The sequence below is a fragment of the Hemitrygon akajei genome, chromosome 1 (assembly GCF_048418815.1).
Source record: "Hemitrygon akajei chromosome 1, sHemAka1.3, whole genome shotgun sequence".
Classification (NCBI taxonomy): domain Eukaryota; kingdom Metazoa; phylum Chordata; class Chondrichthyes; order Myliobatiformes; family Dasyatidae; genus Hemitrygon; species Hemitrygon akajei.
Window position 1 is genome coordinate 191,062,054 of NC_133124.1, and position 68,975 is coordinate 191,131,028.

General features: G+C 41.4%; 1 protein-coding gene and 1 pseudogene across 2 annotated transcripts; one reads left to right on the forward strand and one right to left on the reverse strand.

Moving 5' to 3' along the window:
• Positions 1-7,520: 7,520 nt before the first annotated feature.
• On the forward strand, positions 7,521-52,020 carry letm2 (leucine zipper-EF-hand containing transmembrane protein 2). Of its 2 annotated transcripts, XM_073057886.1 has the most exons (10): positions 7,521-7,688; positions 16,096-16,147; positions 27,569-28,001; positions 29,287-29,430; positions 29,871-30,008; positions 44,734-44,937; positions 45,796-45,915; positions 47,955-48,071; positions 49,398-49,511; positions 51,434-52,020. In XM_073057886.1, exons 2-10 carry the CDS (start codon positions 16,101-16,103, stop codon positions 51,485-51,487), a joined length of 1,371 nt encoding a protein of 456 aa, XP_072913987.1. In that variant the 5' UTR covers positions 7,521-7,688; positions 16,096-16,100; the 3' UTR covers positions 51,488-52,020. The 2 variants fall into 2 exon arrangements, with proteins under 2 accessions (XP_072913987.1, XP_072913994.1); XM_073057893.1 differs by lacking the exon at positions 16,096-16,147.
• On the reverse strand, positions 32,205-32,991 carry LOC140738660 (ras-related protein Rab-24 pseudogene; annotated as a pseudogene).
• Positions 52,021-68,975: the final 16,955 nt, after the last annotated feature.

Here is a 68,975-nt window from a genome sequence, read left to right on the forward strand (position 1 = left end):
CCCATTATGATAGCAACCTCCCTGTTTGCTGGAGAAATTGTGGAAATCAAAATGCAAACCATTATCATATTTTCTGGGAATGCCCCGTTATCAAAGACTATTGGAGTGGGATACACAATGCCCTACAAGACAGCTTTAAATGTGAAATACCCTTAGACAGTAAGACCATATATTTTGGGTATATACCTCAAGAATGATTGAAAAGAGATAAATATTTAATGAAAATACTGCTGGTGGCTGGTAAAAAGACTCTTACTAGGAAATGGTTATCACAGGAGAGCCCAACCTTAAATACATGGATGGAAATGACAATGGACATTTACAAAATGAAGAAAATAACAACATCTGTTAATCATAAGTTGGAACAATTTGATTCATACTGGGGAAAATGGTTTAACTACATAATGCCTCATAGGCCTGATTTTATCCTCACAAATCAATGAATCTGTTGTAAAAAAAAATCACTCCCTACTTGTACATAGTTCTTTCCTTTCGCTTGTTTTTTCTTTCCTCTCTTTTCTCTCAGTGTAAACCTCAGATAAATATTATGTGGAGATTTGTGGCATATATGACTATATGATATATATGTACATTACCTGAAATACATCTTATGAAAATGTTTGTTTGATGATGAACTTCAATAAAATATAAATTACAGGAAAAATGTTAGAATGGTTATATCCATTAAGAAAGTTGTTCTTGTTTGTTTATCCTGTATTATTCTATCCAGCTGTTTATTATGGATTGTCCTATCTGTAATAACAATCAGTCATAATATAATTTGTGGTGTTCTGACTCTAAATCTGGATCAGGCTTGTATCTATAGTAAGATGTGGTTCCTTTTATGAGTTTGTATTTTAAAGCAAGATTTTGATGAATGATGTTTGCCATTTGATTATGCCTGTGTAAGTAATCAGATTGTGTTCAACTGCTACAGGATCCTGTAATGTGTTGGATTGTTCCAGTTTTTCTTGGTATTTTCTACATTTATCACCTTGTACTTTCTGGTGTTTTATTTTATATTTTTGATCATCTTTTGTGTTAACCACTTGGTCCTGTAACTGTCACAAGGAACCTTTCTGTTTCTGGGAACTCTGACCAAGCGTTCGATGCTTCTTTGTCAACGTCCAGTCTGCTCAGATGGTGGGGATGTCTTCCGTGGAGGGTCACGCTCTTCCTTTGCTCAACGTTTTCTTCAGTAGTGATAATGTCTTCATTCTTCAGGGTTGTGCTCTCATTTAAGTTTAGTGGTGTACATTTCTTAACAGAATTGTGTGGAGTGCTGATTCTTGCTTTCATTGATGCAAATATATCCTTAGAAGTTTATCTGACTGATGTGCAGTTTTTTTTTAAAATGTCTGTTATTCCTCTTTCCCCCTTCTGTCCTAGGTAGTGTTAATCTAAGCACATGTGAATGTACAAAATGTTTACTGAAATTGGTCATTTCAGTTCTTATTTTTCTTTATAAATTTTCCACATGGGTTTTGGACCAAGATATTATGCCAAAAGAAGATGTTAATATGGGTATAGTGGAAGTGTTTATTGCCTTTGTTATATTTTTACTGTTGAGCTCAGTTTGGCAGATTTTCTTAAGCCTTAAAATAAATTCTGCCAGAAGATTTCCCTTTATCATGTTCTGATCTATTTCCTTTTCTTGTTGATATCTCAGATGGTTATACGTTTCATATTCATCCATCGGTTGTATTGTATCCTGCTGCTCTGTTTTTTTAAAAAATTCTATTAGCTTTCTTTATGTTTAATGTTCTTCATTTATCCAGTCCAAAGTTCATGTTTATATCTTTTGGAAGTAGTTCTTCTATTTGAATTAATTGCTTTAGCTTAATTCAATTAGCTTAATTTAGCTTATATGAAGGAGCATATAATTTCAAATCATCTGTGCATAGAAGGTGTGCTAAGGTGTAGCTCATTTCGTTGTTTCTGATTTTTTACCCAGTTTTCCTCTGTTTGGTAAATTAGAGAGCAAGTTTAAAGCTAGACAGAACCATATTGCGCTTAGACAGTCAACTTGGAAAATGCCACGGTTTATTTTGATAATGGCGGTTGTTCTTTTTTGGCTATTAATAGATCAGATGATTATAGTACACCAATGTTTCATCAGGTGTTGCAGTATTGGGTGTAGTTCAGATATATATTAAGAACTTTTGCTAACCATGAGAGAAGGGCCGGGTCAAATGCCTTTTGGTAGTCAATATAGCAACATGAAAGATTTCTGCTTTTCCACTGGGCTGGATCTATATTTAGCCTGTAAACAAGTAATAGGAGGATACTTTACTTAATAGGAGGATCTTTTGTGATTTCCCCTTCAGGCAAAAGATACGTTTTACCTTCTGCCCATGATTGAATGGTAGTGCAGACTTGATGGGCTGAATGGCACGCTTCTGCTCCTATATCTTAGTCTCATAGGCATCCCATAAAGATAATAACAGTTTATTTTTATATTTATATTTTTCACGGTATGCAATAATCCAGTGAAATAAGCTTGGTTCCAATATGAACTAATACACATCACTCTACATAAAAATCTTACTGAAACACAGAAGATTCTGAAGGCTGCATTGGAGAACGTCCCTTCGCCTGGCGGAACCTAGAATGAAGTTTGACAACTTCATAATAAAGGGTCTCCTAGTTAGGATGAAGATGTAGAAAATTTTCTTCTCTCAGAGGATTGGAAATCTTTGGAAGCCTCCACCCCAAAATACTCTGGCGCTGAAGTGCGAAATACATCTAAAACAGAGATGGATTGACGAGACACTATAGAAGAATGAAGGGTTATAGGGATTAGGCAGGAAAATGCAGCTGAGGTCAAGTACATATCAGCTAGAATCTTAAAGACTGGAGAAACAGGCTGGACAGGTGGGCCCTATTTCTTATGGTCTTGTGTTAAGACCTTCTGCTATCGTACTAATCCATTCATTATAGTGTTTCTTGAATGATGCTACAGAAGGTGAGGGGGTAACTCCAAAGGAGATGTGAGGGACACCTTTTTTTCAACATAAGGAGTTGTGGATGCCTAGAATACACCGCCTGGGGTGGTAGTAGAGGCAGATACATCAGAGAATTTTAAGAGTCGTTGAGATAGGCACATGAATGTGAGGGAATTGGAAGGATATGAATATTGTGCAGACAGAGATGATTAGCTAGTTGGCCATTTGATTTCTAATCTAACTGGTTCCGCACAACATAGAGGGCCGAAGGGCCTGTTCCTGAGCTGTACTGTTCTATGTTCTATGTTCTAAGGTAAAATCATTCAGGTGCTTGATATATTTGTCCAATCTTCTGTCATTTCTGTTATGGCTAAATGTCGATATTCATACTTAATCTGTTACATTTGTAATTGTCTTTGGGGAAATTGCCAATTCTTCAGAGCAATTATGAAATTTCCTTCCAGCCGGCATCTTTCCCTAATGAAAGGACGACAGTCCTTGCATCATCTGTTACAGCAGATGCTGGCTGTTTCTGCTAACTATCCACAGATCCCTCTTCTACCTTTAACCCATTACTAACAACTCATTAAATTGACCACCAAGTTTAATTGGCGAAATGCTTGTGTTGTGCAGCTTTGGAGGCAGATCCCAAAGCACCCATCAACTCATCCAATGAAGCATAAGACAGAATCGATGTTCCACTCAACATCTGCAAGGCCAGGGTCATCTGTCAACCTGTCCCTGCAGCCCGATACTGCTCTGCAACAGAAAAGGTTCATGGTAAGAACCTGGAAAAAGAACGGACCATCTCCCACATCTTGGAAGCCACCTCTCACCGAAAGCAGGTACCATTGACTAAACTTATTTATCATCCTCGATCCACTGCCTTTGTTTGACGGAGGGAAAAAGTGTTTTGAGTTTGGCACAAGACTTACAAATTACCTGTCTCCTGTGCTTCTGAGACCTCGTTCATTCCCGCTCCTGGAGGTATTGCCATGTTTTTGGACACTTAATTCTACCTCTCTTCATTCAAGGTTCAAGATTCAACTACATTTATTATCAAAGAATGCAAAAATTATACCATCTTGAGATTTGCTTGCTCACAGGTAGCCACAAAGCAAGAAACCCTAAAGAACCCAATTAAAAGTTGAGAAAGGCTTCTTGAGAAAGCAAGGAGACATGGGATCCGAGGGGACATTGCTTTGTGGATCCAGAACTGGCTTGCCCACAGAAGGCAAAGAGTGGCTGTAGACAGGTCATATTCTGCATGGAGGTCAGTCACCAGTGGTTTGCCTCAGGGATCTGTTCTGGGATCCTTTCTCTTTGAGATTTTTATAAATGACCTGGGTGAGGAAGTGGAGAGATGGGTTAGTAAATTTGCTGATGACACGAAGGTTGGGGGTATCGTGGAGGGCTGTCAGAGGTTACTACGGGACATTGATAGGTTGCAAAACTGGGCTGAGAAGTGGCAGATGGAGTTCAACCCAGATAAGTGTGAGGTGGTTCATTTTGGTAGGTTAAATATGATGGCATAATATAGTATTAATGGTGAGACTCTTGGCAGTGTGGAGGATCAGAGGGATCTTGAGGTCCGAGTCCATAGGACACTCAAAGCTACTATGCATTGGCCTTCATTAATCGTGGAATTGAGTTTAGGAGCAGAGAGGTAATGTTGCAGCTATATAGGACCTTGTTCAGACATCACTTGGAGTACTGTGCTCAGTTCTGGTCACCTCACTACAGAAAGGATGTGGAAACCACAAAAAGGGTACAGAAGAGATTTACAAGTATTGGGGAGCATGCCTTATGAGAATAGGTTGAGTAAACTCGATCTTTTCTCCTTGGAGAGATGGAGGATGAGAGGTGACCTGATAAAGGTGTATAAGATGATGAGAGGCATTGATCATGTGGATAGTCCGAGGCTTTTTCCCAGGGCTGAAATGGCTAGCACGAGAGGGTGTAGTTTTAAGGTGCTTGGAAGTAGGTACAGAAGACATGTCAGGGGTAAGTTTTTTACACAGAGAGTGGTAAGTGTGTGGAATGGGCTGCCGGCGACGGTGGTGGAGGCAGATACGATAGGGTCTTTTAAGAGACTCCTGGATAGGTAGATGGAGCTTAGAAAAAGAGGGTTATGGGTAACCCAGGTAATTTCTAAAGTAAGGACATGTTTGGCACAGCTTTGTGGGCTGAAAGGCCTGTATTGCGCTGTAGGTTTTCTACATTTCTAAAAGGAAAAAATTACAAACATAATAATACAATACTCGATGTGCAAGAGAAATTTTAAAAAATACAAATCATGTACCTCTTTCACCTCAGACAGTTGAGGGAGTTTGGTATGGGCCCCGAAATCCAAAGGACTTTCTACAGGAGCACAATTGAGAGCATCCTGACTGGCTTCATCACTGCCTGGTATGGGAACTGTCCCTCTCTTAATTTCAGGATTCTGCAGAGAGTGGTGCAGACAGCCCAGCACATCTGTAGTTGTAAACTTCCCATTTACATAGTAGGTGTGAAAAAAGGGCCCGAAGGAACATTGGGGACCTAAGCCACCCAAACACAATCTATTCCAGCTGTTACCGTCCGGGAAATGGTACCGCAGCATAAAAGCCAGGACCAACAGGCTCTGGGACAGCTTCCTCCACCAGGCCAGCAGACTGCTTAAGTCCCGTTGATTTGAGTGTATTCCTATGTTACATTGACTGTTCTATTTATCATAAATCACTATGATTGCACACTGCACATTTAGATGGAGACGTTACATAAAGATTTTTACTCCTCATGTATGTGAAGGATGTAAGAAATAAAGTCAATTCAACTGTAACACGAGTGAATCTGCAGATACCGAAACATTGTCACTACCTCCACCCATAGAAGCTGTCTGACCTGCTGAGTTCTGCCAGCATTTTGTGTTTTCAATTCAACTGTAAATAATTGAAGAAAACAACAGCATTTCAAACCAAAATTGAGTCCAATCCGAAACCCAGAGCAGCCTGGGGTAGGCCCAAAGCCTCACTTATCAGTTCATCATATTAGTAGGATTGTTTGTTTATCATCACTTTTTATATATTTCAGATTGCAGTACTACTGTATAATATTTTGCACCATTCCATTGTTCTGTGCTCATAGTTGTATTTATTGTTGTATTCACTATTAATATCAATGTTGTTTACTCTGTAGGCTTCACACAAGCAAGAAATTCCATTGCACCCTTGTGTCTATGACAACTAATCTGAATCTGAAGCAACAGATGCTGGAAAAAACAGCGGCTCAAGCAGCATCTAGGAAGGGAAGTGGACTGTTGACGAACCTGACCTGCTGAGTTCCTCCAGCCCCTTCTCTGTTGCTCCAGGTTCCAGCATCCATACGCTCTTGCATGTCTCTAACCTCAACCTGAATCGAAGGGGACCCAAAAGCTAAAGGGCAGAGGGTTGTGAGAGGTGGAAGTTTCAAGAAACCTCAGGGGCAACTTCTTCGCACAGAGGATGGTTTGTACATGGAATGGGCTGTCAAGGTGGTCCAATAACAGCATGGACGTTTAGAGTGCTGAAGGTCAAAGGTGGACAAATGGAACTAGTTTGGTGGGTACCATGAACAGGTTGGGCTGAAGGATCTGTTTCCACGCCGTTTGATTACTCAGTGACTCTAAATTATGACGTAAATAGTCACATCAATCTGTTTACTGAATCTGAACAACACGTTGGCATCACGTGAAAATTGCTCCATGGTGTTCCTGTGCAGTGACATTTTCCTTTTAGTTCCATGTCCCTGAGCATCATTTAAACAAGGCTGTTTACAAGAAGGGGAGGAGCAGGCTCTATTTTCCAATGAAGCTGAGACCCTGCAATGTGCGCAGCAGGATGTTGGAGATCTTTTACCAGTCTGTGGTAGCGAGTGTGGTCTTCTTTGTGGCTTTATATTGGGGGAGCAGCATCAGTGCTGGTGATGCAAAAAGGCTAAATAAACTCATCAAAAAGGCTGGATCCGTCCTTGGCTACAACCCGGACTCTTTAGCGTTAGTGGTGGAGAGGAGGTCACTAAACAGTTATCCATTATGGAAATTCAGGCACATCCTCTCCATGGCTTACTGAATAAACAGCGGAGCACCCTTTCGAACAGACTCATTCAGTTTCGCTGTCATCACAAGGATCGTTACAGAAAAGCTTTCCTAATAATAATAATTTAATAAGCATTTACAAGAGTGCATATCTGTGAGACAGGAGAACACACATCACAGTCTCTGCTTTATTATTTCATACGTTATTGCACATTGGTAAATTATGATTGTGTATATTATTATTCTATACTTCGTTATTATTATTGCTAAGTGTGTTTTTAACTGTTGCTGCTGTAACGAAATAATTTCCCACTCGGGATCAACAAAGTACTTTTTTGTTCTGTAATCACGCTATTTGTAGACGCCACCTAGCGGCCAAATGAGGCCACACCGTCAATTGGTCTCTTTCCCTGTTGTACGTCACAAAGCGACATCGCCTGAAGTCATGTGTCAATCTTAACTCCTGCCCTTTTCATTGGAGAGCTGGGGTGTCAATTATTCGCGTGCCGGTCGACGTGACGCGCCGGGTGGGCTGAGCCGCGCGGCGGTTTGACGGTTGTTTTCCCCTCAGCTCCAGCCCGGCGTGGTCGTTCTGTCTCGGGCCGGTCGGCTGGCCGTCTGGCGCGGCGGCCGCTCCGTCTCCGGGAGCCGGGTGCCGGCGGAAGCGCCGCATGGGCGGGGTTTGGCGGGTGAGTGTCAACAGAACGAGGGAGGGGCGAAGGCCCGGGTGGGAAGGGTTAGGCAAATAGCGGGGAGTCGGGGGGTGGCTAGGCCGGTTGGGCAGGCAGAGGGGAAGGGGGACATAAACACAAAGTACACTGCGGATGCGGTGGTCAAAGCAACACGTACAAACAAGTTGGAGGAACTCAGCAGGTCGGGCAGCATCCGTGGAAACGAAAAGTCAATGTTTCAGGCCGAGACCCTTCGTCAGAGGGAAGTGGGAGCGGTGGGGGAAGAGTGCAGGGGAAGGACTCCGTGGGGGTGAAGTGATTCGTGGGATGGGGGGGAAGGGTGTGGGGGTGAAGGGGTTCGTGGAGTGAAGGGGTCTGTGGGGGGTTGTAGGGGAAGTGGCTTGTGGAGGTGGGGATAGGGGACAGGGGAGGTGGACAGGGGAAGGCTGGTATAGAGGTGTTTAAGAATATGGAAAACTATTTTGGACCTTGTATAGGGGTAAAGGTCAGTAGTTGGACAAAGCTGATCAAAGTTCAAAATACATATGGCACCATATACAACCCTGTTTTACAACCCTGTTATTAATTTTCTTGTGGGCATTCACAGTAAACACAAAGAAACACAATAAAATCAATGACAAATCCACACACCAGTTAGGACAAACAGCCAGTGTTCAAAAAGACAACAAACTTCAAATACAAAAAAAAACGAACATGAACTGAAGAGTCCTTGAAAGTGAGTGTATAGGTTAAGGAACAGTTCAGTGCTGGAGTGAATAAAGTTGAGTGAAGTTATGGTTCATGAGCCTTTTGGTTGGAGGGTAATTACTGTTTGTGAACCTGGTGGGGAGTTCTGAGACACTTCCTTCCTGATGGCAGCAGCGTGAAGAGAGCGTGTCCTGGGTGGTGTGGATCCTTGGTGATCGATGCTGCTTTCCTGTGGCAGGATGTGCTCAGTGGTGGGAAGGCTTTACCCATGATTGACGGGCTATATTCTTGACTTTTTGTAGGCTTATCCATTCAAGAATATTGGTGTTTCCATGTCAGGCTGTGATACAACCAGTCAGTATACTGTCCACTATGCATTTATAGAAATTTGTTAAAGTTTCAGATGATGTGCTGAATCTTTGCAGACTTCTAAGAAAGTAGAAGTGCTGCTGTGCTTTCATTGGAAGGCACTTACATGCTGGACTCAGGAAGAGGACTGGCTCACAGACCTCTGGTTTCCTACCCCAGCAGACAATCATGTATCATGGAGGTGTAATTGTGTGGAGCTAAGTTTTATTAAAGATCTAGAGGAAAGATCTGACTCACCAACAAATAAATCAAGGTCAATTTTGTTCGTCATAAACATTTTCATGTATTGGGAATTTGCTGTGGTGTGTTGGTCAGGGTGTGTCATGCAACAAACAAACAACATTCAACAAGTATAAAAATTATATAAAAATAAAGTTAGAGATTAAAGAAATAAGAAATATGTTCATAATATTTTATTCCATATCCATACTTTAATCTCTAACTTTATTTTTATATAATTCTTATACTTGTTGAATATTGTTTGTTTGTTGCATGACACACCCTGACCAACACACCACAGCATTATAAAGAGTGGTTTAAAGTGTTTATAGTGTTGTGCAAAGACAGGGGTAATAGACAGGAATGAGATTCTAATTAGAATGGTTGGGGGAAGAAGCTTTTAAGTTGACTTGAAGTTTTGGTTTTAGTAGCCTTATAATGCTTTCCAGAAGGGAGCTTTTGAAAATGGCTGTTTGAAAGGTGGGTAGTGTCCACAATGATTTTTTTCCTGCCCGCTTCATTGTCCTTGACGCATACAAGTACTACAGTGATGGTAGACAGCAACCAATGACCTTTTTTTTTTGTTGACCTAACAGTTCTCTGTAGATTTAGTATATTCTGAGATGATACTGCATCGAGCCAGACAGTAATGGCTGATGTGAGGATGCTCTCTGTGGTGGCAGAGTAGAATTGCACAGGTATTTTCCAGGGGAGATGGCATTTTACCAATAAGCAAGAAGTACCTAAATAATTTAACTGGTTCTTTTTAATTTGTCAGGAATCCTAGTTTTGAGTTCAAATAAAATTGCAGTTAATAGGTATATATATAGAGTCTTCTTAAGAAGTTTAATTGTTTGATCTTTTACCGTGAAAATTGAAAGTTGGTGGATGAGTTTGAAATTTTTGTTTTATTTTACTCACCAAATTCACCAAACCTATTGTTCCTTGGTGCTTAAAACTCCCATATGATGTAGTCAGAAAAATCTGCACTAAACATTCACACAGTATTTAATATATATGCTTCCTTAAGTAGCTGATATTTTGGTTTCTACTTCTGTTTGCTCATTGCTTTCACTAATTGCAAAATGAATCATGTATCCAATTAAAAGTGAATTAGATAATGCTTGAGAGGAACTAGCCTGCTGGGCTAGCTGGGAAAAAACAAGGTGTTGGGACTGAATAATTTGCTCCACAAGGAACAAGCAAAGTCTCAGGTTGGGTGGTTCCTTTCTATACCATTATCATTCTGTGAATAAGGTACTGAAAGCTGCAATGGCAGTTCAAGAGCTTACTAAATTGTTTCTTATTAAAAATGCCTTCATATAGCAAATTGATGAGCTGTTCAACTGACAGAATTTAATCCCTTTAAGCCTAAGGTGATGTACATTGAGTGGCTAATAAAGGTAGGGGATAAACAATAAGGTTCCCAGGGAGTATTCAGGAACAAAGGGAGCTTGTTATGCAAAGCCAAAAATCCTTGAAGGTGCAACACTGGTAGATAGAGTGGTGAAGAAGGTATACCGGATGTTTGCCATCATTAGCCAGGGTATAGAATATAAAAGCAGGAAGTTCTTGATACAAATTATAAAACATTGGTTAGACCACAGCATGTTGTATCCACTTCTGGTTACCACGCAGGACAGAGTGCAGAGTCCATTCACCAGGATGATGTTTGGGAAGGAACAATTCAAAGATGAGGAGAGAAGAGTTTCTTGGAATGAAGAAGCCTGGGGGGGGGGGCGGGGGGAGCTCATGCAGGTTTATCAAGCTATGAGGGACATAGATGCGAAGAAACTTTTCTGTGGCAGAAGTTTTTAAGATGAGTAAGTGTGGATCTGAGGAAGGTTTTTCACCAAGAGGAGAAGATCAGAATCAGGTTTATTGTCACTGACATGTGTTTGGAATCTGTTAACTTAACAGCAGCAGTTCAATACATAATACAGAAGAGAAATAAATAAATAAGCAAACCAATTACAGTATATGAATCGTGCAAAAACAGAAATAATATATATTTAAAAAGTGAAGTAGTGTTCAAGGGTTCAATGTCCATTTAGTAATTGGATGGCAGAGGGGAAAAAGCTGTTCCTGAATTGCGGAGTGTGTGACTTCAAGCTTCTGTACCTCCTACCTGGTGGTAACAGTGATAAAAGGGTATGCCTTGGGTGCTGGAGGTCCTTAATAATGGATGTTGCCTTTCTGAGACACTGCTGCTTGAACGTGTCCTGCACACTTTGTAGGCTAGTACCCAAGATAGAGCCGACTAAATTTACAACCCTCTACAGCTTCTTCTGGTCCTGTGCAGTAGCCCCTCCCCCCCATACCAGACAGTGATACAGCCTGTCATAATGCTCTCCATGGTACATCTGTAGATGTTTTTGAGTGTATTTGTTAACATACCAAATCTCTTCAAACTCCTATTGAAGTATAGTCACTGTCTTGCCTTCTTTATAACTGCATCGATATGTTGGGACTAGGTTAGGTCCTCAGATATCTTGATGCCCAGGAACTTGAAACTGCTCACTCTCTCCACTTCTGATCCCTCTATGAGGATTCGTATGTGTTCTTTGGTCTTGCTCTTTCGGAAGTCCATAATCATCTCTTTAGTCTTACTGACGTTGAGTGCCAGGTTGTTGCTGCAGCACCATTCCACTGGTTGGCATATTTCGCTCTTGTACACCATCTTGTCACCATTTGAGATTCTACCAACAATGGTTGTATCATCAGCAAATTTATAGATGGTATTTGAGCTATGCCTAGCCACACAGTCATGGATATATAGAGAATAGAGCAGTAGGCTAGCACACACCCCTGAGGTGCACCAGTGTTGATCATCAGCAAGGAGGAGATGTTATCACCAATCTGCACAGACTGTGGTCTTCCGGTTAGTAAATCGAGGATCCAATTACAGAGAGAGGTTACAGAGGCCCAGGTTCTACAACTTCTCAATCAGGATTGTGGGAATGTTGGTATTAAATGCTGAGCTATAGTCAGTGAACAGCATCTTGACATAGGTGTTTGTGTTGTTCAGGCGGTCTAAAGCCATGTGAAGAGTCATTTAGATTGCATCTGCCATTGACCTATTGTGGCAATAGGCAAATTGCAATGGATCCAGTCTAGTCATGATCAACTTCTCAAAACATTTCATCACTGTATATGTGAGTGTTACTTGGCGATAAGTCATTAAGGCAGCTCACATTATTCTTCTTGGGCACTAGTTGCCTTTTTGGTGCAAGAGGGAACTTCTGCCCATAGCAGTGAGAAGTTGAAAATGTCCTTGAATACTCCCACCTGCTGGTTGGCACAGGTTTTCAGAGCCTTACCAGGTACTCCATTGGGACCTTCTGCCTTGTGAGGGTTTACTCTCTTTAAAGACAGCCTAACATTGGTATCTGAGACAGAGATCACAGGGTCATCAGGTGCAGACTTGAATACCACAGATCTAGCCTTCAGCAGATGACGTACCATCTGGTTCATCCACAGCTTTTGGTTTGGGAATGTATGGTAAGTCTTTGTAGGCACACATTCATCCACACAGGTTTTCATGAAGGCGGTAACAATTGCAGCATTCTTATCCAGGTTCGAAGATGAATCCCTGAAAACAGTCCAGTACACCGATTCAAAGCAGTCCTGTAAGTGCTCCTGTGCTTCCCTTGTCCATACCTTCTTGGTCCTAACTACTGATGCTGCAGTCTTCAGTCTCTGCCTGTACTCAGGGAGCAAAAGTAAAGCCAGGTGATCTGACTTCTTGAAGTGAGGGCATGGAATAGCATGGTAGGCATTCTTGATGGTGGTGTAACAATGGTCCAGTGTTGTTTCCTCTAGTATTGATGGTAATTGCTTAGTGATTTTATTTTTTCAGACCAGCCTGGTTAAAATCCCCCAAAACAATGGTGAAAGCTTTAGGGTGCTCTGTTTCGTGCATGTTGATCCCATTGCTCAGATCACCTAAAGCCTGATTGACATTGACCTCAGGTGGAATGTTTACTGCTACCAAAATGATACTGGAAATCTCTCAAGGTGGGTAAAAAGGACGGCACTTAAATGCTAGATAGTCCAGGTCTGGTGAGCAGAATTGGGACGGCATTGATATTTGTGCACCAAGAAGAGTTGATCATGAGGCATATTCCTTCACCTCTGCATTTGAGAGACTATAGATCTATCCTGATGCTGTTTTGTGAACCCGTCAAACTGAATCTCTGCATCCAGCATGGAAGGGGTTAACCAGGATTCTGTGAAACAAAGGACACATGCGGTCCTAATGTCCCTCTGATTCAGCACCGTAGCTCTCAGATCATTGATTTTATTCACTGAAGACAGCATATTTGCCCGTAAGATAGTCGGTATTGGGAGTTTAAAACCCTGTTTCCTTCAACACACTTGTATCCCTGACCTGCGGTCATGTTTTCTGCTTGGAATCCTATGAGGACAAATCCGACCCAAATCAGCATTGTTTCCGTCAGTTTTAAGCAGCAATAGTTTGTTTAAACACATTAAGACATCTTTGTTGACTTTACTGACCTTGGAAGTATTTGTGCTTTTTAGCTATGTCAAGCTGAAACAAGAATATTTAATCATATCCATTGAGAGTTCTGCTGCTACATGAGTCGCCCCGGATGTGACAGACGATGGGGGGGGGGGGGGGGGGGGAGGGGGCAGGTATTCTCACAACATCTAAGTAGAGTCCAAATGAGCACTTGGATTGCCAAGATGTCATAGAAAAGTACAGCACTGAAACATCCCCTTCAGCCCATCTAGTCTGTGCTGAACCATTTAATCTGCCTACTCCCCTCAATTTGCACTGAGACCGTTGCCCTCTATGCCCATACCATATATATACCTATTGTTGAAATTGAGCTTGCATGCGTCATAGTGCTGGCAGCTCATTCCACAGACCTGTGGCCCTCTGAAAAGGCTTCCCCTTCTGTTCTTAAACATTTCACCTTTCACCCTTAACCATTCAATCTTAGGTTAGGACCCATTCAGTCCTAACCTATTCAATCTTTTCCTTGTAATTTAGGACCTCCTGACCTGGCATTATCCTTGTAAATTTTCTTTGTACTCTTTCCTTATTTACATCTTTCCTGTAGGTAGCTGACGAAAAGTGCAGGAGTCTAATCCAAATGCTGGTAAATGTGATTGCTAGAGGTAGATTTTTATAGTCAGCAAAGCTGTGGGCTGAATGGCTTGTTTCTGTGCCTTATGCCATGGTGAGGAATCTGTTACATCTGAACCCATTCATTTCTTAATGTACAGTTACAATTAAGAATATTGCTCAATTTGAGCAATGGGCAACAGCTGGCACCTTGTACCTTCTTATCCTGATGGTCTTGAAAAAATTCAAAGTAAATTTATCATCAGTATGTCACCCTGAGAATCATTTTCTTCTGGGTATTTTTTTGGATCCTTGATGAGTTTTAGCTTTTGATTTACTATCTAGATCATAGAGCCTGTGTTAGAACAAAAGCTTATTTGCTGCTGCCCTCTATATTCACATAATCTCAGTCTGAATTCTATACACTGTAATTGAAAACACGAGTCTTAAAAACAATTTTGATATTCACCTTTTCATTAATTTTGGATGGTGAGATTGTAAAATATTTGGAGTTTACTGAAGATTCAATGTAGGGAATATTTGCATTTCTGCAGTATGCCTTCTATAGTTATTTCTGGTAATATTTTGTGATGTAGTTTGTCAGGTTTATATTTTAAAAAGCATATAGATATTATTCCTGGGAGAGAGTCTCGGTACATCTTTCAATTTCCAAGTGAGTGACAATTCATAAATTCTGCTTGAATGGAACTCTTGCACGAGAATTTTGTAGATGAGCTGATCCAGCAAGAAATAGAAATGTTCTATTTATTGCACTGTTGCTGAAAGTAAATGGCTTTTATAATTGCATCATCAGTATTCTATTTGAAAATCAATTTTAAAGGAATTATCAACTACACAGCTACATTTTAAAAAATCTCCCAACATTTTATTGTTGAATATCCCTCCCCATCCTAGAACTTTTGATTTGTTACATTGATCTGACTTGATGGTTATGCTTGTGAATATCACTCAAATGACCATCCTTCACGTGCATCCTTGTACCAATAGAATTACTGGCAGGATGGGAACCACCAAATTTGAGCTTAATTCTGTTCTCACCAACCTTCTTGTGCTTTTACAGTGTGACTTACTGAATGATAATGCAAAATTAATATTACCTTTTGAACATTGCAGCAGTTAATTATGAACAGAGTTGCTATTGTGAACTAGAAACTGAACTAAGTTCACTTAGGTTAGGGACCAGTTTTTAATTACTGGTAGAAGCAAAGCATTTAGGAACTACTTTAAACAAGATTACATTTTCTATAGTTGGCATGGAAAAGTTACAGACTGGTAATATTGTAGTTGGTAATGAATAAACAACAGGAGATATAGACTTGCTAAAATTGTATGAATACAGAACTAACACTTTTACTGAACATTTTGTTCAACTGCTTGCTATAAAACATAACTTTTAACCTAAATTCTTAATTATATTCTTAGAATATAATTTCCTCTATTTAAAACTTAAGATCTTTTTAAAAATTTTAAACAAATCTGCTGAATGTTCTCCTTTCCTACATGAAAAAGGATCTAGATCTAGCACTAGGTACAATTTCCAGAATGTGGTGCCTTCTCTTTAATTCCAGGCATACAGATTGAATGGGTACATTTTTCTGTTGTGATAATGAACTATTAAAAATCTTGACTGATGTTTCACTCTGGGCAGAGTTCGATTTTGTGCTTTTAATTGGTTTCTACATGAAGACCTAACTCTGATTTTATAGCTTATTAGTGCAAAATGTAGTACATTTGAGCTTTGTGTTTTAATGCCAGATATTCTTGAAGAAATTAGAGTATTTAATATACATGTTGCTTCTGCAGTGATGGGTTTAAAAATATTGTTTAATATTTGTCTAATGTTTAAAATATTGCCCCAAATTTCTAACCATGTGTAAGTATTTTTAAACGTACAAGCTGGCATTCCACTTGTTAAGTAAAACATTGCTTAAACTTATTAATAGTCATTTTTGTATTTTAAAAATAATTAACATGTTATATAAATACATCATTTAAAGTCACATGTTCTGTTTACAGAAGACATGGCTTATTGCAACTATTCCTTTCTTACCTCTGTTGTCAGATCAAGGTAAGATGGAGAACCCTCATTAAAGTTATATTACTAAGGAACAGTTACATTTGAAACTCCTGCAGTGTCATTTTCAGCAGACGATGTTGTTTTGTATACTGACTGCACTGTCATAATAATTGCTCGGGATTTCTTTTCCTATCGAAGCTGTAAAAAATTCAGTATTTAATTCTAATGAGCATGAACATGTATGTATGCCCCTCTCATTTTCTTATAGACACATTCACAATTTTCTTGTGGTTCCATTGACATCCTCCATATGACAGAAAGGTGCACAGTCACTGTTGGAACTTGTGCTTTCTCAGTGCTCAGAAAGATAAAGTAATATTCATTTACTTATTTCTGATAGTACATAAATGATGTACAGACATCCCACCCTGCAAAAACTCATTTCAGGGAGGCAGCACCACCACCTCCGCCCCCTGCAACCCCATATCTTCCCCCCTCCATGGTCGACCTCCAAGGGTATATGTATACAGGAGATTTGATTATGAAAGAACACAACAATTTCTCTGATCACATATTGAAACTATTTATATAAACATACACACACACCACCCCCCCCCCCTCTTATCCGCAAGGGATTGGTTCCGGAAACCCTCATGGTTACCAAAAAATGCGGATGCTTAAGTCCCTTATTCAACTTGCCTTAATGTGGTGGATCTTAGGACCCAACGGAACCCCAGACCTTATTTAACCTGTCTCAGTGAGGTGGACATCAGGCATTAGGACCTGGTGGCGGAGCTCTGAATCCGCAGTGTTTCTGTTCACAAAAATAATCACGATTGAAAATAAAGTGGAAATAATAAACCGATCGGAAAGAGGTGAAACACCATCGGTCATTGGAAAAGTGTTAGGCTACAGTTGGTCAATGATTGGAACAATTTTAATGGAGCATGTGAAAGGACCTCCCCGATGAAAGCTGCGATTATTACTAAGCAACGCAGTGATTTAATTATTGGGTTTTGGGTTTTTGATCCTCCACATCTACCAAGCACGGATGGTCAGTGCTCAGGAGCGATCTGTCACTGGATCGAACTCGGGAACTTCTGTTCCCAAACCTGGCGCTGAAACATATGTTCTTAAGTGTTTTATATGCATAGAAAGGTGAAATATATACTATATACTAAGACAAACGTTTGACTAACTGATGCTAAATAATACCAGATGTACCTGTTCTGACTTACTTAATAAGAGAACTTACAATTTTTAATCGATCCCGATCCACGATAACCTGCGCACATCCTCCCGTATACTTCAAATCATCTCTAGATTACTTATAATACCTAATACAATGTAAATGCTATGTAAAATAGTTGTTATACTGCATTGTTTAGGGAATAATGACAAGAAAAAAAGTCTGTACATGCTCGAACAACAAGTGCTGGAAGAGCACTTCTGGGTTTTCTCGATTCGCGGTTGGTTGAACTTGCACATGTGGAACTTGCGGATAAGGAGGGCCGACCCCATATGCATATTCCTTGTAGAGTCTCAATGCTAATAGCTAAATGCTAATGTAAATAGCTTTTCGATTTCTTTTGCAAACTTTCCTTGTACTGTGATGTGGCTTGCTTGGCAGATTTGAGCATTTTGCCGGATGTCTCAACCTCATAGCAGTCTGTGTTAATGAATTTGTTAATTTTGCAAGATGTCAGATTCACAAGTGTTTTGTGAGACAGCTGACTTCTGAATTCTTTAATATATTGTATTATGCAAAAATGTGACATTAAAATATGTACTTATATTATCATGGAGTCATTTTTTTATTCTATTGCAACTTTAAGCAAGTCTACAGGGAGTTTGGTCTCATCAATAGAGTAGCTCCTTAGCAACTAGCCAGCTAGGTTAAATAACGTTAGTTACACTAATGAACGAATGACACCTGTTAAACTCACCTCAATGTGTCTTTTGCAGTCATTTAACCCACCATGGGCAATAGAAAAGTCACTGTTGCAAACAGTGCAGCAAGCAACACTGTCATTATTTTTGACCCCTATTAGACAGGGGTACACTTTCATGTAGTCTGGGGTGAAGTATGTTTTACATTTTCTTTTTTTGGAACACACTGCCATGGCACTGCAGGTCACTAAACTGAACTGATGGACAATAGAAGAGAGAGAGGTTGACTGTAAAGCCCACACACAGAAAAAAATGATAGGTCTACTTAGCACAAAGAGAGACCAATTAGGATGCTCTCTCTGTCACTTTGTCGCCCTCTCGCCCCCCCGCTCTCAAAAAACTTGATTTCCGGGATATTGTATATAATTTGCAGGCGTCAGGGAGCCGCTATCAACATGCAGGAGACTCCCGGAACTTCCGGGAGAGATGGGATGTCTGTATATACGGGGAGCTTGTCATTTCCCAAACAACTGGATGAATAATTCAGGACATTGACCTTAATGGATGCTTGGAAAAGAAGGTTTTTATACATAGTGTATTCAGTGTTTGTGATTGTTATCCTTCATAAATACAGAAATGGAAAGAAGTTGTACTCAGGCCATAATTTTGTTGAAAATGGAAACAGTTTCATTCTTCTAAACTAAGCAATCAATATTGAAAAATTAAATTCCTTATTTCCAGAATGACCTCAACCATCAGGCTCTGGAACCAAAGGGGATAACTTCACTTGCCCCATCATTGAAATGTTCCCACAACACACGGACTCACTTTTAAGGACCCTTCATATCATGGTCTTGATATCTATTGTTTATTTATTATTATTTCTTTTTGTATTTGCACTGTTTGTGTCTTTTGTGCACTGGTTGAATGCCCCAATTGGCGAGGTCTTTCATTGATTTTGTTATTCTATCTTGGATTTATTGAGTATGCCTGCAGGAAATTGAATCTCAGGGTTTTATATGGTGACATATATGTACTTTGATGATACATTTACTTTGAACTTTGAGCCTTAAAGAACCTTTCAACATCAAAATCTGACGTTGAAAGTCCTGAGGCATCTGTACCTTCTATCTTAAAGTTGTATTTCCCTTGCAGTTGACATCTCCATCCTGAGAAATGGGCTGTAAATATCTGCTGTATCTAGTCTCTCAATTTTGTATTCTTTGGTTGCTCTTGCCCTCCAGCACTCCAGAGAAAGCAATCCAAGCTTTTCCAACCTTTTCTTCTAGCTATTGTTCAAACTAAGAATTTCTATAGGGATGCTTTAGATTGTTGTTTGATCTGCGGCAGGAATATAAAATTATCCTCTTGCAGGGTGGTAGTATTTTCATTTCTTTTGTTTATGTGAGCTAACAAAGGTATGGGACTAAGAACATCCTCAGAGAATTTTATAGACATGACCGCATTCTTTTCACTATTGTGCTTATTGATAATGGAAGATATCATTCAATTTTGGAGAAAAATATTCAGGTACCTTTGCAAGTTGTAGTGATTTTTTTTCAGAAGGATGAACAACAGTCAAGCATATATTTGAGGTGGTACTGCCTGTACTGTGCATTTTTTCCTTTCTAAAACTGAATTAAACAGCTTTTTATACAAAGTGGCTTAATAAACAGATTAATGATATGTAAATAGAAATTGAAGCTATGTCTACTCTTTAGTGCAGCCTTTCTCAACCCTTTCGCCCTGGAGGAACCCTTGAAATAGTTTTCAGGTCTTAGGAAACCCCTGCGTAAAAAATTACTATAACTACACCTCACGACACGTTAGCGTGATCAGTAAGTTGTACATATAATAATCCAAATCTAATTGTCAATACGAGAAAATCTGCAGATGCTGGAAATTTCTTGCAAAAATGCCATCCCCTTCTCGCAATTCCTCCGTCTCCGCTGCATCTACTCTCAGGATGAGGCTTTTCATTCCAGGACGAAGGAGATGTCTTCCTTTTTTAAACAAAGGGACTTTCCTTCCTCCACCATCAACTCTGCTCTCAAATGCATCTCTCCCATTTCCCGCACATCTGCCCTCACCCCATCCGCCCGCCACCCCACTTGGGATAGGGTTCCCTGTGTCCTCACCTACCACCCCACCAGCCTCTGGGTCCAACATATCATTCTCCGTAACTTCCGCCACCTCCAACGGGATCCCACCAAGCACATCTTTCCCTCCCCCCCTTTCTGTTTTCTGCAGGGATGGCTCCCTACATGACTCCCTTGTCCACTCGTCCCCCCCATCCCTTCCCATCGATCTCCTTCCTGGCACCTTATCCTTGTAAGCGGAACAAGTGCTATACCTGCCCTTACACTTCCTCCCTCACCACCATTCAGGACCCCAGACAGTCCAGGTGAGGCGATACTTCACCTGTGAGTTGGCTGGTCTGGTATACTGCGTCTGGTGCTCCTGGTGCGGCCTTTTATATATTGGTGAGACCCGACGCAGACTGAGAGACCATTTCGCTGAACACCTACGCTCTGTCCGCCAGAGAAAGCAGGATCTTCCAGTGGCCACACATTTTAATTCCACGTCCCATTCCCATTCTGATATGTCTATCCATTGCGTCTCTACTGTCAAGATGAAGCCACAGACAGGTTGGAGGAACAACACCTTCTATACAGTCTGGGTAACTTCCAACCTGATGGCATGAACATTGACTTCTCTAACTTCCGTTAATGCCCCCCTCCCCTTCTTACCCCATCCCTGATTTATTTGTTTTTCCCCCTCCCCTTTTTCTCTACCTGCCCATCACACTTTGCCTGTTCTCCATCTCTCTTGTGCTCCCCTCCCCCTTTCTTTCTCCCTATGCTTCCTGTCCCATGATTCTTTCCCTTCTCCAGCTCTGTATCCCTTTTGCCAATCACCTTTCCAACTCTTAGCTTCACCCCACCCCCTCCGTCTTCTCCTATCATTTCAGATTTCCCCCTCCCCCTCCTACTTTAAAATCTCTTTCTATCTTTTCTTTTCGTTAGTCCTGATGAAGGGTCTCAAACTGAAATGTCGACAGTGCTGCTTCCTATAAATGTTGCCTGGCCTGCTGCGTTCCACCAGCATTTTGTGTCAATACTCTTTTGAGTAGAAAATGAATTTTTAGCCAACTGTTCATGGAAAAATAGGTAGTTAAGCTTAGCTTACCTTTCTTGAAATTAATCTCTTTTTGTAAATTTTAAAAACTCATAAGGCAAGCTTAATAAATTTCCATTAATTATCTGACTTAAGCCAAAATGGGGTTTAATTTTCTGAAGGTAGGCTTGGTAGATTTAATTTAAACAAAGGTTGTAAATTGATTTTAATTAAAGCTCATCACCCTGGATAGAGAAGCTGTTGTTTTTCAGTTTATTACACAAAACCTCTTCAGTATCATGTGACATGTCATCAATATTTTGATTTGTCATACTGCTTGAGAGTGAAACCTTTTCAATTTCTTGTCCTAACATTTTACCCACTATAAATTTTACATGTGGCATTACTGTATTAGGTTCTCATCAACTGTGTGTCTTTTCCTTTTCTGGGAAATAAGTTCTGCTACTAAATAACTTGTTTCCTGAGTCTTTTTACTGACTGTGACTTTACTAACAAAAGCTTTACTCTGTTTTGAGATTCCAATAGCTGTTTTAAAATAATCAGCATTTTTAATGTGTCATATGGCTATGATTTGTAGTGTCTTATCATTTTTGTGGGAGCCATTGTTGTATTTCTAAATTGTTTGCCACAGACTAGTGTCACGTGTCCAGCAACAATGAATATATAATTGAGACAAACATAAACGTTTATTAAACTCTGCTCAACAACAGTGAAAAATATTCAAACAACTAATTTAACCGGAAGTTAACTGCTATACAGCAACTCTGGAACAGTTCTTAAAGTGGTAAATTTGAACAAGTCTTAAAGTGGTAAATGTGGAAACAGTTTTAAAGGGGTAAATTCGAAAGTCCAAGTGATTTATGCAGTCAATTAGGAGAGACTTTCCTGAAGTAAAGAATTCCTCGATGACATGACGTTACTGCTGATCCCAGCCAAAATATGCCTTGTCCGAAGGATTCACGACGAAGGAAATAAAACGGTTTAAAGAAACTGACCTTTTTATTCTGGAGGATACACACTGCACCAAACCTTCCTGTTCTTGCAGAGGTTATCTCAGATGCAGGCCACTATTCTTGAACAAAGATTCAATAAGGTCGATCCTTCATAAAACCACTGAATGACACCAACTTTACTCGATCTTTTGGGTTCCCATACTTCAGTAAAGTGTTCACTCTCCAATACTTAGATTTTAAAACAGGCAGCGATTGGTGAAACTGCTGGCATAATGATTCTGTACCTTATAATAGAAAGTAAAACTCCACTTTAAAATGAAACTGCATCATGAGACAAATACACAGCATAATGGAGTAACTGACGAATTAAACAACGAATCAGCTGCGTAACAACAGGGGCTTCCTGTTATATACCTGTTGATAACATGTCATCACGTGATCTCACTGGCGGGATAATTACATCACCCCACCATCACCAGACCATTGCATCAAGCTCACAAGATATTCAATTATATCATGTCATAAGATATTCAATTACATCATGCTCATAAGACAGTCACAAAATACCTACGAGGTATGTAACACTAAGCACAATGGAATAGGACAACTTGGATCATCAGTACATGTAAAACTCATTGATAAGTAGCTTTCATTGTAAATGCAGACTTCTGTTTTGTCCATTGCTGCACTAGTGCAGTGAAATTATTCAGAAGATTGTAATTCTTTATCATTATTCTTATCAGAATCTAAATAAGAAAACCACAAAATATAGCCTACACAATCCACCTTTTGCAACATTTACAAAAGCAACAAGGCAGCAGGCCAGCAGCTGAGTCACAGTGTGTAAAAATTCCTTCTTTAGAATGAAAATTTCCCTCCAATTTTCCACTGTAATTCGCTCCCGTAAGTCAGTTGGCGGCTCGCAATGGGAAGATGAGGAGAAACTTGGGAGGGAGAGGCAGAAGTCACAGCCCAATTTGGACAGGTCTATTCAATGCCTGGAAAATGCACTTCACGTTCCTCATCAGCCTACCATCCTCCCCTCAGTGCAATACAGTGCTCACCAGTTATCAATGGCCTTCCTTTTCTCATGTCAAAAACTGAGAATGGACTCAACCAATTAAACACAGCCCTACTGTGCACAGCCATACTGGGCTGAGAAACCTCTAATGAGATGGCTAATGTGGCTGCTCGGTCACTGGCAGTGCTAGCATCACGCATTACAAGAAGTTCAAAAAATAATGTTTATTTTTTTAAGTCGCGATCTTTTGCAAACCCTGGTTGAGAAACCTTGCTTTAGCGTTACAGAGGGATGGATCACTCACTTAAATACTTGAAAGCAATAGGTACAAATGGTCCTGCTGCAACAATCAGCTGAATCCAATGATTCAAGTGTTGCATATTTCTTATCTACAAGATTGGATGATTGTACCCTGACTTCTTTTCCTGAGAAGCTGGTGATGTATCTGTTTCTGTAATCCTATTGGGTAGGAAAATGGTGATTATACATCCAGTTCAGGATGGGATTCATCTTGGAGGTGATTATATTCATATGGTTTGCGCTTCCCGCCATTACAGACATTTACACTACACACTGCATCCGCAAAGCAAACAGCATTATGAAGGACCCCACACACCCCTCATACAAACTCTTCTCCCGCCTGCCATCTGGGAAAAGGCACCGAAGCATTTAGGCTCTCACGACCAGACTATGTAACAGTTTCTTCCCCCAAGCCATCAGACTCATCAATATCCAGAATCTGGACTGACACTGACATACTGCCCTCTAATGTGCCTATCATCTTGTTTATTACTTATTGTAATTTATTGTAATTGTTTATTGTTTTGTGCACTTTATGCAGTCCTGGGCAGGTCTGTAGTCTAGTGTAGTTTTTTTTGTGTTGTTTTTACATAGTTCAGTGTAGTTTTTGTTCTTCATGTAGCACCATGGTCCTGAAAAACATTGTCTCGTTTTTACTGTGTACTGTACCAGCAGTTATGGTCGAAATGACAATTAAAAAGTGACTTGACTTGACTTCTTTCTGGGTGGTGGGTGTTACAATGAAGCAACTTGAAGGGGGTCTTTTATTTAGCAGTGATGGAGCAATTCATTATCGAGTTCATTGCAGTGACCTTAATGTGTTGTACTACTTGTCCATTTGTAAGTACCACCTGTACAGTGGCATGCAAAAGTTTGGGTACCCCTGGTCAAAATTTCTGTTACTGTGAATGGTTAAGTGACTAGAAGATGAATTGATCTCCAAAAGTCATAAAGTTAAGGATGAAACATTCTTTTCAACATTTTAAGCAAAATTAGTGTATTATTTTTGTTTTGTACAATTTTAGAGTGGGGGAAAAGGGAAAGGAGCACCATGCAGAAGTTTGGGTTGAGCTCTCAGATAACTTTTACCAAGGTCTCAGACCTTAATTAGCTTGCTAGGGCTATGGCTTGTTCACAGTCATCATTAGGAAAGGCCAGGTGATTCAAATTTCAAAGCTTTATAAATACCCTGACTACAACAATCAGCAGCCATGGGCTCCTCTAAGCAGCTGCCTAGCACTCTGAAAATTAAAATAAATGATGCCCAAAAAGCAGGAGAAGGCTATAAGAAGATAGTAAAGAGTTTTCAGGTAGCTGTTTCCTCAGTTTGTAATGTAATCAAGAAATGGCAGCTAACAGGAGCGATGGAGGTCAAGTTGAGGTCTGGAAGACCAAGAAAACTTTCTGAGAGAACTGCTCGTAGGATTGCTAGAAAGGCAAATCAAAACCCCCTTTTGACTGCAAAAGACCTTCAGGAAGATTTAGCAGACTCTGGAGTGGTGGTGCACTGTTCTACTGTGCAGCGACACCTGCACAAATATGACCTTCATGGAAGAGTCAACTGGGGTGATATACTGTATTCGGTGCTCCCGATGTGGCCATTTATACATTGGGGAGACCCGCCTCAGACTGGGCGACCGTTTCGCCGAACACCAGCGCTCAGTCCTCCAGCAGTGGCGGGATCTCCCTGTGGCCACACACTTCAATTCCACAGACCACTCCCACTCCGACATGTCTGTCCATGGCCGCCTCTACCGTCAAGATGAGGCCGCGCGCAGGTCGATGGAGCAATACCTTATCTCCCGCCTGGGTAGCCTCCTACCTGCCGGCATAAACATCCAACTCACAGACCTCCGTTGATACCCCTGCCCCCCCCCCCCTTACTCCCATCCCTATCTATTATTTCAGTCTGGTTCTCTTTCTCTCTCTTTCTCCCCCCTCACTATAATCTCCCCCCAGCCCTACCTTTCTTTCTCTTGTATTTCCCATAATTCTCCACCTTCCCCCTAGCCCATTTCCCTCCAACCTATCACTTCCTAGCTCTCTACTTCATCCCTCCCCCCACTTCTTATCCCCCCTTGACCATCCCATGTTACTTCACTCCTGATGAAGGGTTTTGGCCCGAAACGTCGTCACTACCTCCTCCCATAGATGCTGTCTGGCCTGCTGAGTTCTGCCAGCATTTTGTGTTTTTACTCTTTTTATCTTCAGCTTTTTTACAGATGTGCGATGTCTGCTTCCAGAATTTGCTGGTATTTAATTGAATTCATTCTTCCCTCTACCAGTGAAATGTTCCCCCGCCACTGACTGCAACACTACCCCAAAGCATGATTGATCCACCCCCAGTTGGAGAGGTGTTCTTTTCATGAAATTCTGCACATACCTTTGCTCATTGCAACCAAAAAGTTCTATTTTTGCTTCATTAGTCCACAGGACTTGCTTCCAAAATGCATCAGGCTTGATTAGATGTTCCTTTGCAAACTTCTGACACTGAATTTTGTGGTGAGGATGCAGGAAAGGTTTTCTTCTGATGACTCTTCCATGAAGGTCATATTTGTACAGGTGTCGCTGCACAGTAGAACAAAAATAATACACTAATCTTGCTTAAAATGTTGAAAAGAATGTTTCATCCTTAACTTTATGACTTTTGGAGATCAATTCATCTTCTAGTCACTTAACCATTCACAGTAACAGAAATTTTGACCAGGGGTACCCAAGCTTTTGCATGCCACCGTATGTATTTATTATATTCCAAGCTTGAATGACCTTAGTGATGAAGAATCTTTCAAGTATTGGGAGACAAGCCAGTTTCTGTCCAGATCTGATTTTGGGCATGGTGGTGATATGGTACTGTTCATAACTAAAAGGAAGATGATTACAATTTCTCTTGTTCAAGGGAATCATTGTCTGCTCTTTTAGGGCATAGATTTCATTTTCTTATTGTTAACATAAGCAGAATGTACTCTGAATCCTGACATAAGTAGGTTTGAATACTGTATTGTGGGTAGGATTATGAATGGATCTGAACACTGAACTTGTCAAGCTGTTGCTCTAAACTTGACCTTGTGTTAGAAGGAGAGTCATCAATAAAGAAGGTGAAGATTGGTCTGATAAATTTTGAAAATATTGTATGTAATCTGTAATAACAAACACAACCATTGTGGGAAATTCTGTCTTAAATTCTATTAGTAGACTATATAATGTGCCCCAGTTTATCTTCAGACAACATTAAATGATATAAATCTATGACTGAAATTCTACCAGTTGAAGCTAAGCTTATAAATGATAGGAATAATTCAGACACCCCTTTTTTGTTCACCCTGTTTCAATTGATTAATCATGTGATATATTTTAAACCAGTTGCATGTAGTGCATTGGGAGGGGCATCTTCTGTATTTCAATATTCCTTGTAGAAAGGTGAAGTCAGGAATTGTTCATCCCTTCTTTTCATTTAATATTGTTTGTTTATTTAAAATTTAATAAATTGGCTCAATTGGAAAAGCCTGAAATTCTACTAATACATTGTTTACAAAGTTGAGGAAACAATGTTACAGCATGTTATTTATACAAGTTAATAAACTGAAATACATTAAAAGTCTCTTGAATTAGTACAATACTTGTTTATTGGAGAAGTAAAGGTACATTTACAGGAACAGAGTAATTATTGTTATGAAGAATTGGTTTCAAAAAGAAAGTTGGACAAATTTATTTCCTAAAATTGTGTGTTGTTTGTATCCTTATTTCATTGGATGTAGTTTATTATTGTAAAATCTACAGAGATACAGAGAAAAGCTTGTCTTCTATATTATTCAGGCAGGTCAAATCATTATACAGTGCATTGAGGTAGAACAAGTAAAACAATAACAGAATGCAGAATAATGTGTAACAACTACAGAGAAAGTGCAATGCATGTAAACAAAGTGAATTTCTGTTAAAAATTCTGAATAATTTTTGTGGAAGTTGGTCAATTGAAACAAAGAATTATCAATCACTGAGTTCACAGCCTTTTCTGAGCAAAATTGCTGAATATGATTGCCACAATGCATTCACTTATTGTGCTACCCTTTTGCAAGAAAAGTAATCAAAAATCCTCTAGCTCTCAAATTAATTGACTGTCTTTTTGTATTATTGTTGTACTTTCAAGTAAAAAACACTTTTGTTTTGAAACAGAGGAGGACACTGTCTAATGCACTGCACTTCGTACCCGTCTATGGTGGTCCTGCGTGTCCGTGCTTTACATTCAAATAGATTATATCCTAGAGTTCAAGAACTTGGGAGGACTCATCTCCTTCACTGCAATCTACCTCACAGACGTACCTCTGTCGTACCTATCTGCAACTTCCACCTGTCGGGTCAATGGCTTGAAGAATGTAAAAGATCATCCCATAAGCATATTAACAAACCAGGTTTTGAAAAACCAGGTTCACTTTCGCAAACAACTGAAAAGGATGTGGTGAAGAAATCCTGGAAACACAAAGTCATAAATGACCTGAAACATTACTACAATGGATTCCGATTACTTTGGATTGACATAAAGGTAGCGACAAGGATACTGTCAAGATTACTGTATGGATTCCAGATCAGCCGTAGAGAGAGGCGAAGGGTATGTAATCTCAGCTATGCGCCATTTCTTAAAAGTAATTGAGTTGTAATATACTTTGTTTTAATTCTCCATGTTTTCCCCCTCCTGCTATGAAGCAGCAATTCCCAATCTGTGTTTTGTGGTTGTTCACATACTGCAGGTACATACTCTGTATGCATAAGCTGCCACTAGTGCATCCTGTTCTATTTCCCACCTTTTATACTATTTGTGAAATCTCTTCAAATGTTATTAGCAGGGATTGATAATCTTTAGTTTCCATAATCTGATTTTTTTTTAGATTATTACTGACTTCCAATTTAAAAAAATTGTTGTTTGAATAAATCATTATGGTTAGTCATTTAAAAATAGGGTTTTATACTTTAGGTCTGCAGTATAACGCTACAAAATAAAAATTTAATCCTGAGTAATTTACATTTGCAACCAACACTGAGTCAAATAATCTTGCAATGATGAAACCTGACCCAGCAAAACCTTTTAATCTTGACAAAAATTTCAAATCAGAGTGTGTGTGATTATGTCATTCTTTTTGTACTGTTGAAGAAGATGGTCATTAAATCACAATACTGAACATACAGATTAGTTAATATATTTACTTGTCCACAGCCCTCATTAAAACTACCTTCACTTGCCTCACTGATTTCCAGATCTCTGTCCCATCCTGGTGTTTGTCATGGTCTTGCCCCTGACTTCCTCTTGCAAAAATACGACAGCATCCTTGATTTAAAAAAAACCCTCTCCCCATTGTGGTCAATGTTCCCTCTACTCCGTCCCAAATACTGGGCAATCAGCCTCCACTCCTTTCTACTTACTTACGCTGCTTTATTGTTGTTTCTGTAACAATTTTGTTTTACCGGTCAGGGTTGTTAGCCCTGAGCTGAACCCCCGAGGACAGGTGTACCATTTGACCTGTTTGGCATGGGTGACCTTACCAAGAGCCAGAGCATAAAGCTCTGACTCCAGCCAGCAAAACTCTCTGGGTCATTGAGGTACACAAGCCTTCGAACCATGACAAGGTTGTAGTTCTCTTGGAAAACTCTTTACTACAAGGATTCTTAATATTGATTCCTTCCTGACTCTAGCCTCAAGTATCCAACCGCTCTTGACCTCGCATCCCCAACCTTCCAGCAGCTGTGAGCCTGATGTGTCACAACTAGCTTGCAGCTGGACAACATCCAAAATGGTCAATGTTCTATCATATCAGTGTGTTCTTTATGCACTAGAATCTGTAAGTAAACTTTTGTTGGTATGCAGCTCATAAATTTTGTTCTGTATTAAACTGTTTCAGCTTCTGCGTACCTCTGTTGACCTCTTCCGTCTAGTTCCTTTCATAATCTTCCTGGTTGTGCCATTTATGGAGTTTTTGCTGCCTGTCTTTTTAAAGTTGTTTCCTGAAATGTTGCCGTCTACATTTGAGACAAAATTGAATCAGGTTGGTGACAATTTGTTCTACATAAAACTTGTAATATGATGGAATATTTAACCACTACTTTTGCATAAGGTAAAAGATGTCAATGTGTGGAAATTATGTTAAGCAGAAATATGTAGGTGTCTAGAAACCAGAGTAAGGGATGAAGTGCCAATCAAAGAAAATGAAACTTTGGAATAATATTGAAACTAACATTTTTTTTCACTCTGAGCTGTCAATTTATAGAGCAGAATGGAAGAACTAACATAAAGTAGCATACCATTAACCATACTCCTACACAACTGTCCTACAGTGGTGAGGTAGAATCAATAACTACTTGGCATAATCCAGTTAAAACTGGAAAAAGCTACTTAAATAGTGGCTTCTGCTGGCACCAACTTTTAGGTGACAGTGAAATGTAAGAATTTTGCCTGATGTGCTTTGTACATTTGTTTATTTTCCAGGAAGAAAAGCAGAAGAAGACCATGGCAGCAAAACTTGAAATAGCAAAATTTCTCCAGGAAACCATCATAGAAATGGCCAAAAGAAATAAAACAAAAAGTGGAGCAGCTACTGAACAGTTTTCTTCCTACGTGCAGAAGGTTTGCTTCAACCATTCACACAGATTCTGCAATGTTAGGTATCTAGCTATCACAAGTCAGTGTGTGAGAACTTAGAAGTCTCCTGAAGTTGGTACTTCCATTCAATAAGGTCATGGATGATTTTGTGCTTTGTTTCTGGCTGAGACCCATAATCTGTGATTCTCTCTGTGTCCAAAATTATGAATGTCAGCAAGTATATTCAATAACAGAGCATTCACAGCCCTCTGATGTAAAAAATTCCATAATGTACAGCCATCTATTTGGAAAAATTTCTCCTCATTTTAGTTCTAATAAGATAATCTCTTATAATGTGGCTGTACCCTCGTGACTTAACCAGCCCTTGAAACCAACATCATGGCATCCAGATTGTTGAGTTCGAAAAGTGTGTAAGAGTCTTGTACGTTTCAGTGAAATAATCTCTTGCAATTTCTAACTCTGGTTAGTGCAAGTCAGTCTTATTCAACTTCCCCTCTTAGGACTAATCCTCTTCCTTTTTTTTTAAAGTGTTTATGTGTACAACTTTAATCATAATAATATTCTAACTTGAGCAAGGCCATTCAACAAAACAGGGAGAAGATCCCAGCTACGATGACAAAAGATTCCATTGGGAGTTTCAATCTCAGTTAAACAAATAGAGCTTTCATAAACTCCCAAGAAATAAGTTATTTGAACTGTCATTTGTTTTCATTTAAAACTCCAAATACTTTCACATATCTCTAAATTTGGTTTTAAGTACAGAGGACATGATCTTGGGTAATGAAATATTTTCAATTATTTGTTCAGCTTATATTTTTCATTATTAAAAAGTAGACCACATTGAGCTTACCTTGGGTATTAGTACAAGTTTTAGTACTTCCATATTGAAATTTGGGCACAGCAAGTGTTCAGATAGTGACCAAATCAGGAAACTTCATCAAATTAGAGGTAACTGCAAATATTGCTTCCTTAGGTCACTAAGGCAGAAGCAATTGGAAAATGCTCCTCCTAACAGCAGAACAATAGGGCAGAAAGGGAGAAAAATGATTTAAAAACTAATTGTACTAAAAGGCTTCACAGGTTTCAGTAAAATAGCCAACCATTGCTCGAGTTCAATTGTCCCCTTAAATTTGAACAGATGGCATAAACAGCATTTTCTGTCTACCCAAATGTATCCTGCATTACAAGAGATTATTAGTATTTAACACCTAACCTCTAACCAAGGCCAATATTAGAGTTTCCCAGAGTTAACGGCCAGTTGTATTGGGAATGATGGGGCGATGCTGCCTGCAATGATGACAAAAACTAAGATAATCATAATTCAGGGGAACTTGCAATGCTTAACATGTTGGCTGTGGCACAAAGGCTACTACCTGTAAATGGTAGGGTTCATACATGACAGAATTCATATAGTCAAAAGTAGTAAAGGGCACCCAGAAAGGTGTTCTGAGATTTGGTCTTGCATTAAATCCTAGTGCAACCACTGTCATCTAAGCATGGCATTTCCTATTTTGCAGGTATCTCATATTCTGCAGGTCCCACAACAGCTCCCAGCCTCTCCTCTTCCTCTGCATTCACGACAAATAGGCAGCATAGGTACATCAGAGACTGTTTGGGCTTTTGTCAGTGTTACACCTTTGAGCAGCAATTTAGAATTCCCTTCGATCAGAGGGGCAAAACTCTAGAGCATCTGGGATGCTCTGTGTGCTGGAACGTGTTCAGAAACGGCATAGCAAAATGAAGAACAGTAAAACCAAAAAGAAAACACTCAGTGCAAACTCATCCTACTCAGCTCCTACTTGTCCTCGCCAGCATCAAGATCCAATACTCACATAGCCAATTCTGTTTCAGTACTAGCTGAAAATAATCTCCAAAACATAAAAAAGTTAATGCACTGTTTAAAAATCCAGATATGGAAACACAGGTTCTAGAACCTAGTGAAGCAATAAGACCGGTGGAGTGCACTTGCTTGTTGTGCTGAATATTCCTGAGATCTGCCACTGTTTTCATTAGATAACACAAAAAGAACTAAATTATCACAAAATAAGGCAAAAAAATGTACATTATGCAGAAAATCTCAGAGCTTTCTAAATGCCTTATGGTTAGCTGTTTGTAGAGATTATCCATAGGTCTCCACGATGAGCTCAAAAGAAGTATTCCAACAAAAAAGGTCACTTCAGTACGAGGATCATTTAGACAACAACATTATGTTGATCCAGCCTCTAAATTCTTGAAAGCTTATTCCAACAGTTTGAGTAAGGAGATTAAGTCCATGGAATTTGTGCAAGAATTTCTCCTTAAAATATTGGCAAGTCTGGTGCTATTGATGACAACAGCTAAACAACTAGGGAGATTTCTTCTCAGTCAAATTCACAGCTTCATCTCCTGTTGTCACCTTGAAAGCTGTTATATTCACGTAATCTTCTGCTATTTTCTGAAAGAGTTCATCAGCATTCTGTTCAGTCTTACTGGAGGTTTCAAACAGCTTGGCTTTAATCTCATCTGTGTAATCCTGAACATCATGATAATCAACTCCCCGGGCACTGCGATAATTTTGTACAAGATCATCCTTTGTTTCACAGAGGTAGATCTTGCAATGCTCTTTGCAGTTCTGGACTTCATTCACCCAGAATCTAGCTCTTGCATAGCTGCTACTGTCAGTCAGATCAAAGCACACCACAGCTGCTCAGGCACCCCAATAGTAGATTCTGCTTATGGCTTCATACCGTTCTGATCCTTCAGTGTCCCAGATGCCAAGTGTGATTGCCTTTTCACCAATGTGGATGAGCTTGGCTACAAATGCAGCCCCAAATGTATTCTGATATGGGCCATTGAGAAAATGATTGTGAACGTATCTCTCCACCAGACTAGTCTTTCCTACAAACTCCTTTCCCAGCATTACCACCTTCACATCAACCCTCTGTCCACTCATTCTGTGGTTTCTGCTGCCTGCAATGTGTGTAGATGCAATAGTAGAACCTTATTTTCACCATTCACAACAACAACGTTGTTGTCAACAGGAATGGCTTCACCTTCACCTACAGCACGGGCTGGGACTGTGTCGATGTGTCAGAGCGAGTAGCAGAAGGGCAATCTTCGGTTCCCCACGGAGCGAAACACAAACAGGCAGGGCCTCGCACAAGGCGAGGCGGAGCTAACCGTGACCAGAAGTTGTGCCAGGACTAATCCTCTTCCTAAGAATCAATTTAGTGAATTGAAGCCAGAGTAACCGCCTTTGGGTATGGTGATCGGTACTCATTTATAGTTAGTGCATATGGGCACACATCTGTTCATCTTTTTCTGTTCCTTCTAATTGTCAGGTTCCCTGGAATATATGTATCATCCCTGACCTACTTATTTATAATATATAGAAGATCAATAATCATCTGTGTCTATGTCAACAAGTTTGATTATTATTGTCTCTTGTATTCAAACACAATGCCGCTAACTTTACTATGATTTTAGTTTGGTTGAATTAGGTCATTCAGCCCATTGAGTTTGCTCCTCCATACAATCATGGCTGATTTTTATTTTCAACACCATTCTCCTGCCTTCTCTCTTTGATTCTTAAACCCCTTGGCATTATTCTCTTGCTCAACAAGAGAGCGTGATACTGAATCTCAGGAAATGAGACAGGGCAGGTGTAGGGAAGTACTTTTGATCTAATGAATGTAGTGGTCAGGACCATGCTTTACAGTACTAGTGACCTGGGTTCAGTTCCCACCACTGCCTCTAAGGAGTTTTTACATTCTCCCCTTGACTGCATGCCAAATGCTTTTTCTTTAGCAAACCCATAATATCCCTTGAAATCCAGGGTTGCCTGAACTTACCTCACACTATTTCACTTTTAAAAGACTCTTGCATGTCAGAATTTCCCAAATACCTTCATCTTTTTCTGAACTACTTTGAAACTTGCAGTGTTATAGGTCACTATTCTCCAAAATGCTCTTCCACAAACATCTCAACTGTTTGCCCAGCTTCATTACTTAAGATTTAGGACTATCCATGTGACTATCCATTAAAAAGCTCTCCTGGATTTAAAAAAAATCCAGTCTTACACAATGTGAACAACACACACAAAATGCTGGTGGAACACAGCAGGCCAGGCAGCATCTATAGGAAGTACAGTCGATGTTTCGGGCTGAGACCCTTCGTCAGGACTAACTGAAAGAAGAGATAGTAAGAAATTTGAAAGTGGGCGGTGGAGGGAGAGATCTGAAATGATAGGAGAAGACAGGAGGGGGAGGGATGAAGCTAAGAGCTGGAAAGTTGATTGGCAAAAGGGATACAGAGCTGGAGAAGGGAGAGGATCATGGAGCAGGAGGCCTAGGAAGAAAGAAAGGGGAAGGGGAGCATCAGAGGAAGATGAAGAGCAGGCAAGGAGTGATTGTGAGAGGGACAGAGAGAGAAAAAAGAGGGGGGAATAATAAATAAATAAGGGATGGGGTAAGAAGGGGAGGAGGGGCATTAACAGAAGTTAGAGAAATCAATGTTTATGCCATCAGATTGGAGGCTACCTAGACGGAATATAAGGAGTTGTTCCTCCAACTTGAATGTGGCTTCATCTTGACAGTAGAGGAGGCCATGGATTGACATATCAGAATGGGAATGGGACGTGGAACTAAAATGTGTGGCCGCTGGGAGATCCTTCTTTCTCTGGCGGACAGAGCGTAGGTGTTCAGCAAAATGGTCTCACAGTCTGAGTCTGGTTTCACCTATATATAGAAGGCCACACCAGGAGCACCGGACGCAGTATACCACACCAGCCGACTCACAGGTGAAGTGTCACCTCACTTGGAAGGACTGTCTGGGGCCCTGAATGGTGGTGAGGGAGGAAGTGTAAGGGTAGGTGTAGCACTTGTTCTGCTTACAAGGATAATTGCCGGGAGGGAGATCGGTGGAAAAGGACTGGGGGGATGAATGGACAAGGGAGTCACGTAGGGAGTGATCCTTGCAGAAAGCAGAAAGGTGGGGGAGGGAAAGATGAGCTTGGTGGTGGGATCCCATTGGAGGTGGCGGAAGTTACGGGGAATTATATGTTGGACCCGGAGGCTGGTGAGGTGGTAAGTGAGGACAAAGGGAACCCTATCCCTAGTGGGGTGGCGGGAGGATGGGGTGAGAGCAGATGTGTGTGAAATGGGAGAGATGCGTTTGAGAGCAGAGTTGATGATGGAGGAAGGGAAGCCCCTGTCTTTAAAAAAGGAAGACATCTCCTTCATCCTGGAATGAAAAGCCTCATCCTGAGAGCAGATGCGGCGGAGACGGAGGAATTGTGAGAAGAGGATGGCATTTTTCCAAGAGACAGGGTGGGAAGAGGAATAGTCCAGGTAGTTGTGAGAGTCCGTAGGCTTATAGTAGACATCAGTAGATAAGCTATCTCCAGAGATAGAGACAGAAAGATCAAGAAAGGAGAAGGAGGTGTCAGAAATGGACCAGGTAAATTTGAGGGCAGGGTGAAAGTTGGAGGCAAAGCTCAGAAGGCGTGCAGGAAGCAGCGCCAATGCAGTCATCGATGTAGTGAAGGAGAAGTGGGGGACGGATACCAGCATAGGATTGGAACATAAACTGTTCCACAAAGCCAGCAAAAAGGCAGGCATAGCTGTGACCATACTACATGGCCCATGGCTAAACCCTTAGTTTGGAGAAAGTGGGAGGAGCCAAAGGAGAAATTATTAAGAGTAAGAACTAATTCTGCTAGATGGATGAGAGTGGTGGTAGAGGGGAACTGGTTAGGTCTGGAATCCAAAAAGAAGCAGAGAGCTTTGACACCTTCCTGGTGGGGGATGGAGGTATATAGGGACTGGACGTCCATAGTGAAAATAAGGTGGTGGGGGCCAGGGAACTTAAAATCATTGAAAAAATTCAGAGCATGAGAAGTGTCATGAACATAGGTGGGAAGGGATTGAACAAGTGGGGATAAAACATTGTCAAGGTATGCAGAAATGAGTTCAGTGGGGCAGGAGCAAGCTGAGACAATAGGTCTACCTGGACAGGCAGGTTTGTGGATCTTAGGTAGGAGGTAGAAATGGGAAGTGCAGGGTGTGGGAACTATGAGGTTGGTGGCAGTGGATGGGAGATCCCCAGAGCTGATAAGGTCGGTGATGGTGTGGGAGACAATGGCCTGGTGCTTCTTAGTGGGGTCATGATCGAGGAGTAGATCAGAGGAGGTATCAGCGAGTTGTTGCTGTGCCTCGGCAAGGTAGAGGTCAGTATGCCAGACTACAACAGCACCCCCCTTATCAGCGGGTTTTATAGTAAGGTTAAGATTGGTGCAGAGGGAGTGGAGCACAGAGCATTCGGAAGGAGTGAGGTTGGAATTGGAACAAGGTGTGGTGAAGTCGAGACGGTTGATGTCCCATCGGCAGTTGGCAATAAAGAGATCCAGAGCAGGTAGACTTACATAGAAACATAGAAAATAGGTGCAGGAGTAGCCCATTCGGCCCTTCGAGCCTGCACCACCATTCAGTATGATCATGGCTGATCATCCAACTCAGAACCTTGTACCTGCTTCCTCTCCATACCCCCGATCCCTTTAGCCACAAGGGCCATAGCTAACTTCCTCTTAAATATAGCCAATGAACTGGCCTCAACTGTTTCCTGTGGCAGAGAATTCCACAGATTCACCACTCTCTGTGTGAAGAAGTTTTTCCTCATCTCGGTCCTAAAGGACTTCCCCAACATTGGAAACAATCTTCCTGCATCTAGCCTGTCCAATCCCTTTAGAATTTTATACGTTTCAATAAGATCCCCCCTCAATCTTCTAAATTCCAGTGAGTATAGGCCTAATCGATCCAGTCTTTCTTCTTATGAAAGTCCTGCCATCCCAGGAATCAATCTGGTGAACCTTCTCTGTACTCCCTGTATGGCAAGAATGTCTTTCCTCAGATTAGGGGACCAAAACTGCACACAGTATTCTAGGTGCGGTCTCACCAAGGCCTTGTACAACTGCAGTAGAACCTCCTTGCTCCTGTACTCAAATCCTTTTGCTATGAATGCCAACATACCATTTGCCTTTTTCACCGCCTGCTGTACCTGCATGCCCACCTTCAATGACTGGTGTACAATGACACCCAGGTAATCACATAATGTGATCTCAGTTAAATTTGGGAAGTTGAAATATCCTACTACCATAAGCCTATTGCTGTATACCTCTCTGTGATTTGCTGTGTATCCTCCTTTCTCTTCTGATTTTTGGGATGCCTGGAGTATAACTGCAACCAGTGATTGCCCTTTTTAATTTTTAAGCTCCATCCATACGCCTCATTTGAAGTTTCCTCGAGGCAACCTCCCCCATTACTGCTGTGATGGTCTCCTTAATATTACAACCAGCCCTCCCCCTTTAATTTCTTCCCTATCATTCCAGAATGTTGTATTACTGGTCCTGCTCTTCCTTCAACTATGTGTATGTGATTGTAAAATTACATTTCCCTGTGCTGTTCAACACTGTTTTGTTCACTTGCCTTTCGCGTTGGGCTTGCAATAAAATAGACACATTCCTCCCATATGCATGAAGACGCATTTGTCTACTCAGCTAACTAGACTTTACCTTTTTTATTCCTTCTATACCTCATTCTGCCATCCTCAACTGTATATCAACTCTGTGCCCATAATGTTGCCAAATTTGTTTAAACTCTCCCCAAAACTGGAAGCAAGCCTCCTTACTAAGATAACCGCTCCTGTTTCAATTCAGGTACTTTGGTCCTGCTTGTACAGAACTCACCTTCCCGCAGATAATCTTCAGGATAAATAATTCTGAAGGCCTCACTCCTACATCATCCTGTTAACCATACTTCATCAAACCTGTGCTTCAAATCCATGTTTCTGAAGCTCCAGTGACTATCTTCACAAATCAATTATATTGTCACATTTTATGTCTTCTATATGCAGATGAAATGGATTTATTTATCCTAATCTTGGAAATTGTATATTTCATAGGGATCTTGAAAAAGCCAAACAATTTGAATGCTGATTTGGAAAAAAAACACAACTTTTTTTAATCCTCGCTGCCTTGTTGAAAATTTTGTCTTAAAGCTCATTGGATTCAGTATAAATTTAACATTAGTCTGATAGATTGTTGTTTATCACTGAAGCACTGGATTTCTAAAGAACTTTTGCAAAACATAATAAACTAAACAGGTTGTAGCTGTTTTTTCAGATTTCATGTACAATATCTGTATTTGCTATGGTGGGGGAGGGGATGATGAAGAAGTTGAGAGGTGATAGGCGTAAAAGATAAAGGTCTGAAGAAGGAGGAATCTTATAGGTGAGGACAGTGGACCATGGAATAAAGGGAAGTAAGAGGAGAACCAGAGAGAGGTGATGGGCAGGTGAGAAAGAAGGGGTAAGAGGATAGCCATAAATAGGAATGACAAAAGAGAGGAGGGAACAGTTATCAGAAGTTAGAGAAATCAATATTCATCCCATCAGGTTGGAAACTACCCAGACGGAATTTGAGGTGATGCTTCCCCAACCTGAGTTTGGCCTGATTGTGGCAGTAGAGGAAGGCACAGACAAACATGTTAGAATGGGAGTGGGAAGTTGAATTCAAATGGGTGCCATGGTAGATCCTGTCTTTTGCATCAGACAGATTGAAAGTGCTTGATGAATCGGTCGCTCAATCTGCCTCAGAATTCACCGATGTAGAGGAGGCCACTCTAGATACAATAGATGATCCCTGAAGGACTTGCAGGTGAGGTGTTTCCTCACCTAGTAGGACTTTTTAGGGCAAACACGAGGAAATCTGCAGATGCTGGAAATTCAAGCAACACACACAAAATGCTGGTGGAACACAGCAGGCCAGCCAGCACTGTTGACGTTTCGGGCCGAGACCCTTCGTCAGGACTAACTGAAAGGATAGATAGTAAGAGGATAGAGAGATAGTAAGAGGACTTTTTAGGGTCCTGAGTAGTGGTGAGGGAGGTGGTGTAGCACCTGTCACACTGGTAGGGATAAGTGGCAGGAGGGAGATCAGTAGGGAGGGATAAGTGAACAAAAAATTCAAAGACAGCGATTCCTAGGGAAAGTGGAGGTGGCGGGGGTGGGGGGGGGGGTTGGTGAGGAAAGATGTGCTTAATGGTAGGATCTTCATGACAGAAGGTTGTGCTGGATATGGAGGCTCATGGGATGGTAGGTAAGGACAAGGGGAAACCTGTCCATGTTGTGGTGGTAAGAAGATGGCTGAGGGCAGATGTGCAGGAAATTAAGGAGATGCAGGTAAGGGCAGCATCAATGGTGGTGAAAGAAAAATCCAGTTTTTTTAATGAAAAAAAGAGTACATCTCAGATGTTCTAAAATGGCAAGTTACATTCTAAGAACAAATGTGACAGAGGTGGAGGAATTGAGGGAAGGAATACCATTTTTACAGGAGACAGGGTGGGAAGAGGTATAGTCTAGATAACTGAGAGTTAAGATAGTTTTATAAGTTATGTCATTAGATATTCTGTCAGTAGAGATGGCATCTGCCCCCTTCCATTCCAATGCTGATGAAGGGTCTTGGCCTGAATCTGTTTATTCCCCTCCAGAGATGCTGCCTGACTTGCTGAGTTCCTCTAGCAGTTTGTAAATTTACTGAAGAAGAGAACCAATGCCCAAGAAGAACAGGGTGAGCTGCCTCAGCGACAATCACCCAGTTGCATTCACATCTACAGTGATGGGGTGCTTTGAGAGGTTGGTCATGACCAGAATTAACTCCTGTGTAAACAAGGACCTAGACCCACTGCATTTTACCTACTGCCACAACAGGTCTACGATGGATAGGTACAATCTTACTGACTCTCCACTCGGCTTTGGACCACCTGGACAAAAGCAATACCTATGCCAGGCTGCTATTTATTGATTATGTTCAACACTATCAACCCCTCAGAACTAATCAGTAAGTTTCAAACCTGTGCCTCTTTTCTCTCTGCAAGCCCTTGACTTCCTTGTTAGGAGACAGCAGTCAATGTGGTTTGGAAACAACATCTCCTCCTTGCTGATAGCCAACCTCTATGCGTAGTCTGTTGCTCTACTCTCTACACTTATGACTGTGTGGCTAAGCACAGCTCAAAAGCCATATATAAATTTGCTAGTGACACAACTGTTGTTGGCAGAATCTCAAATGGTGATGAGATGACTTACAAGAGGGATGTGGATCTGCTAGTTGAGTGTTGCTGCAAAAACAGCCTTGCACTCAACTAGCAGATCCACGTCCCTCCTGTAAGTCTAGCAAAGACTAGCAAAGACTCTAGCAAATTTATACAGGTGTACAGTGGAGAGCATTCTAACTTGTATCACTGTCTGGTATTGAGAGGCCACTGAAGAGGATCAGAAAAAAGCTGCAGAGAGTTTCAAGCTCTGCCTATCAGCAAAAGCATCTTCAAAATTCGATACCTCAGAAGGGTGGTATCTATCATTAAGGACCTCTGTCACCCAAGACATGCTCTCTTCTTACTACTGTTATCAGAGGGGGAGGTACAAGAGCCTGAAGAAACACACTCAATGTTTTAGGAATAACTTCTTCCCCTCCACCATCAGGTTTCTGCATGGACAATGAATCACTACCTCACCCGTGATCATTACCTCACTATTTTTGCTTTATTTTTGCATTACTTATTTAATTTATTTTAATGCCTATGTTTCTTATTGTAATTAATAGTATTTTTGTTGCACTGTTTGCTGCAGCAAAACAAATTTCATGACATATGTCTGATATTAAATCTGATTCTGATTTCCAGCATCTACAGAATTTTTTCTTGTCAAATTCCTTGTAATTTTTTTCCCCAACAAATTCTTGAATATTTAATTCTAGTGTATAAACTACTACTACAAAGCTTATCAATTTATTTGTTTTAGTGGGTATATGAATGTGCAACATCGTTATTTTCACTTTCAAAGAACCCATGACCAAATTTCATACAACTGTGTGTTTAAGTCAAAGCATTAGAAATTAAGATAAACCCTGCTTTAGGACAAATAAGAACCAATTTGAAGATTAGTAAACAAGAAACCTTTGATCATGATGTCTAATTAATATCCATTCGGACCCCAAAGGAGTATATTAGCCGGCATTCTGAGGAGACAACCCCCTCAACTGATGATGGCTTCTCAATTGGAGCTGAAATGTCTGCAATCATTTTACCAAGCTCGGCGATCAACCAGACTTCCAAATCTTTGAAGGAGTTTATTCACAGTGGCTAAAGGGGCAGGTAGTGAGAATTGTAGCCCTGATGCTCAGTGCTGGGAATTCTGTTTCTGTTTACCCCAAAAAAATCTGGATTCAGAAACTCATTGTAAAGTGGTCACATTTGCAGATGATACCAAGCTAGAGGTATGGTGGAATCAGAAAGGTAATTTAGAAAGTTCCGAATACTTTGGACAAAGTAAGTTAGTGAATAAAACAACAGTGGTTGAAATTTTATGTCGCCAAAGATGATACTTCATGAATATGGTAATGGGAAGCCCAAAAAAAAGACATTTTAATAAATTCAGTATAAAAATCTGGCTGCACCCTATTGCTAAAAATCTTCCTCCTCCTGGGTCATTCATAAAAATTATAAGATGTAATGAACTTGAGGTTAACTGTTGAACAGTACCACTGCAAATCCTCTTGCGGGAAAAATAGCTCCACTGTTATCCTTTCTTTCCTGTCATTTTGAGGCAATAATCAATCCTTAAGTTTTATTCTGACATATCTAAACACTATAGAGCAGCAGTCAGCAGGTGAAATGTGCTAACTGCATGACCAGAATAGTGGAATGCAAGTCAGAACAGATGATGGTCTCAAATGTTATAGAGTTCTGGTCACTGCCCCATAGATGCTGCACCAAGCATCGTATCACAAAATAGGAGACATACATGTTAATTGTCATTAATATTAATGACTTGGATGGGAATATACAAAGAACAGTTACTATGTTTGCAGATGGCTCTAAAATAGTTGGAGCTGTAGACAGTGAGGAGGAGTTGCAAGAATTGCAATGTAATCTTGGTCAATAAGATAGTTGGCCCAAGGTATGGCAAATGGAGCTTGATTCAGTTAAGTGCAAAGTGTTACATTTGGAAGGACAAATCAAGGTAGGACTTTGACATTGAATGGAAGGTACTGGATGGTGTTATAGAACAGAGGACCTTGGAGTACAGGTGCATAGTTCCCTTAAAATGTAGTTACAGGTGGATAGGGTTGTGAAAAAGACTTGGCATGCTGGCATTAATAAGGGCATCGGATATAAAAGTTAGAAAGGCACATTGTCATTGTACAAGACATTGGTGGGGTCACACTTGGAGTGTTATGTTCAGTTTTGGTCACCTGTTTTAGGAAAGATGTGATTAAATTGGGAAGAGTGCAAGGAAGGTTTATAAGGATCGTGTCAGTACTCATGACTGAGGTATAGGGAGAGGTTAGACAGGCTGAGCCTTTGCTCTTTAGAGCATAGGAAACTGAGGGGTATTGAAAGGGTGAGCAATCTTTTATCCAGAGCTGAGGAATTGAAAGCTAGAGGACATAGTTTTAAGATTAGAGATGAAAAGTTAAATAAGAACCTGAAGGGCAATTTTTTTCACAGCAGGTGGCAGATGTATGGAACCAGTGCCATAGGATGTGGATAAGGAAGATACATTTAAGAAGTATATGGACAGGTATATGATGAGTTTAAATGGATATGGCCAAGTGCTAGTAAATGGGATTAACTTGAATATATATTTTAGTCAGCATGGACAAGTATGGGCCAAAGGGCCTTTTTCCAACTATGAACTCTGACATACAAGCATTGGAAATGGAATGGAAAATTGTTGACAGACAAATCTTTAGGATGTGGGTGTAGGACATCCGTAGTAGGATGAAGACTAGCAAGTCATCCACATGTTCTGGAATTGGAATTCTGTGCAGGCGGGAGGAACAGTGGCTGGTGGTCCCCCAAGTATGCGGATTGGTGAGATTGGAGTTTGAGGCCTAGCGTTTGGCCTCCTATCATTAACGAGGCTGGAGTTTAAGGCCTACTGTTTGGTGATGGGTGAGTCTTTCGGTCAATATTGAAAGTTGCTTGATTGTCCAGGAATCGAGGCCCGATGTCTGGAGCCACAAATCACTGCAAGTCCACTGGTGAAGTCAAGGGGCCAGTGTCTGAGTCTGAGTCCACTGGATACGGGAGGCTGAAGGTGGCCTGTCACAGGTTTGGAATACTGTGCATATGGATGGGTAGATGGGAAGGAGGAATGGGGCTTGATTTGCTGCTGTTTTGTCACTTGTTGTGTTCAGTTTTTGTCCGCTGAGCATTTAGAGCACACTATATTGATGCCGGAATGTGAGGTAACAGTTACAGGCTGCCCCCACATCCTTGGCTGTGTTAGTTGTTAATGCATGTGTCACATTTCAGCATGTTTTTAAATAATCTTGTATCTTAAGAATATGGATTTCAGGATGTGTATAACATCCTGAAGTCTAGGGTTCTTCAGCCAAGAAAGAAGGCAGAGTGACAAAGTGCTTCAGGCTGTATAGAAACAGTTAATACAGAACATCAATTTATACTCATGAAAGATATGGCAACTCAACTTTCAAGTTAAAGAAGATCCATTTTGAGATGAATATCAGGAAATTCTTAACACAGCACACAGCACACAGCAAAATAACAGCACACAGAAAAAATCTTAAGGACAGAATAGGATAGGAGATTATACATAACTGATGCAGTGGTGAGACATCAGGATCTCTCTAAACAGATAAATCTAGTCATCAATATTTATTAAGGAACATTTTAACAAACCATTTCCATTAAGTATTTTTGGAAAGTATTAGACATTAGACCTTAAACATGTTAGACATGTTGTTCTTAAAAGGATGTACTGCTTTACAAACAGATGCACTTAAATAGCTGTATGTATTACTGCCTGCCATATAATTCTGTACTTTTAAACTTGCCATTTCACACACCACAAAATAATTTCATTTGTCAGGTTGTTCTTATTTATTGTACTAAAGAAAGTGTACCAAAGCTTCTTGTGAAGGTATTGGTGGGGACCTAAATTTTATTGGTTTCATTCTTGTATTATGAAAGCATCACCCCCTAGAACTATAATCATGAAGCTACTTGTTGTAGCTGCTGTTTTAGAAAATATACAATCTGTTTCATGATATCTTTATTGTAATTTTTATTATAGCATCTTGGCAGTGGTTTTAAGACCACGGGTGCTTCAACTCTAGTTGATGTGAAACGTGGAATTTTACAGCATAGGGTGGCAAACTCCATGGCTGCCCTCTCAAGCAGCAACAGGTTTTTTTTGTAGAAGCATGCCATTTATAATATATCAAACATTTTAGTTTAAAATATTAGGTATTTGTATAGATTAATGTGCTTCTTACTTTAAAAATAGTTCTGTCATCTACTGAGCCCCATCTTCTCCTCACTGTCCCACACAAGCCAGCTTTGAAACATTTCAGATAACATCAAAAGATGTTTTGTTCTGGAAAAGAGCAAAAATTTAAAATTTGTGTGAATTAAAGAAAACTGCAATACAAGATCTTTGTACTTAAATTTAAAATTACACCTTGGGGGTAATGAGAAATACAGCATGAGCTTGTGATTTAAAGATAGTTATATTTGAATTTGAGAATAATTCAATTTAGAGGCATTGGGGAAAACACTTTGCTTATACTGTGTTTTAAATTGATTCTGCATTTTGTTTAGCGTAGACTTTGAATTAATGTCATTTTATAAAAGGGAATAGAAAAAGTGTGATGCTGTGATTGTAATCATAATTGTTTTCTGCTTCTCTGAAGGTGCGTCATTCAGGGGAACATCCAAGTACAAAGGACATAGTGCGTTTCTCCAAACTCTTTGAAGCTGAATTGACCCTGGAGCATCTCAGCCGTCCTCAACTGGTAGCACTGTGTAGGCTTTTGGAATTACAGCCCATTGGTACAAACAACTTGCTTCGTTTCCAGCTGCAGATGGAGTTAAGATCCATAAAAGCAGATGATGAAGTAAGAACAAACTGTCCCCATTATTCTTAATCATCATAACAAAATCACCACAGGTTGCTTTGTAACAGCAATTTCCGAACTATTTGATATGCCCTAAGAAGTGTCATCATACTTGGCCATCCTGATCAGCCAATGCTGCTGACTGTTGATGATATTAACTACCATTGCCAGCAGCTGACTCTCATCCTGTCTGGTCTCTCTTCCTTGTGGCTTCCCTGACCTTTGACTAGACTTGCCGATTTCCCTACTTGGCACTGCATTGCCGCAACACAAGCAACAAAGGCTGTACTGTCACATGAGGTTGTTTCAGAAGTGCCCTGGTTCTTGTGGGCCTTAAACAAAAGAATTTTCACGCTGGTGACTCACAACTAAATGGTGTATACAGTGATGGATTAATATGCCTAGTTAATTTTCAGGCTGTGAAGGTTTTACTTAAAATTCTCCTCTTTGAGTATTCACAAACCTCTTGTAGGAAAATAAAGTAAATGATTTAAAAAAAAGTGGCAAAGGTAATTACTTGAGTTTTTATAACACGATTCTTAAAAGAACTGAGTTTCAAGAGTGGGCATAGGTTTAAGGTGAGAGGAGTTAAGACATTTACAGGGGTCTTATTTCACCTGGAGGATGATTGCAATCTGGAATGCACTGCCTGAGGGGGTCATGGTGGCGGAGGGACAGACATTTGAATTGCCAAGACAGTGTAGACTACCAACCATGCTGGTAAATGAAATTAGGATAGATACCGTAGATATTTGATGATAGTATGTACATGTGCTATTCATGTGCTATTTGGCATTTTGTGAATGAGTTATTTGTGCTCTATTACCAATAATTACCACTGTATCTTTTGATTTGCAGATGATTGCCAAAGAAGGTTGTGAAGTTTTGACTGTGTCAGAACTACAGACAGCATGTAGAGCAAGGGGTATGAGATCATTGGGATTGACAGAAATGCAACTGAGGGAACAGCTCATTCAGGTGATGAACGTGGAGAAGTAACTGAGCAAATACTGCAGCATTTATGTCACCTGATCACCAATCTGCCAATGAAACAAGTACAAAATACGCCTTCTGTGATATATTAAGTCAATTTAATGTTGAAAATTGAAGTCTTTTGCTAAGATGCTTCTTCCTCTTAATATGCATTTAGCAAAGTTGTAAAGGCCTTCAGATTTCTGGTGAAAAGCAGGGAATCTGGCTAGTAAGTGGATAGACCAGTTCCACATTGGTTTTCTGGGTGCCTCACCAGCGCTGGCTGCTGTTCTTTTCATTTCCATTGTGCGGTTAGTATTCCTAGAAATAACTGTGATGGAAATTTGGTTATGACTGGGGAGTAACTTACATGAGCTTTGTTATTTGTGTGCTTAACAGAATTTTAGTGAATAGTATCAGCATCACCAAAACTTAGCTGATATTAGCCTAGCATGTTTTGAGTTTTCAATTTTTTCTGTTTTGGTGTGGACATAGGAGTCTGAACTTTAATTCTGGTAGATTGGAATGCTGTCAGTTGTTTAAAAATTATCTGAACCAGGACTCTGGATTTAATTAGAAGTGTGGAGAGAAGCAGGTGTTCAGTCTGATCCTGGATGGAAGGTTTGTTATTTGAAAATTCTAATGAGCCTCTCAGGCTTTGTTTCCACAAACTTCTCATTTTCCATCTGGCTAGCTTTTCCAATCTCCTGAGAAACTGGCATTTAAAAATATCCAAGGATAGGTTTTCTATGAAGTTTGTTCCTTTGGGCCAGCAGTGTTAAGAATGTGTACTTCAGGCCCATCCCCAATAATCTACCCCTCATGCTTACCACCACTAGTTAGGCTCTTGCAAGGAACTTCTGTTGCTGCTTTCTGATTATCTCCGTCCAACTACCCAAGGTTTGTCAACAGTCCTTTCATGATAGGAAGTCCCTTGCTGAGAAGGTAAGCAGACTGTCTCATCTGATGTCAGTACCCCTTGTGATACTGGTGACAGGCATTGCCCTCAATTTGGTTTAAGGCAGTATTGACATCCCTAGCCCAGCATCTCTGTCCCTAGTGCCTCCAGGTTCCCCATTACCTTTACTATTCCTATCTTACAAATCTCTCCTTGAGCTTTCTGAAACCTGAGGGGCCTCCAAACTACTTGTTAGGTATTCTGTTTAGCTGATCTGTCAAGAACTTCAGTCTTCTAGATCTCTAGACCTCTCTGTGCAATTGTCCTATGGTTAAAATCCAGGACGCACCCTCCTTGTCTGTTGTCAATTTATTTGAGCTGCCAGATTGTGTATAGACTATTTTTTAAAAATTATTTTGAGCTGGTTGGTGGTGGTTATAAACATATCCATCCCAGGGTATAGAATTGATGTGCAGGGTGAGTAAAGAGGATAGTGGAGCAATCTGCTTAATGCATCTGCAGACTGACAGCTAGGACAGAAGACCAGCTCTGTAATACATTCAGGCCATTGTTCAGCATCACATTACATTACTTTGAACAAAATGATGATCTGTTCATCTGAGAAAGGATTGGAGAGTTTGTACACCATTATCATGAGCATATATTTAAGCTTCCAGACTTTGCAACCAGCAGTTTTTTTGAGGACGTCCACTGTTTAATTTAACATTCTGACAGGGCAAAGCTTAGAATATACTGGATGTTTTGAGAAAGGGCAGCTTCTTAGTTTAATTCAATCTTAATTAGTACAATGCAAAGCCAAATTTGCTCTTTGCCCTCTTTTTAGATGTTCATTGAACCTCAAATATTTTCAGTCTTTCTTGGACCAGGGCAGACCAACTAGAGTTAACTTGTTATTATGCTGATGGACTAAGGCAAACAATATAACCGGTAGCTGAATCAATTACTGAATCCTTCACTTCATTGTGCTGAGTAACCCTTTAAATAACCAATCCCAGAAAATTTTATTAGATTTCATTAAAGGGGAAGAATTTTCAAAAGCCTTGTTTTAGCTAATGTCCTTCACTCTATTATGAAATTGTTTTATCTGTCTCAGAGAGGGAAATGAAGTATCTTGTTTCTCCCCCAGTGGCTTGAGTTGCATCTGAAGGAGAACGTGCCTCCATCACTGCTGTTGTTGTCTCGTGCTATGTATCTGACTGATGCCAAGCCAAAATTTAATGTGCACCAAGAGCCAATAATCCAGGTGAATTTCTTTGAATGTACTTTCATTTTCAAAATATCAATATGTGCTGTAATTTGGTATTGCTTATGAGACTAGTGATAATAAAGATATGATCGAGATGGAAACACAACTTGTGTCAAAACAATGCCATTATTACATGGCGATAGTAAAGATTGGTAAATAAGCCATTTTGACCTTTTAACACACTTGTTTGAACCTGAATCTAAATTTGTTGGATCTAAACTCCCAACGGGATCCCACCACCAAGCACACCTTTCCCACCCCCCCACTTTCTGCTTTCCACAGAGATTGCTCCCTTGTCTATTTGTCCCTCCCCACCAATCTCCCTCCTGACACTTACCATTGCAAGTGGAACAAGTGCCACACCTGCCCCTATACCTCCTCCCTCACTACCATTCAGGACTCCAAACAGCCCTTCCAGGTGAGGCGACACTTGTGAGTCTGTTGGGGTCATTTATTGTATAGGTACTCCCAGTGTAGCCTCCTGTATATTGGTGAGACCTGACGTAGATTGGGAGACCACTTTGCCAAGCTCCTATACTCCATTGGCCAGAAATAAACGGGATCTCCCAGTGGCCACCCATTTTAATTCCACTTCCCATTCCCATTCTGGCACGTCTGTCCATGGCCTCCTCTACTGTTGGGATGAGGCCACACTCACGTTGGAGGAGCAACACCTTGTATACTGTCTGGGTAGCCTCTGATCTAATAGCATGAGCATTGATTTCTTGAACTTCTGGTAATGTCACTCCCTTCAACATTCCCTATTCCCATTTCCCCCTCTCACCTTATCTCCTTATCTGCCCATCACCTTTCACTGGTTCTCCGCTTCTTTCTTCCATGGCTTTCTGTCCTCTTCTATCAGATTTCCCCTTCTCTAGCCCTGTATCTCTTTCACCAGTCAACCCAGTTCTTTACTTCACCCTTCCCCCACCCACCCCACCAGCTTCACCTATCACCTTGTGTTTCTTCCTCCCCTCCCCCCCCACCTTCGTACTCTGACACCTCATCTGTTTTTCTCCAACCCTGCTGAAGGGTCTCAGCCCAAAACTTCAACTGTGCTCTTTTCCATTAAATACTGCCTGGCCTGCTGAGTTCCTGCAGCATTTTGTGCGTGTTGTTGACAGACTGATCCTTACAATTTGCTGCTATAGCAATTTATAAAAGAAAGTATAAATTCATCTTTTTAAAGGAAAAGACAAATGGGAAAAGTAATATAAAGGAGAATTTGTCTCCATTTTCTGCAGAGCATTGTAACTGAGCATTTAATTACAAAAGTTATCTTGACCTGTATTATTTGTACTTACTGTGATCTTTATCTTCCAGCTGGGAATTACTAGTTCACTGAAAAAAGAGCCACCAACGAAAGAGATTACTGAAGGACAAACTTTACCAAGCTCAGACAGATCTGACCTGCCCCTGACATTGAAAGACACCAAGGTATGAATGTGTCTGCGAACATCGTGTTTTAAGTAATGTCCATTTCTGCTAAACTTTGTTTTGTGATAAAGGTAACATAATCATTGTTAAATAAAAATCAACATATTAAAGTTTACTCAAAGGGACAGCAGCATATACTACAAGTACACGGAGAAGTGAGATGGAGGTTTGGCCTTGGGAGGTAAAGGAAGATCAGAAGCTAGTCCCTTTCCCTTCTCCAAGTAAAATTAGGACAAAGCAATTTCTCCAGTTTGGGTCGTTGTGTTAAAGTTAGTTGTGCATATAATATTTTAATAGGCACAATGCTCCCCTCAAAACTAATCGATAAACTGACCTAGCCTTGATAACCTCTTTGCATCCTCAATTTCCTCACTTGCAGACTGTAATCAGTTCAGTTTGGCAACGCCATCTCCTCCACGATCACCACAGCACAGATGCACCATAGGGCTGTGTGTTTAGCCCCATGCTCTTCTTGCTTTATACTTATGACAGCGAGGCTAAGTGCAGCTCCAGTGCCATACTTAAGTTTTCTGACGATACCACTGTTGGCCGAATCAAAGGTGCTGACAGATCAGCAAACAGGATGAAGATTGAAAATCTGACTGGTTTCACAACAACAACCTCTCACTCAACGTCAGCAAAACCAAATAATTGATTATTGACGACAGGAGGAGAAACCGGAAGTCTATGATTCAGTCCTCATCAGGGGATCAGCATTGGAGAAGGTCATCAACTTTAAATTCCTTAGCATTATTATTTCAGATCTATCCTGGATCCAGCATGAAAGTGCTGTTATAAAGAAAGCACGACAGCGTCTCTGCTTTTTTAGAAGTTTGCAAACATTTGGCATGTCATCTAAAAATGTAACAAACTTCTATAGACACACGGTGGAGAGTGTACTGACTGGTTGCATCACAGCCTGGCATGGAAACACCAATGCTCTTGAATGGAAAAACTTACAAAAAGCAATGGATATAGTCCAGTGCATCACAGGTAATGTTCTCCACACCATTGAGCACATCTGCAAGGGACTCTGAGGCAGGAAAGCGGCATCCATTATCAAGGCTCTCCACCATCCAGTCCATACTCTCTTCTTGCTGCTGCTAACAGGAAGGAGGTACAGGATCCTTTGGTCCCACACTACCAGGTTCAAGAACAGTTTATTATCCTTCAACCAGTAGGCTCCTGAACTAGGAAACACACACAAAATGCTGGAGGAACTCAGCAGGCCAGGCAGCATCGACGGAAAAGAGTACAATTGACATTTTGGGCTGTGACCCTTCATTGGACTGGAAAATAAGATGAGGAAACACTCCATTTTTTTCCAGTCTTGATGATGGATCTCGGCCGGCAACGTCGACGGTACTCTTATCCATAGAAGGTGCCTGGCTTGCTGAGTTCCTCCAGCATTTTGTGTGTGTGTTGCTTGGATTTCCAGCATTTGCAGATTTTCTCTTGTTTGTGATTGGGCTACTGAACCAGAGTGGATTACTTTATTTATCCCAACACAACTGATACCACAATCTATGGACTCACTTTCAAGGACTCTACAACTTGTGTTCTCAATATGAATGATTTATTTATTAATTGTTATTTGTATTTGCACAATTTGTCATCTTTTGCAAATTGGTTATTTGTCAGTCTTTGTAGTGCAGTTTTTCATTGATTTATTTTGTTTCTTTGTATTTACTGTGAATGCCTGCAAGCATATATGTGACATATATTTACAATGCTTTGATAATAAATTTACTTTGAACTTTGAACCTGGAGTTCAGATTAAAACACAATGCTCTCTTTTACCCTTGTCACCATTGTCAGTTTGGGAGACTTGATTAGTTGTGAAGCTTTAGAAATTCTTCAGCATAAACCTTTTGTAAACTTGCTGCTGTGCAGACTCTGAAAGTTTCTTTTCTTGTTTGCAGGGTCAAGAGATTAAAGAATCCCAGAAAACCAAGGCCACTGTGAATGGATCATGATGAATGTAGTTACTTGGCGATGCAAGGATTTCACACCATGGGGAAACTGTTAAAGGGACTCTATTTCTAGTTGGGCAATAACACTAATGATCAAGAAAGAGGGATGGAAATATCTCCATGGCTGTCTCTCCTGTTTAAAATGGGATATCACTCACAAAACCTCAGTGTGAAAGCTGCAGCTGAACAGAATCCAGCTTCGTTCAATATGAAAAATGGCAAAGTAATCATGAATAATAATATGTCTGTAAAGTAACGATTTGTCTCATAAGGCAATGGCACTGGAACTGGGACAGGTAAAATAATCCCACTCTGCTTACCTACACAATGCATAGAAAGTTCACGGTGCAATATAAAAACATTACCTCTAGAACATCTCATGAATTTACGAACAAGAACACATTAGTGGGGGGATACAATCCATGTCACAATTTACAGTGTGATTTTTAAAAATGTAATCATTTTATGACATATAAACTAACATATTTATATTCTTCCAAAATGCTGGTGGAACACAGTAGGCCAGGCAGCATCTATAGGGAGAAGCGCGAGACCCTTCGTCAGGGCTAACTGAAAGGAAGGATAGTAAGAGATTTGAAAGTAGTGGGGGGAGGGGAAAATGCGAAATGATAGGAGAAGACCGGAGGGGGTGGGATGAAGCTAAGAGCTGGAAAGGTGATTGGCGAAAGTGATACAGAGCTGGAGAAGGGAAAGGATCATGGGACGGGAGGCCTCGGGAGAAAGAAAGAAAGTGGGGGAGCACCAGAGGGAGATGGAGAACAGGACGAAGGAGATGTCTTCCTTTTTTAAACACCCCACCAGCCTCCAGGTCCAACGTATAATTCTCCGTAACTTCCGCCACCTCCAACGGGATCCCACTACCAAGCACATTTTTGCCTCCCTCCCCCTTTCTGCTTTCCGCAGGGATTGCTCCCTACGCGACTCCCTTGTCCACTCGTCCCCCCCATCCCTTCCCACCGATCTCCCTCCTGGCACTTGTAAACGGAACAAGTGCTACACCTGCCCTTACACTTCCTCCCTCACCACCATTCAGGGCCCCAGACAGTCCTTCCAGGTGAGGCGACACTTCACCTGTGAGTCGGCTGGTGTGGTATACTGCGTCTGGTGCTCCCGGTGTGGCCTTTTATATATTGGTGAGACCCAACGCAGACTGGGAGACCGTTTCGCTGAACACCTACGCTTGGTCCGCCAGAAAAAGCAGGATCTCCTAGTGGCCACACATTTTAATTCCACGTCCCATTCCCATTCTGATATGTCTATCCATGGCCTCCTCTATTGTCAAAATGAATCCAAACTCAGGTTGGAGGAACAACACCTTATATACTGGCTGGGTAGCCTCCAACCTGATGGCATGAACATTGACTTCTCTAATGCCCCTCCTCCCCTTCTTACCCCATCCCTGACATATTTAGTTGTTTGCCTGTTCTCCATCTCCCTCTGGTGCTTCCCCCCCATCCTTTCTTTCTCCTGAGGCCTCCCGTCCCATGATCCTTTCCCTTCTCCAGCTCTGTATCACTTTCGCCAAACACCTTTCCAGCTCTTAGCTTCATCCCACCCCCTCCGGTCTTCTCCTATAATTTTGCATTTCCCCCTCCCCCCACTACTTTCAAATTTCTTACTATCTTTCCTTTCGGTTAGTCCTGACGAAGGGTCTCGGCCCGAAACGTCGACAGCGCTTCTCCCTATAGATGCTGCCTGGCCTGCTGTGTTCCACCAGCATTTTGTGTGTGTTGTTGTTTGAATTTCCAGCATCTGCAGATTTCCTCATGTTTGATATTTATATTCTTGCTGCTGTCACCACCGGGAATGGAACAAATTCACACAAACCTTATGCTAATTGTAGCTGTTGGGTTTGCAGATGAAATGTGGCTCTTAGCGTGTCTTTTGACAGGGATTGATGTTATGCCAGTAGAGTGCAAAAGGAACTAAGCTGGTCACACTTGACAAAAATGTTTCTTTTGCCAAGATTGCCAAATCCTCAGGTACCATCTATACCTAGGAAAGACAATTTATTGCAGAGTGCATCATCTTAAATGATGTGTGTCTGGTGCTACTGTATTCTTAGGCTTGTAGAGATATTGAAAAAATAACATAAGCTCATCCTTTCTGATTTGGAGGTGTACTGTTTTATTAATTTATAACTATATACTTAACTTATTTTGTAAATCTGTCTGTTGCCTTGAGTGATTATTTGTTCAAAGTGGCGATGAGCCAAAACACTGGTCTATTGCAAGGTAGTGTAATGGGGTAAAATGAACAATTGTATGGAAATGGAAACACATTATTAACAAAACTTATTGACACTACTCTCGACAACTGTTAAATGGAGTGTAATTGATTTATGGAGCCACACCTAATCAGCTATAACATTCTGGTTCCCTGAACAAAACCCACAGTCGATACCAGTTAACATGCACAAGATGAGCGCTTGTACCAATGAACATCTGCCACTTGGCCTTGGGTGTGAGTATGAATCCTAATCCAGTCCTGCTGTTTTCCTAATTGGTAATGATGATCTAGAATTGGAAATGCAAACATGTATTTTATTTAGTGATACTGTGTGGACTAGGCCCTTCTGGCCCTTCAAGCCGCGCTGCCCCAGCAGTCCCACAGCCCTGATTAATCAAAACCTAATCATGGGACAATTTACAATGACCAATTAACCTACCTGGTACATCTTTGGACTGTCACAGGAAACTGGGACAGGTGGGGAAACCCACGGGGAGCACTTACAGAGACTACTTGCGGAATGGCTCCAGATTTGAACCCTGAACTCCGGAACACCAGAGCTGTAATAGTATCGCACTGACAGCTACGCTACTGTGCCATCCATTCAACTGTTGTATGGAAAATAATTTTTGATCCGTATTTACCTGCTAAATGAATTCTGACTGCTTCTTCTAATTTTAGGAACCTTTATTTAATCCATGTTGCATTTAGCACTAGCATTACACTCCAGATTGCATTGTGAAATAGTATTCAAGGTTTTACTGGATCACAGGAATGATGGTAAAATCACTTTGCCTTAACAATATTCCATTCATTGGTGATGAAAGATAGATCTGTATTTGACTGAAAATTCCTAATACTCATTTAGAAATTAAATAGTATAGTTGGTGACATTATATCATTGATTTCTGAATTGTAAATTGGAAATGGACCCTCTATAGCTTGTTAAAGTTTGGTTGGGTATTGACATGTACTAGATGTTGTGATTGAACTGCACTGCTCCTATTGCAGCTCTTCAGCTTTGGAAAACAGTTTTACAATATTTACAATTATTTCTTTGCCCACGGAAGTTGGAAGAAAGTTGATTCTGTCCACTTCTTTGCATTGTTACTACTGTCAGTGTCACTGATAAGGTTGACAATTGTGCCCCTACCCTTTGAGAAGGGGGTAATACACTTCCTACTTGAGATAATGTACTTAGACAGTGAAGAGGGTGCACTATCATAGAAAGCATGAAAAACTGTTTTTGGAACTTGAGGTTTGAATCTTAAAATGAATCTTAGGTCAAAATTATATGAGATTTTAAAACTTCTTGAAACAAAATTCAAACCTGGTCCCTTTTATAAATATTTCCCAGGAGAAGGAGTTGCCCATCTATTTTGGGTCGATAGATTTATCAATTTTCTACATTTAGCAGTTGAAGATTAAGTGAGGAAAAACTTTAGGGAGATGGTAAATAATTTTATGGCAATGCTTGTGGGCCAGGAGAGAAAACAATTTTTGTTCCTCCCAAACCTTCGTAGGGACCCCCCCCCCCCCCCCCCCCCCCGGAAACACGAATCAAACACCTCTCTGGAGTGTTTGGGATTCATAGTTCTAAAGTTACCTTTCAAGCCTGTTACTCTTACAAAATATATTGGATACATCCTGTGCTGTATTCTGTGTGGATTCTCAGACAAGGAGAACAAAATTGGACAGGTAATCTGAAAGCACTATGGACTTATTTGACAGTGAGCCTTCATTCTAAATTCAAATGACGTGGCCTTTTAGTTCAACACAATCACCATGAAATGTGCCCATTTGTTGCTGAAGAAGCATGATTTGTTTGATGAACACGAGAAAATCGGCAGAATCTGGAAATCCAAAGCAACACACAATATGCTGGAGGAACTCAGCAGACTATTTACTCTTTTCTGTTGATGGTGCCTGGCCTGCCGAGTTAGCGTATGTTGATTGGTATGATGGTTGTGGAAGTCCCTGCTTAATTTGCTTTGGATATTAAGGTGGAATTTATTTGAGAAAAAAAATGGGCTTATTTGGCTTAGCAGCTCTGTGGAAGAAACCTGCTAATACTTACTGTTCACCTGAGGACAGCTATGTGCATTGATTACAACAGCAGCCTAAAACAAAGGACTCTGTCTTTTGGAGTTATAGCCTTTGTGTATGGCCTCACAATTGCCAAATCTTAGGCTAAAATTCCTGGGAATATGAAGCAGTTGGATACTTTCCAGCTAAAGATATTAACCTATCAGTTGGAAAAGGTTGTGCTAAGATGGTGGTATTCACTGATTCTCCCATAACTCCACACAACAAAACGAAAGTGAAACCCAGGCACATAAAATACTGGGACAACTTTTCCAAAACTTGCCTGAGGGTTTAAGATGATTCTCAAAGGAGGGGAAAGAGGCAGAATGGCAAAGGTTGAAGAACTTTAGGCTTTAGCATCTGAAGGCAGGGCTAGCAGTGATGGAGTGATTAAAATGATAGGTGCAAAACAGGCCTGTATTGAGTGTAGATAACATAGGTGACGTGCAGGAGAAGGAATCAAAGATGAGGCTGGGTGGAGGTGGGGGGAGAGGTGGGAAGGAGAAAGAGGAACAAAGCCATTGGGGTGTATTTATAGAAAAAAATTAGAGCAATATTTCTTTCTTCAGGCCCTCATTACTTTGACACCTCCCACCAGGAGTGCGAGGTGAGGAGCCAGGATACTCTCTTGCTAGGTACCCTACTCCTCCAACAACGTTGGCATAGAGTGGAAAACTGTCATGATCAAATATAATCTGATGGGTTATGGATTTGATTTGGAGATGAGAATTTTCGCAACTAGTTCGGTCCTTGCCCTTCAAATGTGCCTATTGCCTGCAAATGACACTCGTATATTCTAAAGGGGGGATAATGGCTGTTATGGAAGTGTAGGTCTTTCTTGTTTTATTCCTTGCATCATATATTTATATCTTGATATATTTGTTCCTTTGCCAGTACTTGACACAAAATGAAGTCATAATTGCAGGTATTAATATGTTCAATAGTCTGTTATATGTTCACATTTATTTATTTACTTCGGGTATTAAAGCAAACCACATAGGGCTTCACAGCCATAATTAAAAAATGGTCAAAATATGTTTAAATTCCTTTCTAATTATAAAATCACAGAACTTTTTTAAAAAAAAAGTAATGCATGTATTCATTTCCTGACGTGTGTGGTGCTGGCAAGATCAGCATTTATTGCCCATCCGTAATTGCCCACGAGAAGGTGGTGGTGAGTCACTTTCTTGAACAGCTGTACGTTCACTGTGGATGAATTTATCCAAAAGATGTTTATTATTTATTCATAAAATTCAACATTTCTGCATTACTCCTTGTGAATCTGGCCACTCAGGGAAATGAATAAATCCCTGCTCTACTAGACTTGGGAAAATGCTGACACAATCCTTTTCAAAATAGAGCCCTGCCCATCTTTGCAATTTAATTTCTTTGGTAAATGTTTCAATATTGGTCATATTCATCACTTTCTGATGTGTCTAGACAGTGTTAAACTTAATGTCTCTGCCTCTAGTCTGCTACCTGTCTATAAACCTCGGTCCTCTCTTGAATTCATATTTGCTAATTCCCACTCTCACCACTGTTTAATTTGACTGTGGAAGTTCTTCAATGAGAGGGATTAATTCCCTGTCTTGAAAGCTGAACAGCCCCGAAAATACTGGAAATGGCTGTTACTGCGTTCATGTTTGAGGCTGATGAACTGGGAAAAATATCTTAACGGCCCGCAGTCCTCTTTTCTCAAGCAACACACACAACGTGCTGGAGGAACTCAGCAGGTCAGGCGGCATCTATGGAAAAGAGTGAACAGTCAACGCTTTGAGCTGAGACCCTTCATCAGGACTGTGCCTCTTTTCTCATGCTGATGGCCTTTCCTCTCCATAGACATCGCCTGGCTTCCCGAGTTTTTGCAACACTGAGATTTACAGCAGGTGCGTTTTGTTGTTTTCTTTTAGCTTTTATAGCACTTCCTTACTTTGTCTCATCCATCCAACCTTGCTGGAGTGTTGTGGGACATCCTGTGTCACTTTTAACAACTTTGTCAGTATATATGCACAGTGTATTTGTAGTAAATAACTCGTTTGGTAATCAAAATGTTGATTCTGATTCAGAACAGATTTAACTGTCTGCAATGATAGTGACCTGGTTGCAGGACTGTAAATTACTATTGCTCCAGTCCTCTGTGCTCCAATCTGCCAACAGGTGGACAACTGATATACAGCTGCTTCTCTAGAGGCTTATTCAATGTGTCACATCATAATACCAATTTAAAATTTAATCTTTAAAACAAATTTATCAATAAAATCTTCAGCCCAATCTCAGGAGCAAACCAATCCCAAATTTAACCTATGAGGGTAAGATAGGATGCTCTAGAGCAGAGGTGTCGAACTCAATTGCACATGGGGCCAAAACTCAAAGCACACTTTAGGCCGCGGGCCGAACAGGATAAACATTTATTGAACACACTAAAACTAAACATTTTTTGAACATAAATATGAATAAAAACAGACAGGAATATTATTCCAGAAAAAATAAACTAAAACTTTAAATAACTTAAATATTTTGCTCTCCATAAAAATATCTCCTGTCAGTATTATACAAGTTAGAAATATGAGCATACTGCAAAAAAACCCTGAAAATATAAATAAAATTTGTGCTTTTCAGCAAAAGTTAAAACAACAACAAATCAAAACACTCAGTTTTCTTTGCTCTTATGCTGTTTTGTCAGAGCTAGATGCTTGGCATCTTTTCTTGGCAATAAGTTCGTTTAGGTTTGGTGTAAGGTTCTGTGTTGTGGAGATTCTCAGGATGGACTGCAGGTGTTCATCAGTGAGACGACTCCTGTGTGATGTTTTGTTAATCTTCATCACTGAGAAAAGCTTCTCACACAGATATGTGCTACCAAACATGCACAAGGTTCGAGCCGCATGTAGATGGAGCTGAGGCATTGCTTCAGGAATGGAGCGAATAAGCTGTACGGGCCCTGCAGTGTCGTACTTTGCCTTTAGTGTCCCATTACACTGCAGCTCTATCAGCTCCATCTGAATCTGTACAGGTGCAGTTTCCACGTCAACGGCAAATGGGTTGCGAAGCAGCTCGAAATTAATTTTTTTGTGCTTCAAAGTCACCAAAGCGCCGTGCGAACTCAGTACGAAGTGCGCTCAGTTTATCAGCAAAGTGCGCATTTGGGAACATCATTGCGCCGACCTGGTTCAACATTACTTGGCAACAGGGAAAATGGGGCAAGTTGCACTGGTGCATTTGTGTCTCCCATAAGAGCAGCTTCACTTGAAATGCCTTCACTGCATCATACATGCGGTCACGTCCCTGGAGCTGAAGGTTTAAGACGCCTATCGGCAGCTGTTGCGCTGCATTATGGGATCTGTAGTTTGTGTGTTATCAGCGCTTCATATCGCCGGGCCATTAATAATTAAAATAATAGATCTATCTAAAATTATCTCGCGGGCCGGATATAATTGTACGCCGGGCCGGATATGGCCCGCGGGCCTTGTGTTTGACACCTATGCTCTAGAGAATGAACACGTGGCTGAGGAACTGGTGTAGGGGCCATGGTTTCAGATTTCAGGATCATTGGGGGCTCTTCTGGGGCAGGTGGGACTTCTACAAGAAGACGGGTTACACCTGAATTACAAGGGGACCAATATCCTTGCAGGGAGGTTTGTTAGTGCTATGGGGGAGGGGAACCAGAGTGCCAGAGCAGATAGTGGAGCAGGGTGAAAATAAATTATGTTAAAGGTTCATGCAAAGTCACAAATAGAAGGGTTGTGTATGGTGGTAATCTCCTGAGATGTGTCTATTTCAATGCGAGGAGTATTGTGGGGAAGGCTGATGAGTTGGGGGCGTGGATTGACACGTGCCTCAAGGGAAGAGCATTTAAATACAGATGACTAAGCAGAGAATGGAGGATAGTGGGCCACGTCCAAGCAGGTGGGCTTAATTTAATTTGCCATCATATTCAGCGGAGACATGTTGGTCAAAGGGCCTGAAACTTCGCTGTCCTGTTCTGTTTCTTTGTTTCTAAATGGCTTTCATTAACACACATTATCTTCCCTGAAACTACCTGTTCAATTTGACCCAACACTGATTTAATTGGGCTTCCAATGGTTTGCACATCACATCTGAGATGGAAAGACACTACTACATTTGACTGTTATTGGCTTCCTGGCTGTAATGTCAAGAACGAACAAGTTAATCAATATTTTACATTAGAAGTGTCAGCGAGGATTGTGTTAGTGTCTGCTCAGGATGTAATTAGAATAACCCACTTTAAGTCCTTGTTCTGATCATTAGTTTAACCTGGGGAACTCTCATATTTTTCTATGTGGATTTAGAATTTGATTTTGCTCACAGAAGGCAGAGGCTGCTTGTAGTTAGAGCATCTAATACCTGGAGGTCAGAGACCAGTGGTGTTCTGCAGGACACAAAATGCTGGAGGAACTCAGCAGGCCAGGCAGCATCGATGGAAAAGAGCAAAAGGTCGACATTTTGGGCTGAAGCCCTTCATCAGTGCCCTTTGCCATAAATGCTGCCTGGCCTGCTGAGTTCCTCCAGCATTTTATTTGTGTTTGATTTCCAGCACTTGCAGAGTATCCCTTGTTTGTGTTCTACAGGAGTCTGTTCTAGGACCCCTACGCCTTGTGGTTTTTATAAATGACTTGGATGAGAAGGTGGAAAGATAGATTCATAATTTTTCAGATGACACAAAGGTTGGTGGAGTTGTAGGTAGCGTAGAGGAACTCAGGTTTCACCCATCACCTTGTGTTTCTCTCTTCCCTCCCCCCACCTCTTAAGTCTACTCCTCAGCTTTTTTTCTCCAGTCCTGCTGAAGGGTTTTGGCCCGAAACATTGACTGTACTTTTTCCATAGATGCTGCCTGGCCTGCTGAGTTCCTCCAGCATTTTTTTGTGTGTTGCTTGGATTTCCAGCATCTGCAGATTTTCTCTTGTTTGTGACACCCCCACCCCCCCCATTCCCATCCTCTTTTCCCTCTCCCACCTTAACTCCTTGCCCGCCCATCATCTCCCTCTGGTACTCCTCCCCCCTTTTCTTTCTTCACAGACTTCCGTGTCTTTTACCAATCAACTTCCCAGCTCTTTACTTCATCCCTCCCCCTTCAGGTTTCACCAATCACCTGGTGTTTCTCTCTCCTCGCCCCCCCCTCCCCACCTTTTAAATCTACTCCTCAGCCTTTTTTCTTCAGTTTGGCCCGAAATGTGGACTGTACTTTTTCCCCACAGATGCTGCCTGGCCTGCTGAGTTCCTCCAGCATTGTGTGTATGTTGTGTAGAAGGTGGTTGCAGGTTACAATAGAACGTTGACAGAATGCTGAGCTACTAAGAAATGACAGGTGGAGTTCAACCTGGAAAAGTGTAAAAGTGATTCACATTGGAAGGTCAAATTTGAAAATAGAAGGCAGGATTCTTAGCATTGTGGAGGAACAGAGGGATGTTGGAGTCCACATCCATAATCCCTCAAAGTTGTCATCCAAGTTGTTAGGGTTGTTTAAGAAGGCACATGGTGTGTTGGCTTTCATTAGTCAAAGTTCAAAAGCTGCAAGGTAATGTTGAAGTTCTATAAAACCCTGGTTAGACCATACTTAAAATACTGTGTTCAGTCCTGGTCAACTCATTATAGGGAGGATTTGGAAGCCTAGAGAGGGGGCAGAGGAGATTTGCCAGGATGTTGCCTAGATTAGAGAGCATGTCTTATGAGGATACTTTGAGCAATGGAGGATGTGAGGTGGCTTGATAGAGAAATAGACCAAGTAGACAGTCAGACATCTTGCTGAGGCAGAAATGGCTAATATGAGAGGGGCATAATTTTAATAGGGGAAGAATATAGGGGGAGGATGTCCGAGGTACTGTAAGCTCTTTACATAGAGTGGCGAGTACGTGGAATGCCCTGCCAGAGTGGTGGTAGAGACATTTAAGAAACTCTTGAATCGGCAATTGGATGATAGAAAAATGGAGGAGGGAAGGTTCAAATTGATCTTAGAGTAGGCTGTAAGGTTGGCACGACATTGTGGGTCAAAGGGCCTCTACTGTCTTGTAGTGTTCTACTTTGCTCATCCCCAATCCCCGGCCACATCTAAGGCAACCCAGTAAAAACACACTGCAAGTTTACTTGCCCTTGTTTCTTGTACGCATCTCACCTCACATTCTCGGGCCTTGTCACGGGGAGCTAAATGTTCTCGAAGCACTTCTTTTGTCGTGGGACTACTTTACTTTAGAAGTGGTGCCGTAAGACATTGAAATGAAATAATCATTGAGAGTATGGACACAGGCCCTCGGCCCACCAGGTCGGTGCTGACCATCAGCCATCCATTTACACCAGACTGGCCCTAATGGATGTTCATTCTCCCCACCTTTGGGATGTGGTAGGAAAGCTTAACACCCGCGAGGAACCCCTCGCAGTCACAGGAGAGCATGCAAACTCCACCCAGACAGCGGCGAAAATCAGGATTGAACCCAACCCTGGTGGGGCAGCAGTACTACTGGTTACTCTGCTGTACCTCCCAAGTGTGGGCGTGTTAGATAGAACGGAGCTCTTTCCCTTGACAGAGAGGTCTGTTGGTGGGGGGAACATGGGTATACATTAATTGGTGGAAGAAACTGCTTTATTCCATGGGTGGGGGGGATTATCTGGATCTCTCAACACATTTACCCCATATCTGGCAAGAACCTGCAGGCCTACTGGCTGAGAGCTGGACAGCACAGCAAGATGGGCCAAATAGCCTTCTTCCATGCTGTAACTTCCTTCAACAGGGTAAAAAGATAACTTCCTGTCAGAATGGGGAGGGGAGAAGGGGAATGGAGTTAATAGGTACTGAAAGAGGAGCTCCAAGTGATGCCTCTTTGGGAACGGCTCAGAGGGGGCAGCTAAAAGAGGGTTTAAGCTACTTGTGTTGAGTCATTGCTCCTCACATTCCCATCTGCACCAACAGCAACTCCATACGGTTAACGTGACAAGGGCTGAGACTGCCAATAGCAGGGGGGAGGAAGGGGGAGTGTAATTAAATGCTCCAAACAAGCCTCTGTAGACTCTTTCAGCCACACACACATAAAAAAAACAAAAGCAGGGTTATCCATCAAACTTAGAGCTGGTCAGTTCACCAAAAGGGTAGCATCAGGTTTCCACAAAGAAAGTCAGTTACAGAATCCCCCAGGCCAAGCTCCAGGGGTAATAGACAAACGTTATTTGTACAATGAAATTATAGCCACGATTAAATATCTCTTGTGTTGAGTGGCTCGGTAAGTGGGGTCAGTCATTCACTCGATGTGGTGCGGGGGGGGGGGGGGTGGCCTTAGGCACAGGGAGCAGGGGCAATGGATTGTAAGGGATATACTTCCCATTCAGCCCAATCTGTACATGATCTTATTCTAACCACTTCCCATCTGTTCTCATCCAGTGTGACCCTCTATAACCATCTCCCTTTTACCCCCCCCCCCCCGTCCAGCTCCCCACAAATACCTCACACTACCCCACATTCAGATTACCTGTGGGACTCAGCCCCACATTTTTACTGCTCATGGTGTAAAGACGTTTTTGTCTGAATTCCTGATTGGAATCTAAGGATACTGCAAGCATTCTCCTTGTGTCCGCTTGATCATTGGTTATCCTGTGCCACTGAGGAAATACTGCTGCTCGTTCTTCCTCCGGAGATGGAAGCTGGGAGATAACGAGGTGTGCAAGGAGAGAGAAGGTGAAATATGAAGCTCAGCTAACCAATAATATAGAAGAGCATACACAAAGTTCTTTCAGAAATATAAAGAGTAAAAGAGAGGCAAGAGTGGATATCGGACTGTGGAAAATGACACTGGAGGGGTAGTAATGGGGGGGGCAAAAATGGCAAATGAGTATTTATGTCAGTCTTCACTGTGGAAGGCACAAGCAGTATAGCAGAAATTCATGAGTGTTGGGGGGCAGAAGTGAGTGAAGTTGCTGTTACTGAGGAGAAGGTGCTTGGGAACTGAAAGGTTTGAAGTTGATTGGTGAAAGTCACCTGGACCAGATGGACTACACCCCAGGGTTCTGAAAGACGTAGCTGAAGGGGTTAACAATTAGTAATAATCCTTCAAGAATCACCAGATTCTAGATGATTCCGGAGGACTGGAAAATTGCAAATGTTATTCCACTCTTTAAAAAGGAGAGGGAGGCAGAAAAAAAGGAATTTATAGGTCGGATGTTGATTGGGAAGATACTGGAGTCCATTATTAAGGATGAGACTTCAGGGCAGTTGGAGGCACATGATTAAATACAGCAAAGACAGCATCGTTTCCATGAGGGGAGATCTTGCTTGACAAATCTGTTGGAATTCTTTGAGGAAATAACAGGCAGGATAGACAAAGGTATTGTTTACTTGGATTTTCAGAAGGCCTTGAGGCTGCTTAACAAGATAAGAGCCCATGGTATTACAGGGAAGGTACTAGCACGGATTGGCTGACTGGCTGGAGGCAAAGAGTAGGAATAAAGGGGGTCTTTCCTGGGTGGCTGCCTGTGACTAGTGGAGTTCTGCAGGGCTTGGTGTTGGGATCACTGCTTTTCACATTATATGTCAATGATTTGGACAACAGAGCTTTGTGCCCAGATTTGCTGATGATATGAAGACAGATGAAGGGGCCAATAGAGATGTTGAAGCATGGTGTCTGCAGAAAGACTTAGATTAGGAGAATGGGCAAAGAAATAGATGGTATATAGTGCATGATCGTGCAATTTGTAGAAGGAATAAAGGTGTAGACTATTTTCTACAGGTTGAGTCGGTGGTAAGGAAGGCAAATGCAATATTAACAGTCATTTCCATATAACCATATAACAATCACAGCACGGAAACAGGCCATTCCGGCCCTCCTAGTCCGTGCCGAACGCTTACTCTCACCTAGTCCCACCTACCCGCACTCAGCCCATAACCCTCCACTCCTTTCCTGTCCATATACCTATCCAATTTTACCTTAAATGACACAACTGAACTGGCCTCTACTACTTCTACAGGAAGCTCATTCCACACAGCTATCACTCTCTGAGTAAAGAAATACCCCCTCGTGTTTCCCTTAAACTTTTGCCCCCTAACTCTCAAAGCATGTCCTCTCGTTTGAATCTCCCCTGCTCTCAATGGAAACAGCCTAGGACCATTTCAAAAGGACCAGAATATAAAAGCATAGGCCACATCGCACTTCAGAGTACAGTGAGCATTTTTGGGCACCTTATCTAAGAAAAGATGTGCTGGCAGTGGAGAGGGTCCGGAGGAATGTTCCTGCTTCTGGGAATATGAGGAGTATTTGATGTCTCTGGGCCTATACTCCCAGGAGTTTTGTAGAATGAGGGAGGATCTCATTGAAAGGCCCAGATAGAGTGAATGTGGAGAGGATGTTTCCTATAGTGGGGGTCTCAGACCGGAGAGTGGAGCCTCAGAACAGAGGGACCTCCATTTAGAACACAGATGAGGAGGAATTCCTTTAGGCAGAGGGCGGTGAATCTGTGGAATTCATTGCCACGGATAGCTGTGGAGGCCAAGTCATCAGGTATATTTAAAGTGGGGATTGACAGGTTCCTGATTAGTCAGGGCTAGTCATAAGTTACAGACATGTGGTGAACTACATATACCTGTCTGGACTGCTCCTGTGGCTCCTCCCACAGACCCCTGTATAAAGGCGATTGAGGCCTGATGCCCGGCCTCATTCTCCAGGATGTAGTGTTGTTCATTCTTCCAGTCAATAAAAGCCGATATCTCGCTTCTTACGTCTCAGAGTGAGTTATTGATGGTGCCTCAAGACAGAGGGCAGGAGAATGGGTTTGAGAGGGAAAATAAATCAGCCATGATGGAATGCCAGAGCAAACTCGATGGGCTGAATGGCATACAAACGTAATTCAGCTTCTTGCCCACTGATTATCCTATAGATTCAACCCCTCCTCCACTGGCAACCAAGCCAGCAGCTACCTGGGGCCCCACTCTGAAAACATCTCCACCTCCTTACCTTCTTTTAACTTCTCCCTCAACAACTGATTCCCTTGATTCCCCTTGACTGAGCTGGTGTCTGAGGCACCTTGGAATGATTCTCTACGGGGGGTTGGGGGAATGACGTAACGGTGAGCTGTTTCCATGACTCTGTCGATATCAGCGGGTACCCACTGCCTTAGGATGGTCTCCGTGGTAGAAGGTGTAGATTTACATACTGCAGGACGGTGGAGTCTCCATTTCAATACCCGAGCAACTCAAGCCAGGCGGACACTCAAACGTGAAACAGTGGGCTGCCATCTTTTTGGTAGGAGTTAAACTGAGAGCCAGTCTGCATCCTGGGGTGGGTGTTATAAAATCCTTGGAGCAGGTGAATTCCCCTGGGATGATGAACTGAAGACTCACACCTAATGATTTCACCTTCTTCACCTCCACCTGAAGATTTCTGAATGGTCCAAGAACCCATGCCCGCTACCTCATTATTCCTATTTCATACCGCTTACTGATCTAATCTATTTAAAAAGAAAAAGATGGCAGGCACAGTAGTGCAGTGGTTAGGGCCAGCAGTCACCGACAGGGATTCAATTACTACTGCTGCCTACAAGGAGTTCGTACGTTCTCCCCATGACTGCACGGTTTTCCTCCGGGTGCTCCGGTTTCCTCCCACAGTCCAAAGGTGTACGGTTAGGATTAGGGTTAGGGTGAAGTGGACATGTTACGTTGGGTCTGGAAACATGACAACACCTGCGTACTGCCTCCAGCACAATCCTTGCTGATTTGATTTAACGCAAACAACACATTTCACTGTATGTCTCCATGTACGTGTGACAAAGCTTTATCTATTTATGATAATTTATAGTTATTTTTATGTCTTACACTGTACTACTACCCCAATACAACAAATATTTTGACAAAGGTCGGTGATAATAAATCTGACTCTGGGTTTCGTGGCCAGTGCTGAACTTCCTGTTCACATTTCCAAAAGCACCCAGGGTTTGCGCAGATTTCTGCTGCTGCGCCGTGGAGCATTCTTACCGGCCGCGTCATCGTCTGGTGTGGAGGCGCCACTATACAGGATCGGAAAGAACTGCAGAAAGTTGTAAACCCAGCCTGCTCCATCATGAGCATTAGCCTCCCCAGCATCGAGGACATCCTTAAGAGAATGCTGCCTCTCGGAAGCAGCATTCATCATTAAGGACCCCATCACCCAGGACATGTCCTCTTCTCGTTTCTCCCATCGAGGAGGAGCCTGAAGACACGAGTTCAATGTTTCATGCACAGCTTCTTTCCCCCTATCATCAGATTCTGAATGGACAAAAGATCCACAAACACTTACTCAGTCTGTTTTGCTCTTTTTTGCACTGGGTAGATAGATACTTTATTGATCCCAAAGGAAATTACAGTGCCACAGCAGCATTACAGGTGCACAGATATATAAATGGTAGAAGAGAAGTAAGAAAGAATAAAAACAGGTTACCTTAAAAATAAGATGTACAAGATTTACAAGTCAAAGATCACAAGATTGCTTCCCTGGCTATAGGTTGACTCATTATAGAACCTGATGGCTGAGGGTAAGAATGGCCTCATCTTAGGAACAGCGCAGTTGTCTTAGTCTGCTATCGAAAAGTGCTCCTCTGTTCAGCCAGGCTGGCACGCAGAGGGTGAGAAACATTGCCTAGAACTGCCAGGATTTTCCGTGGGGTCCTTTGTTCTACCACAGCCTCCAGTGTGTCCAGTTTAACTCCTATAACAGAACCATCCTTTCTAGTTATTGAGCCTGTTGGCATCACCCGTTGTTGATGCCATTGCCCCAGCACACCACCGCATTAGAAGATTGTACTGGAGACAACAGATGGTAGAACATGCGAGGGAGAGGCCTGCACACTCCGAAGGACCCCAGTCTCCTCAGGAATTAGAGGTGACTCTGGCCCTTCTTGTACACAGCCTTCATGTTATAAATTAAGAACTCCTTACTTAATTTAGTTTTACAAGTATATTTCTTGTTGTAATTTATAGTTTTTTTAATTAAAACATGTACTGCTGCCACAAAACAACAAATTTCATGACATGTGCCAATGATTTTAAACCTGATTGTGATACCTTTGCTTCTCAGAGGCATCTTGCTGTGCACAAGTTGGCCTGTGAGTTTCCTACACTAGATCCATCACAGTATTCCACAGAGGAGCCATCATTGGTGGTGAAGTGTTTGGGGTAATCCGAGCGGTGTAATGGGGGCCCTGTGTAAATGTGAGCCTCCTGCTAAATGCAAGAGCTTTCACACTTCTCTCTCTGTCAGCGCCAAGGGCAAACACATACCAGAAAGCGCTGTGATGATTAAAGTGGGTCGGGGGCATGCTCCCACGTCACCTCTGGCAGCTATTTACTTGCCTGTGCCCTGATGGATGTTGTAGCTGTGACCTGTGCTCTCTGGGTAAACATACATTATGCAGAGGTTGGGTCCAATTTCCTGGATTAATGGTTCAGGTCCTTTATAATCTTCACAACCCTAGCCCAACAGGCAGATCCACACTCTTATCTCCAGCGAATCTGGTTCACTTGGACAATTTTCCACTCCCTTTGATTTTTACCCCAGAGGCCAGAGCAGAGAGCTGTAGTAACTTCTCTAGCCCTTCCTGGATTCATCCAACTAAATTTTTATTTACTCATTTATTTTGTATTTATTTAGAGATACAGTGCAGAGTTCAATTCGGGCCCAGTTTACGGATTGTTGAGACAACTGGACGATCTCCTGATATTCCCACAAATTGACAGAGCTCCACGTTCCAGCCCGTTCCTCCAGCGAGCATCTGTGGTGTGGAGTCCAACGTCGTATTCCACATCCTCCAGTGTGACTGCGGCTGGTAGCTGGAGGAGCTCGAGTCTGCTGGAGTGTGGGGCAGGAGCAGGAAAACTCCCCTCAAGTTCCTTAAAACTCCCTCAGAGACCAGCAGGGTCCGAGCAGTCAGCCTGTACTGCCAGCAGTCTGCCACCAGGTGGAGCTGGTGCTCCATGTGGCTGTGGAAGAGTTTCCCAGACTGGTTCCAACACCAAGTCAGAGGAAGGATAGCCCAGCAACTCCTAGCCGACCTGTTTACCCATTTACACTCATCTAATTGCCTGAAAAAAATCTGTTAAATTATCTGTTAAAAAGTGCTCTGATAACTTTTCTGGAAGACATTCTAGACATCTGTCCTCTGTGTCTGTAACCGATTCCATCTGAATGTCCCT

Bases quoted from the DNA above. Each gene is read 5' to 3' on its own strand.
- letm2 (XM_073057886.1), top strand. From the start codon at position 16,101: ATGGCTTATTGCAACTATTCCTTTCTTACCTCTGTTGTCAGATCAAG. The intron at 16,148-27,568 runs GTAAGATGGAGA...GTTTTGAAACAG, and splicing joins ACCTCTGTTGTCAGATCAAG to AGGAGGACACTGTCTAATGC. The intron at 28,002-29,286 runs GTATGTAATCTC...AAACTGTTTCAG, and splicing joins GCCGTAGAGAGAGGCGAAGG to CTTCTGCGTACCTCTGTTGA.